Raw genomic sequence first — 71,934 nt, 5'->3', positions numbered from 1 at the left:
AAGTCCGGTGAGGTCGATCTCGGGCCTCCGGTGAAGTCCGGCCTGTTCCGAGGGCTTGGCAAGCTTCACGGGCCACTGGCGGAGCTAGCCGAAGCACGGGCTCGACTTGGGGGTGGCTGGAGTGGGCTGGCCACGGTGGCCGAAGCTCTGGCGGCAATGGCGGGCGGAATTGAGCTCGCCGGAGCTAAGGAGAGGTGGCTGGCCGGTGAAGGTGAGCGCGGGGTGAAGTGGGGCGCGCCTGGGGAGGCTTTATAGGCGCGGGCGAGCACGGCCGAGGGCGGGGCTCTCACATGCGCTCGGGGCGTGCGCGGCGAACGCCAGTGTGCGCTCTGGCGCCTGGCACAGCGTCGAGCACGAGGCAGCGCAGAGAGAGGTCAAGTTCAAACGCGGATTGGGCCCAAATCTTTGAGATTAAGGCCACGATCCCGTTGAAAGATCTCTTCCTCTCAGGTCCCTTTGTCGTTTGTGTGTGGAGGCTAGCAAGTTTCGCTGACTGGATTAGGAGATAGAGAGGGGAGAAATCCTGTTTGTCTCACTGCCACACACAGGGAGAAAATCTCTGGTTTGACGTGTCCGAGGCACGCGTCCCAATGCCATCTCCTGGCACATGACAGAGGGGTTAATTAGGCACATTTTTGTCAATGGGGCCATTAGGTTTCGAGTTAGGGATCAAGGTGAACATCCTTGATCTTTGGCTCAAGGTCTGAATTTCAGAATTCTGAAATTTAGAATTCCCATTAAGTCCCCACATGAGAAGCTTGATTTGGGGTTTTATTTGAGTTATTTTGGCTAAGCTTTCTCAACCTTTCTTGTTGCTTATTAAATATACTTCAATTTGTATAATTGGCTCAAGTCATAATTTTAAATTTTTCATACCCTTTTCCTCACTTTCTTGAATTTTGCTCATGGGGCTCACTTAGGGTTTTTATTAGGGTTACAACATTCTTACCTTTTTGAAAGACCCATTTGTTTTGATCATGATACTTTTAAGTATATGCTTGGTGAATTCTTTGTTCTTAAGTTAATTTGATGCTCATGCTTACTTTGGTTCACATAAAATGATGGTCCTTGGTTTGGCATTTATAAGAGAAACCCTAGGTGACACTGGGGTGTCACACCAGACCGTCTACAGTGACTGTCCGGTGGCGCACCGGACTGTCCGGTGCGCCACTCGACAGAAGGCAAGGATGGCCTTCCTTGTTGGCCTCCAATGGCTCCTAGCTGCCTTGGGGCTATAAAAGGGACCCCTAGGCGCATGGAGGATATACACAAGCTAACAAGAAACATTCTAAGACTCTAAGACTCCAACTTCATGCATTCAATTCTTTGAGATAGTGACTTGAGCTCCATTTGAGTTGTGAACTCCGTGCGTTGTGTTTTGAGCTCAAGTTGTGACTTGTGTGCGTAGTTGTGCTGCGATTTGTGTCTTGTGTGTGTTGCTCATCCCAACCTTACTCCGTGCTTTCATTGTGATCTTTGTTGTAAGGGTGAGAGACTCCAATCTTGTGGAGATTCCTCGCAAACGAGAATAATCATCTAAAGGAAAAACCGTGGTATTCAAGTTGATCATCGGATCACTTGAAAGGGTTTGAGTGAGACCCTCGTCCATTGGGACGCCACAACGTGGAAGTAGGCAAGTGTTATTTGGCCGAACCACGGGATAAAAATCACGTGTCTTGTGTTGATCTTTGTGTGATTGTTTTGTCCACAAGAATTCGCTTCTCAACTACTTAGTCGCACTATCATTTCTATAACCAAGTTTTGTGGCTATTTAGTGTTGAATTTTACAGGATCACTTATTCACCCCCCTCTAGGTGCTCTCAATTGGTATCAAAGCCGTTCTCTTCACGTAAGGGACTAATCGCCCGAAGAGATGGATCCTAAGGGAAAGGGGATGGTGGTCAACGACAAGGAGAAGGAATCCATCTTCAACGAGCCAAGAGATGACAAGCCCACTGACTCTGGCTCGAGTCATAAGAAGAAGGATGGGAAGAAGAAGAGACGCATCAAGAAGATCGTCTACTACGACATCGATGAATCTTCTTCTTCACCAAGAGACGACGACGATTCTTCGTCAAAGAAAAAGACGGTTAATCAAAATTACTCTTTTGACTATTCTCGCATGCCGTACAATTCGAATGCACATTTACCTTCTATTCCACTAGGAAAACCTCCACACTTTGATGGAGAGGACTACTCATTTTGGAGTCATAAAATGCATAGTCATTTGTTTTCTCTCCATCCTAGCATTTGGGAAATAGTAGAAAATGGAATGCATTTCGATAGTACAGATAACCCTGTGATGATAAATGAACAAATTCATAAGAATGCACAAGCTACCACTATTTTGCTAGCATCCTTGTGCAGGGATGAATACAACATGGTGAGCGGCTTGGACAACGCCAAGCAAATCTGGGACACCCTCAAGATATCTCATGAGGGAAATGATGCCACCATGATCACCAAAATGGAGTTGGTGGAAGGCGAGCTGGGGAGATTTGCGATGATCAGGGGAGAGGAGCCAACACAAACCTACAACAGGCTCAAGACCCTGATCAACAAAATATGAAGCTACGGAAGCACAAGATGGATGGATCATGATGTCGTCCGACTCATGCTAAGGTCATTTACTGTAATTGACCCCCCATCTTGTCAACCTCATTCGTGAAAACCCCAGGTACACCAAGATGACGCCTGAGGAGATCCTCGGAAAATTCGTGAGCGGGCGCATGATTGTAAAGAGGCACGATACGTGGATGACGCCTTGAACGGTCCACTACCCATCTACGAGCCGCAGCCCGTTGCTCTCAAAGCAACAAGCAGCAAGGAGGCGCTACCAAGCAAGGTAGCTCAAGTGGAGGCTGCCGGCCTCAACGAAGATGAGATGACGCTTATCATCAAGCGCTTCAAGACCGCTCTTAAAGGACGCAAGGAATACCCCAACAAGAACAAAACAAGGGGAAAGCGCTCCTACTTCAAATGCGGTAAGACTGGTCACTTTATTGCAAATTGTCCCGATAATGATAGTGACCAGGGACAAGAAAAGAGTGGGAAGAAGGAGAAAAAGAAGAGCTACAGGAAGGCAAAGGGCGAGGCGCACCTTGGAAAGGAATGGGACTCGGACTGCTCTTCTTCCGACTCCGACGACGAAGGACTCGCTGCCTCGGCCTTCAACAAGTCTTCTCTCTTCCCCAATGAACGCCACACTTGTGACACCCCAGGTGTCTATTTCACGTTATATCGGGAGATTTATCCTAATCTCGGATGCTCAGTGAAAATTTCTATTTCTCGATCACATCTATCTCCATTCATCAAGTTACTCATAAATGTTTCACTACGTTTGGAATTATTCAATCTCAAGAACAACCAAATTTGGAGCCTGATAAAACTTTTGTTTCTTGAAGCAAATGCAAATTCGAAAGTCAATCTCGTCTCTCAACTTCCGTCCAGACTCATTTATTCGGACTCTCGATAATTGTGATGTTATCTAATCTATGTCCGAATCCGCTTTCTCGATAGTCAGTCTATGTCCAAATATAAAATCCGAATCCGCATTCTCCAGCGGAATCTCTGTTGTGTCAATCTCTAATAAATTCTTATGCAAATCAACTTGTTATCTTTATGTCATCATTCATCTCTATATATCAAGTGTATTCTAAAGATTTCTCAAGGCTTGAACCAAATATTCGTATAAAATTATAAATCCTACGCTTGCTTGAGACTGCTCGATTAAATAAAAGCAAATTTAGAAATTCAACCAAGTTATGGTGTTGGGGACTTGTTCTCAAATGCTATGAATTAAGAACAAGGCAACATAGAATGTTAAATGATACTGTCCTTCGTCCGCGAAGCATTATTCCTTTGAGGATAATGGATCTTAGACGAAGGTTGATAAGCGTCTTATTACGAAGTTGAACCTTCGTAATAAATTTTCAATAAACGTTGTAGAATAATGCAAAGTAAAAGGTAAGAATGAATAAATGATCCACAGATGCATTATATAATATTCACTTAATATATTGAATCATAAAATACAATGATACCTATGCCTTGACAAAGGTTGTATTCCGAGAAATGCGATTGCAAAATGTCAGAAAAATGCGTGAACAGTAACGGAATACTGTTCACTATTTATAGGCACAGGACGCAGCCTGTGAGGAATTACAAGTATGCCCCTTATAAGAACTTACAACGTTGACTCAGACCTTTATGGACTAAAAGGTCATTCTATCTTTAAGTCGGTTTGTAATGCCGAAGCTCTGCGAAAAGGCACCTTCGGCTATCTTGTGCGAACAGCTTCATCCGAGGATCACTTCTTTCTATAAGACCTTCGGCGACGAAGCATAGACCCAACAGTAGCCCCTTTCGCGGTGCTAGATCGTTTTTCGTAACGAGCTTGATCCGTGAAAAAAGTTTCTTAAGCTTCAGAGCGCCGAAGGTCTCAAAAAACACCTTCCCTGAGCTCGTTGTCGAGAAACGATTGGATTTCCCTGCGCGCAGCGGCCCCACCTTGCAGAGTTATTGTTCGGTCACTGCGGTCCACCGTACAGCGAGTGCGAGCGGGTGTCCGCCTGGTGTAAAACTCCTGGCGCTTCACCTTCTTACCTGCGGCACTATATAAACAGACGAGTAGGTGTGAAGTTACCACAGCATTTACTGTTATTTGCACTGTTTTGCTGCCAAAATTTTTAACCATCGCCGAAGCTTGTTTGTCAGATTTGAACGAAGCTCCATCTTGAAGCCTGCTTCGGAGAAAAAAGTATCAAAGTTTCACAAGTTCATAATTAAATGGCCAGAGTTCGCTCTACAGCTAGGGTTGAGCGTGAGGGGGACGAAACTGAAGCTTCGGAGACTGTGCCCATCTCCGAAGCGATGCAGCGCTCCGGACTGGTGACTGCGGAAGAAATGCCTGCTGCCGAAGCAAACCCGACAGCTGCCGAAGGAGAAGGGAACATTGAAGAAACCGACTCCGAAGATGACTACCGTATTGCCATGCCCAGCAAACCCAGCCACCTAGACTTCGGAAAATCGACTGTTTCAAAGGTTGATCTCGCCAAGATGGTGAAAGCAGGTTTTTTCAGTGAAGATCAGAAGAAGCTACTTCGCTTCGGGGGAGAAGAGACCACCCCGAAGCCAGAGAAGGACGAGGTTGTCATCTTCAAAAGCTTTTTAAAGGCTGGGCTAAGATTCCCTGTTCACGAGATTGTTGCGGAGATATTGAAGAGGTTTGGCATCTACCTTCACCAGTTAACTCCTAACGCTATCGTTAGGCTTAGCGTTTATATTTGGGCCCTCCGAAGCCAAGCAGTGGAGCCTTTTGCTGACAGTTTCTGTCGAGTTCATGAATTGCATTATCAAACAAAGGCCAGAAAAGATGGGCTTCATGAAAACTTCGGTTGCTACAATTTTGCCTACCGGAAAACCGCAAAGTTTCCTGTAATCAGCTACCGAAGCAAATGGCCGGCAGGCTGGAAATCAGAATGGTTCTATGTCAAGGTTGATGAGGACAAGGAGAAGCTTGTGCAAAGTCCACTCGAGCTAACTTTCGGAGAAACCCGACCCCACTGCAACATGACACCAGAGGGTCAAACTCAACGGGCAATGGATGAATTCAGAATCATTGCAAAGCATATTGGTACCAGGGATCTGGTTCAAGAATTCTTAGCATTCAAAGTCTTCCCTACTCTGAAAAAATGGGAAATGCCAAAGTTAAAGGGGGAGAAGAAGGAAGGGGATCTTGTCCGGCTTCCTTACCACTTCAAATTCAAGAAATATTTTAAGAAGCCCTGCCAAGAGTGGCTGGATACAGTTGAGGTGATGTGTAATGAAATTCTTGGAAATTATTCGAAAAAAGAAGATCAACTGATGACAGCAGCCTTCGGCACCCGTCCGAAGCGAAGGCTGAACCGAGTGCTTGATGCACTGGGTTTCGAATATCCTGATTATGCGCAGCTGAACAAGGGTGCTGAGGGCCAGAGAAGAAAAAGAGCGGCCGAAGCTTTAAACAAGGATGAAGAACAACCACCAAAAAAGAAGAAAATTGTCAAGAGAAAAATATCAACTCCAAAGCGAAAACTATCCGAAGAAGAGGGGACCCCCACACCACCTTCTACTAGCGACGTGGAGGAAATTCTAAAGGTAATGACTGAACCCATGCCCACGAAGCTAAGTCCATTAGGGCCTCGACTGACGAAGCTTTTTCAAAAGGTGGCGGAGCCGGAAAAAACGAAGATAGCCAAAGCGAAAAGGCAAAGAATTATTGCCGTAACAGAAGTTATTGACAAGACGCCACCGAGGGCGTCAATTCAGAAAACACCAGCTGTTGAGGGCACAGAAAATGTCGAAGTCGCACCTTCGGAGGTCGCGGCTACCGAAGCCGCTACAGCCGAAGATGTAAACTTAGAATCTACTATTGAAGACATCAACAAAATTTTAACAGACATGGCTGCAGAAGAAGCTGCCACCACTGCTGAAGAAACCATGGCCACAGTGCCTGGGAAAGGGAAAGAAATAGCCGAAGACACTTCGGACGACGAAGCCTACTCATTTCAAAATTTAGTCGGGCAAAAACTGTCGAAGGCCGAAAAAGAAGAGCTTAAGGAATACGCCAAATCTTGCGGATACAAGCCAGGAGCTCTTCTATTTGGAGGCATTGATGATGAAAAACTGGGCTGCATCCGGGACTCAGCTGGGGCTAAGGTCATCGGTACTCTATCAAAGAGTATCGGTTTTCCGAAACTAGAGACAGACATCAGCCGCTACCGACGACAACATATCGTCGGCAGCTTATTTTATTCAAATTTCAAGGTAAACATCCTTCTCTCTAACTTCTATTGTTTTTTAATAATGGCAATATTCTTTAACGAAGGTTGTTTATTTGCAGAGCATGCTTCTAAGCAAAGCTTTGAGGATGCAGCAAGATCTAGAAGATAAGAAGCACGAAGCTATAATTGAAAATTTAGAGAGCAAGATAAAAGAACAATCAGCTATTATTGAAAAGAAAGACTTCGAACTTCAATCAACCGAAGGCTTGCTGGCAGAGACTGAAGCCAAAGTAGCAGAATTGAATTCGAAGCTTCTCTGCCAATCAAAACAATTTGAACAAGAGAAGCTAGAACTTGATTCGAAACTTGAAGCCGAAGTCCAAGCCAACTCAAATTTGAAGAAATCATTAACAAGCCTTCAGGATAAATGTTTGAATTTTAGCAACAATTGTATCCAACAACTAAAGAAGATCTTTTACTCAGTTGGAGCCAGCAGCGGGAAATTTACCCCTTCGGATGAAGATTTACTAAAAGCCTTCGATCATATCGAAGCTGAAATTGAAGAACTTGACGAAGTTATAGCTGGGCACGGTGACTTCTGTGCCTAGGTAGCTTCTCGGGGTACTGCTGCAGCATTCCTGAAGGCTGGCTGCGAGCATGGAAAGATTGTCAACAGGCCCAACTTCGCCCTGTCTCCATCAATTCTCGACGACATTCCTGACCTCGCCCGGAGCATCTCAAATAGATTCATAAAAATGATATGGACAAAAGGCGGGCGAGAGAAGGCTGGGGACGAAGCTCGAAGTTATCTTGAACCAGTAAGAAATCATACTTTGTACTTACCTTCTCCTTCACACTTGATTTTTACTCGGGATACCTTGATTCATGTAGGATGACGAAGCTGAAGGTGATACTTAAAGGATATGCCGCCGAAGCAGAAACCTGACGAAGATTAATAGGAGTAGACTAGAAAAAACTCAGGAGAATTTGTAACAACTTTTTGTAAATACAATTAATCTATTCTCAAGGAACTTTGTTCATACCTTGTAATATATTCTTACCCTTTTATTGAGACGCTTTGATGTGGACGAAATCAGTATTTTGAGCCGAAGGCGAAAAAACACCTTCCCTTCTTTTCGTACACAACGAAGCATAAAAGACCATTTCTTCTTTTTGCCAAAGCTTTTCTTTTTTGTACATGACGAAACATAAAAGACCGCTTCTTCCTCTTGCCGAAGCTTTTTCTTTTTTGTACATAACGGAACATAAAAGACCACTTCTTCCTTTTGCCGAAGCAACCACTTAGGAACACAAATGCTATGAATGAATGCTTATGAATGCAAATGCTATGATGTAATGTGCGAATGAATGTCCAAAGCATATAACCGAAGCCACACTCAACCATTATTTCCTTGGAATCAACCACACATCAGCTCTGCATTCCCTTAGGAACGACTTTGGAGCTTCCTCGTCTTTTACTTAGACGGTATAAACTCTGCATTCCCTTAGGAACGTCTTTGGAGTTTCTTCGCCTTTTACTTAGGCGGTATAAGCTCTGCATTCCCTTAGGAACGTCTTTGGAGCTTCTTCGTCTTTTACTTAGACGGTATAAACTCTGCATTCCCTTAGGAACGTCTTTGGAGTTTCTTCGCCTTTTACTTAGGCGGTATAAGCTCTGCATTCCCTTAGGAACGTCTTTGGAGCTTCTTCGTCTTTTACTTAGACGGTACCAGCATTGACTTTTCGCTGAGAGCTCTGCATCCCCTTAGGGACGTCTTTGGAGCTTCTTCTCTTTTTTCTTTTTCAGTTTCTGCACTCGATGGTGCGTTCTCAGCTGTTACATTTACATTTTTTGGGGGATTTTGCTCTTATAAGACTAAAAAAGGAAATTACACATGATGGCCCCATTAAAAACCTTTCTCCCCCTTCGGAAAGGAAAAGGGTGCCATGAAAAAGAAAAGAAAAAACATAAAAAATTACATCATGTTATACATAGTATCGCCGAAGCTCATCCGCATTCCAAGACCTTGGAATTTCGTTGCCATCCATGTCCTTCAATCTGTACGATCCAGGCCTTGACGAAGATACTACTAAGAATGGTCCTTCCCATTTCAACTGTAGCTTACCCACTGTATCTGGGTTAGCCACTCTCCGAAGCACCAAGTGTCCCGGCTCAATATTTTTTAGCCGGACTTTTCTATCTCGCCATTTAACTGTTTTAGCCTGATATTTATTGATATTCTCCACGGCCTGAAGCCTGATCCCTTCTAAAGCATCCTTTTCCACAAGGCAAGCATCTTCGGGACCTGATTCTGCCGAAGCTACTACTCTTATTGATCCAGCTTTTGCTTCCTCCGGAGTTATTGCTTCGTCACCGAATAATAATTTGAATGGGGTAAAGCCTGTAGACCTTGATGTTGTTGTATTGTGGCTCCACACCACTTTGATTAACTGATCTGGCCACTTTCCCCTGGGTTGATTGAAGATTAACTTCATTATTCTTGTCATTATAATGCCGTTGGCCCTTTCAACGAGCCCATTTGACTCCGGATGCCTGACTGATGCAAAATGGATCTTCGTTCCAATTTGATCACAGAAATTTCTGAAAGCTTCGGAGTCAAACTGCGTTCCATTATCTACAGTGATTGCCTTCGGTACCCCGAAGCGACAGACAATATTCTGCCAGAAAAACTTTTGGACAGTGGCCGAAGTTATTGTGGCCAATGGCTTCGCCTCAATCCACTTGGAAAAATACTCCACAGCCACTATAACATATTTTAGATTCCCTTGAGCCGGTGGTAATGGACCCAACAAGTCAAGGCCCCACCTTTGCAATGGCCAGATGGGTTGTATCAGCTGTGTCAAAGACGAAGGTTGTTTTTGATCTCTTGCACATTTCTGACAACCTTCGCACTTTTGCACTAACTCCGCCGCATCCGAAGCTGCCTTCGGCCAATAAAACCCTTGGCGGAAGACTTTCCCAAGTAATGGCCTGGATCCGATGTGGGATCCACACAGGCCTGCATGTATCTCTTTCATCAACTCTATACCTTCGGCTCTAGATAAGCACTTGAGCAGCGGAGCGCAAACTCCATGTTTGTATAATTCCCCTTCTATCATGACATACGGACGAGCTCTTGCCTCTATTCTTTTATTGTAAGCTTCGTCATCTGAAAGGAACTTACCCTGAAGGTAAGAGATTATTTCAGTTCTCCAATCTTCGCTGTAAACAGGAGATATGTTGAGGACTGCTCTTTCAAGGAGCTCCACTGAAGGTGCCTTTATTGTTTCGAAGAACACATCCGAAGGTAACGGCAGCCCCTGTGCCGCAGACTTAGCTAGCAAATCAGCATGCTCATTTTGTCCTCGAGGAATATTCTTGACAGAGAATCCTTCGAAGGATGCTTCGATCCTTCGGACCGTATCTAGATATTTTTCAAGCTTCGGATCTTTAGCCTTGCAACTTTTGTCAACATGACCCGAAACCACCTGGGAATCAGTTTTAAGAATTGCCCTTCTGATTCCCATTGCCTTTAATTTCCGAAGGCCCAGAAGCAGGGCTTCGTACTCAGCAATATTGTTCGTGCAGCTGAAATCAAGTCTTGCTGCATAACAAGTTTTGACCTTGGATGGTGAAACCAACACAGCAGCTGCACCTGCTCCGAAGATTCCCCAAGAGCCATCACAAAACACTGTCCACACTTCGGCATCTTTATTTGCTTCTTCATCCTGAGCCCCTGGCGTCCAGTCGGCAATGAAATCTGCCAATGCTTGAGACTGGATCGAAGATCTATGCACATAATCAATGTAAAATTCGTTGAGCTCTGCAGCCCATTTCCCAATCCGTCCAGTAGCTTCTCTATTTCTCATTATATCCTTCAACGGCTGCGAAGAAGGAACAATGATATTGTATGCCTGAAAATAATGCCGAAGCTTCCTGGATGCCATTAAAACGACATATAATACCTTCTCCAGCTCTGTATAATTTTTCTTTGAGACACTAAGGACCTCAGATACAAAATACACTGGAACTTGCTTCTTGAGCTGGCCATAAAGCTTCTCCTGGACAAGCGCCGCACTTACTGCTGAGTGCGAAGCTGCCACATATAACAACAGAGGAGCCCCTGGCGTTGGCGGAGTTAATGTTGTGAGATCTATCAAGTATTGCTTCAACTCTTCGAAGGCTTTTTGTTGACTTGGGCCCCATTGAAAGACTTCGGCTGACTTCAGCACCTCGAAAAATGGTAAGTTTCTTTCTGCTGATCTGGATATAAATCTGTTGAGAGATGCCAGCCTTCCTGTCAATCTTTGGGCCCCTTTTCTTGTAGTTGGTGGCTCCATTCGAAGTATAGCTTCGATTTTATTTGGATTAGCTTCGATTCCCTTTGTTGAAACCAAGCATCCAAGAAATTTACCCTTCTTTACTCCGAAGACACATTTCTCTGGATTCAGCTTCAAACCAGCTTGTCTGAAGCTGGCGAAGGTCTCCTGCAGATCAACAATATGATTTTCCTGCTTCGTGCTTTTGACGATAATGTCATCAACATAGGTCAACACATTTCTGCCTATTTGAGACTGAAGAACCTTCGCAGTCATTCTGCTGAAACTTCCTCCAGCGTTTTTGAGCCCCTCAGGCATCCGAAGATAGCAATACGTGCCACTTGGAGTTATGAAGCTAGTTTTCGGCTCATCTTCCTTTTTCATCCAGATTTGATGATATCCTGAGTAACAGTCCAAGAGACTCATGAGCTCTGAAGAAGCTGCTGCATCGACTAGAGAGTCTATCCTTGGCAACGGGAATTCGTCCTTCGGACAAGCCTTGTTGAGATCTGTGAAATCGATACACATTCTCCACTTGCCATTGGCCTTCTTCACCATAACAGTGTTAGCTAGCCACTCTGGATACTTCACTTCTCTGATAACTCCTGCACTGAGGAGTCTTTTTACTTCATTGCGAGCCCCTTCGGCCTTGTCATCAGACATTTTCCGAAGCCTCTGCTTTCGGGGTCTGAAGGATGGGTCAACATTGAGCAAATGTTCAATAACATCCCGATTTACTCCACAGAGATCATTAGCCGACCATGCAAAAACATCTTTGTTGTTGAATAAAAACCTTATCAAGGTTTTCTCCTGGTCTTCAGATAATTGCGAGCCCAACAGCACCTTCTGCTCTGCTATGTCCTCACACAATAGCATGGGCTTCGGCTGATCTGCTGAAGCTGCCTTCTCCCTTCTGAATTTGTACTGTTCACAAGCTTCAGTTCCATCTATATTATGGATTGCCTTGGAGTCGGTCCAGCTTCCTTCGGCCCTTCTAGCAGCTTCCTGGCTTCCATGGATAGCAATAGGCCCTTGGTCCGAAGGTATCTTCATGCAAAGATAGGCAGGATGAAGGATTGCTTCGAAGGCATTAAGAGTACCACGACCAATAATTGCATTGTAAGGATATTCCATGTCAACAATGTCAAACACAACTTGCTCAGTTCTAGTGTTGTTGATGAATCCGAAGGTTACTGACATGGTGATCTTGCCCAGTGCTACAATCTGTCTTCCTCCGAAGCCACAAAGAGGATGTGTAGCATCATGAATCTTATCTTCTGGCTCTTGCATTTGTCTGAAGGCTTTAGCAAATATGATGTCAGCTGCACTGCCTGTATCGACCAAGACATTGTGAACCAGAAATCCTTTGATAACACAAGAGATAACCATGGCATCGTTGTGTGGGTAATCTTTGAGCTGAAGGTCCTCTTGAGAGAAGGTAATAGGAATGTGAGACCATCTTGATTTGATGAAGGGTCCTTGCACCCCAACATGCTGTACTCTTCTCTGCGCTTCCTTCTTCTGCTTCTTGTTAGCTGGCTCTGAGGACGAGCCACCTGTGATCGGGAGCACCAGCTTCGGGTCCGAAGCAACTCCAGCTTGATTGTTGAACGAAGCCATCAGCTCAGAAAAGTGGAAGTGAGTTCACCGGAGGTGGGCGCCAATGTTGGGGACTTGTTCTCAAATGCTATGAATTAAGAACAAGGCAACATAGAATGTTAAATGATACTGTCCTTCGTCCGCGAAGCATTATTCCTTTGAGGATAATGGATCTTAGACGAAGGTTGATAAGCGTCTTATTACGAAGTTGAACCTTCGTAATAAATTTTCAATAAACGTTGTAGAATAATGCAAAGTAAAAGGTAAGAATGAATAAATGATCCACAGATGCATTATATAATATTCACTTAATATATTGAATCATAAAATACAATGATACCTATGCCTTGACAAAGGTTGTATTCCGAGAAATGCGATTGCAAAATGTCAGAAAAATGCGTGAACAGTAACGGAATACTGTTCACTATTTATAGGCACAGGACGCAGCCTGTGAGGAATTACAAGTATGCCCCTTATAAGAACTTACAACGTTGACTCAGACCTTTATGGACTAAAAGGTCATTCTATCTTTAAGTCGGTTTGTAATGCCGAAGCTCTTCGAAAAGGCACCTTCGGCTATCTTGTGCGAACAGCTTCATCCGAGGATCACTTCTTTCTATAAGACCTTCGGCGACGAAGCATAGACCCAACATATGGAAACTTTCCCAAAACACTCTATATCAACTCTTCAACAAAAGTTATTAAGGGTTCATGTAGAGAAAATGCCAAGAAAATGTCGAGAAAATACTCTGATTGCCTTAAAAATATAGTTTGAAGCTTTATAATGATGCTACCTTTACTAAAGTGAAACTTTAATTTATATTCAAGATATGAGGTTTGACCTTTAATAAAAGTTGTAGAACCTGTGTAATACAACAAATATTATATTTAAACCAAGTCTTGATTCAATCTCTAATTATCTCAAACAGTGCCATCAAGACATAATAAAAATCTGATTTCAGAATTTGAATTCTTCTAAGTCTGAAATCAGCATCGTTCGGGTCGACGTCTCGCGTTCCCAAATTGTTATTGAACAACTCAAGTTTTCCCAAATATAAAAGTTGTTAATAACTAATAGGGGCACAACATATTAAAAGGTGGCATTCATCCGATTCCGTTTGACATGCTTTGACATTCAGTTTTCATGAGTTTCCACTGATTTCTACCCGCTGACAAACCAGTTTTCGTGGGTCTATAACTTTCTAACCAGTGCTCGAATCACCTCAATCTCTATACACGATTTGTAGATTATACATCAAAGAAGATATTTTGTGCAGTGACCAGGGTTCGATTCCAAAAGGAAAACGCCAAACATTGCCGCCCAATGTCGACACTTTTCCACCTGCCATCTGCTGGTGCAGTCTGACATGTCCAGAGCTTTGCTCTATAAATGGCAGCACCAGCCCTTCTCCTCTCTTCCTGCCTTCACCACGCACAACCACTGCTCTCTGTCCTTGGGCGCATGGAACAGCAGCAGCTCCTCCCTCCATCTTCCCCATGAGCTCGCTCCTCCTTCCTGTTTTCCCATGGCGCCCAAGCAGCAGCAAGGAGCTCCCCATGGCATACAGGAGCAGGCGCCCCTACATCTCCCTAGCGCAGAAAATTCCCAAGTGCAGGCGCCTAGGACTCCCATGGCCGCCAGCCTCTCCATTGCAGCCGAGCTCCCTTACTTCCCCTGCCATGGAGCCGAACTCCAGCTCCCCATCTCCCTGCGTACTGGTCTACTGGAGGTAGAAGAAGAAGCATCTCGAGTCTATGACACGTGAGCCCTAGTTGCTAATGTAAGTGCACAAAATCACAGATTTTTGCGTTCCGTTCTAAAATTCATATCTTGAGGTTTAGAGCTCCAAAAATCACGAAATTTGTTTTGTTGGCTTCTTTATGAAATGCTCTAACTATTGGATCTATATGTTTGTATGTTTTAGTGGAAAAGTTTTTCTGTAGAAATTCGTATTTAAAAACTGGTTTAGAAAATGAATGAACTTGCATCTCTCCATAATTTTATTTATAAAAATCCAAAAATGATGAAACCTGTTTTGTTAGTTAGATGTTGTCATTCTCCATCTAGGAAAAATATAAAACTTACAGGTTGTTCAATGTTTTCTTGGTGTGTTAATTAAAATATGTTAAATAGGAAAAAGATGATTGTTTTGATTGATATTTTTGGCTCTGTAGCTCCAGTGCTCCAAATGGATTGCAATTTTTACAGTAGACCCTCTGTGTGATGCTTAGTGACTGGTAAAAATGTCATGAATTGTGGTGCATGTATGATTAAGTTAGTGATTTAACTTGTTTGATGCATATTAAGTAGTTTTAAATGGTTTATAAATAATGTATGAGTGTAAAAATGAAAAATAGTGTTCCACTGTCCTTGCATTATATTATATTGGCCTAAGAAAACTTAATATGGTCATGCATCCATAGAAAATAATTAGTTTTAGATTTAACTTGCTCTCACATGCTTTATTGCATTAACAATTTGTTATTTTTGTATTAAATAAAATATAAAACCTGGGCATGTGAAATTTATACATTGGTCATGATTTGTTATTACATATGCCTCATAAATATTCCAGCCCCAAATTAGATAGTTTCATATGGTGCTAAAATAACATCCATTTTATAATTATAAGAACAATTAGTGAAAAATTAGAAGTAAACAAGGGCATGCATGTTTCTTGAAATGCTTAAGTGCCTTGATATAAATTGAAACTTGATAACCAAGTCACAATGACTTAAACTTGAGAATTTGTGGCACTATCTCTCCATGATTTTGTTTGGTGCTTGAGCTAAGTGCTATTATGACCGCAAGCTGAATTTTCTGCGTGTTCAGTTTTAGTTGTGTGAGTAATCTAGTAAAGTAAAGTGTGTTTTCTGTAGATATGTGCTATATAAAAGTTGTAGTTTACTTGTGTATGTAGCTTGTCCTAAAAATGCATGAGCTAAGAATTGATTGTTTAGAAGTTATACTTTTCACAAGTTCAGTAACTGAATCTGTCTAATTTTTGGAACAAATTTCAGAGATTGCAATGATTGCTTAAGTTAATGTTGAAATCATTTATTGGTGGTCACAAGAAAGTTGTAGATAACTTTATTATCTTACTTGTGTTAAAATTTGACAGCCATAAGTCTGATCGTTTAGAAGTTGTGATTTTCACAAATTCAGTAACTGAATCTGTCCAATTTCTGTACAAATTTCAGAGAGTGCATTGTTTGCCTAATTTAATGTTACTATCTGTCGGCGTTTCGAACCCAGGGGGGTCCCTAGACCGACGAGTAAATTATCGCCGCGTGCCCCAGCCCAGATGGGTCGGCGCGAGACGGAGCGCGAAGGGGGGAGGTAGCCGGAGGGAGACGGGCGTGAGAGGTGGAATCCCGCGGCCTTCGTGTTTGTCCCGCGCCCAGGTCGGGTGCGCTTGCAGTAGGGGGTTACAAGCGTCCACGCGGGAGGGAGCGAGCGGCCTCACGCGAGCGCCGTCCCGTCCTTCTCCGTGCGGCCAACCCTCTGTAAGAGGGCCCTGGTCCTTCCTTTTATAGGCGCAAGGAAAGGATCCAGGTGTACAATGGGGGGTGTAGCAGTGTGCTAACGTGTCTAGCGGAGGAGAGCTAGCGCCCTAAGTACATGCCATCGTGGCAGCCGGAGAGGTTTTGGCACCCGGTTCGTGTGGTGTCGTGGCCGTCGGAGGAGCGCTGGAGCCTGGCGGAAGGACAACTGTCGGGGCTGTCGAGTCCTTGCTGACATCCTCTTGCTTCCGTAAGGGGGCTGAGAGCCGCCGTCGTCATAGAGCGTGCGGGGCGCCATCATTACTTGTCTGGCGGAGCGAGCCAGATGGGACACCGGTCTTGTTCCCCGTAGCCTGAGTCAGCTTGGGGTAGGGTAATGATGGCGCCTCCTGTTGACGTGGTCGGTCCGTTCCCTGGGTTGGGCGATGTGCAGGCTCCTCCGAGGTCGAGGTCGAGTCTGTCTTCCGAGGCCGAGGTCGAGTCCGAGCCCCTGGGTCGGGCGAGGCGGAGACCGTCGGCTGAGGCCAGGGCTGAGTCCGAGCCCTGGGGTCGGGCGAAGCGGAGTTCGTCGTCTTCCGAGGCTGAGCCCGAGTCCGAGCCCTGGGGTCGGGCGAAGCGGAGTTCGTCGTCTTCCGGGGCTGAGCCCGAGTTCGAGCCCTGGGGTCGGGCAAAGCGGAGTTCATCGTCTTCCGGGGCTAAGCCCGAGTCCGAGCCCTGGGGTCGGGCGAAGCGGAGTTCGTCGTCTTCTGGGGCTGAGCCCGAGTCCGAGCCCAGGGGTCGAGCGAAGCGGAGTTCGTCGTCTTCCGGGGCTGAGCCCGAGTCCGAGCCCTAGGGTCGGGTGAAGCGGAGTTTCCTATGGCGCCCGAGGCCGGACTTGGCTGCTGTCAGCCCCACTCTGTTGAGTGGCACAGCAGTCGGAGCGGCGCAGGCGGCGCTGTCCTCTTGTCAGATCGGTCAGTGGAGCGGCGAAGTGACTACGGTCACTTCGGCTCTGTCGACTGGAGGGCATGCGTCAGGATAAAGGTGTCAGGCCACCTTTGCATTAAATGCCCCTATGATTTGGTCGGTTGGTGTGGCGATTTGGCCAAGGTTGCTTCTTGGCGAAGACTGGGCCTCGGGCGAGCCGAAGGTGTGCCTATTGTTGGAGGGGGTCCTCGGGCGAGACGTAAATCCTCCGGGGTCGGCTGCCCTTGCCCGAGGCTGGGCTCGGGCGAGGCGTGATCGTGTCCCTCGAATGGACCGATCCTTGACTTAGTCGCACCCATCAGGCCTTTGCAGCTTTGTGCTGATGGGGGTTACCAGCTGAGATTTAGGAGCCTTGAGGGTACCCCTAATTATGGTCCCCGATAGTAGCCCCCGAGCCTCGAAGGGAGTGTTAATACTCGCTTGGAGGCTTTTGTCGCACTTTTTTGCAAGGGGACCAGCCTTTCTCGGTTGCGTTTTGTTCCGGTGGGTGCGCGCGAGCGCACCCGCCGGGTGTAGCCCCCGAGGCCTCGGAGGAGTGGTTTGACACCTTCGAGGTCTTAATGCATTTCGCAACACTTCGGCTGGTCTGGTTGTTCCCTCATGCGAGCTGGCCGTAGCCCGGGTGCACGGTCGGGTCCCAAGTTCTCGGGCTAGTATGTTGACGCTGTCAACGGTCTGGCCGGAGCCGGGTTTGCGAGAGCAGCCCCCGAGCCTCTGCACAGGGTGAGAGGACGGTCAAGGACAGACTCGACTTTTTTACATACGCCCCTGCGTCGCCTTTCCGCAAGGAGGAGGGGGGAAAGCGCCATGTTGCCCTTGGAGGGCGCCGAACATGGTGTCTCCGGTGAGTTGCTGACGGGTAATCCGAGTGGACGCCGTGCCCCATTTGTTAGGGGTCGGCTAGAGGCCCGGAGGCGCGCTCCAAAAGTACCTGCGGGTGATCTGCCGGACCCGGTCCCCTTTCGACGGGGTCCGAGGGCTCGATGCCTCCCTTTGATGGGATTCCGTTACAAGATCGTTCCCGCTGGTCTCGGAAATGTCCTAGGGTACCTCGAGAGCATAGCCTGAGCCTTGGTTATGTATCGAACGTACCCAGGGTCATCCCTCGCTCTGTGTCTGAGGCGGCTGTGAACCCTTCGAGGGCCAGCCTACGAACCCCTGATCAGTAGTGGGCGTGGAGCCCGAGAGGCCTGAGGTGGCCGTTGAACCCTTCCGAGGGGCCGGCCTTCGAACCTCTGACCAGTAGTGGGCATGGAACCCAAGTGCTCTGAGGCGGCTGTTAAACCCCTCCGAGGGGCCAGCCTTTGAACCTCTGATCAGTAGGGAGGCTCGGGGCCTGTTTCCTTCACGGAGAAGGATCCTTTTCGGGGTATCCCCCTTTCCCGGTCCCTGTTGTAAGAGAGAGAAAGAGGAAAAGGAAAAGGATACGAAATCGAATGACGTGGCGTACCTTTTTTGACGCGGTCATCATGGCGAAGGCGAAGTGTCGCTTGCTTCTCCTGCCTGAGGCGCCGCCTGTCCCGCCGCGGAGTTAATGCGACAGGGCGAGTGGTTCGCGAGGCGGCCGTTGCGCGTGCGCGAGCCATTCGAGGAACGGAACACGGGCGCGTCGTCTTCACGCCGTGAGAGAGGGTTCTCTCGCTGTCCCACGAGGTGACGTGAGCTTGGCTGACGACGTGACCGCTGCTCCTGCCCGCCGGCCACCGCCATTACTGCCGGCGCATTTTTGGCCGTATTGACCGTCGCGCCTGGCTGGCACTGCTGGGTCGTACGCAGGGTTGCCTCGAGTCACGGTACTGGTTCCGCAGTCGAGGAGGCGTGGTAGTGGTGCGAGTGGCGGTGCAGTTGCTCGCACGTAGCAACCGGCGCGCCGGTTGCATGACGCGTGGGCCTGGGCCTCCATGCTGGGTGCGTTGGAAGTCGGAGGAGCGCGCCCACTTGGCGCGGTTGCATGCCGACTGCATGGCTGTCCGCCCTTTCACCCGCTGGTCTAGGCGAAAGTGGAGGAATGCTTGTAACCGCTGGGCAGTTGCATGCACCGCGCGCGGCGGTTTGGCTTCTTCTGCCCTGGGCCAGCTTGCATGACGCGTGGGACCCAGCCCCCGCGCCATAGGGGGAGGACCTTGGAGCGTGTTGGAGAAGACTCAGCCCGCGACGGCTGGGGACGCAAGTAGGGAGAGTCGCCTTTAAAAGGAGGGTGACCCCCTTGAAAGGCGACCATGTCTTCGCGCTCCCTTATGCATCGTGTCTTTCCACCTTCCGAGCCCCCGGATGGGGAACACCCGCAATCCTTCCGCCTTGTCGTTGGAGGAATGCAACTTCGTGGAAGTTGGTACCTCTCAGCCATCGTTCGGCTTCGAGGATTTTCATCACGCGGCCCGGCTGCATCCCCTCGCCGGTGGTCACTATACGTGGCCAATGGGCCGTGCCGGGCTAGCACGGCCCGGACCCATCATGGGCCAGGCCAAATTAGCTGGGCCGAGGCACGGCACTATTAATTGTCGGGCCGTGCCGTGCCGGCACTTGGGCCTGCGCCGCAGCCCAAGCCCGGCACTATTGACTTTAATCGGGCCGTGCCGGGCCGTAGTGCCGTTCTGGGCTTCCGTGCCGTGCTGGCCCTATACCCACATCACAAACATGAACATCCATGCAAATAGCAAATATGTACGTAATACATTTGTTCGACAATCAAGAATACAATATACAACCATACAATACACTAATACAGCATTACTGTCACCACAATATACAACCATACAATACACTAATACATCATTACACCACCAGCCATACAATCAGACAATTAGCCATAGTGCCATTGCCATACAAGTATACAAGCATTACACCACCAGCCATACAATCAGACAATCAGCCATAGTGCCATTGCCATACAAGTATACAAGCATTACAGTATTACACCACCAGCCATACAAAATCAGACAATCAGCCATACATGAGATGAGACATCAAAAAATAGATCACCATGCTTTATAAAGAGCTATTTAGATTGGTTGCCTCGTTAAAAACCTTTAGGTAAAACCCCATTTCAACTACATGGGGACAAAACCCTAAAGGAAAAAAGAGTACAACCTAGTGGCTGGCGAGCGGCGGCTGGCGAGCGGCGAAGTGGCGACTGGCGAGTGGCGACCGACGAAGTGGCGAGGGCGACTGGCGACCGGCGAAGTGGCGACTGGCGGTGGCGAACCTAGGGTTTTCGGTCGTCGTTCGCTGGCGGCTGGTGCGCGCACTACTGTCTACTGCCTGGCTGCCTGCGCTTATAGGGTTACGCAATTTAGGGTTACCCAGCCGGCCGGCCAGCCACTGTCTCCTGTCTGGGCCAGTGGGCCGTCTGCGCAGCGGCGAGTGGCGTCTGCCAAATGGGCCTTGTCTCTAAGCGAGTGGCTGGGCGCCTGGGCTGCCTGCCTGGTATTGGAATTTGGATACTGATTACTGAACCATCTCTGGATCTGGAGTCTAAACTCTGGACTAGTGGTAATCGGGCCATAAATGGACCAGGCCGGGTCGTGCTGGGCTTTTTGGGCCGAACGGGCCAACCAGCGGGCTAAATGGGTCGTCGCTAATCGTGTCGTGCTCGTGCTGCCCAACGGGCTTGTCTCTAAGCCCAAGCACGGCCCATGATGGGCCTCGTGCCAGCCCGGGCACTATAATATCGTGCCGTGCAGTGTTCGTGTCGTGCCAAAATAGTCGTGTTTCGTGCTAGCCCATATAGCCCGGCCCGTTTGGCCACCTATAGTGGTCACCCAAGACGGTGACCACCAGCCCCTGGATGGGGAGAAGCAAGCCGGGCTGCGATCTTGGTCCCGCCCTCAGCTTCAAGGATGTTCATCATCCTTGCTGGGGCGGAGAGCGAGGCGAGCCAGGGCTCTACCTCCCGCACGGGTCGGCTGGCCACCTCCTCTTCCAGCTTCTGGTGGTGGAAACCATCCTCCAGCTCTGCGGAGGAGGCGTCCTCCAGCCATGCTGGGGAAGGCGAACTGTTGCTGCCCAGCTAGGATGCAACATTCCGTCCTCTTCCTCGCTTTCGTGGCGAGGACCTGCTGGTGCGCTTTGGAGCGGCCCGCGTTCGTCGGTGCGACGTTGGTGAAGAGGCGGACGCCACACGACTCTTTGGCTTTGATGTCTGGTTCGCGTCCCTTGAGCGGGGACGCGAACGAGAGCCTTCTGGTGGCCGCGTCCGTCCTGGGACCATAGCTGCTGCTGCAGAGGTCGCTGGCGAGTCGCCCGGAACTTGTCGCCCCGCAGGCTCCCCGGTGTGGAGGTTGTTCATACCCGCGGGGACGGAACCGGAGTTCCGTTTGTGATGGCACCTTGAATGCCGGTGTTTTGTTCATTGTGGCTGTCGGGGCCTGAACATGTGTGTATTTTTGGCGCGGAGCAGTGTTTTTTCCTCATTTCGAGCACTAAGACTCGTTTGTCGGCTAATAGAACCGCTTCACCAAGCGTGAGTTGCCCCGTGCAAAGGTCACGAGTGAGGTATCCGTATCCCGGAGGCGTAGGAGTCCCTCGGCTCGGTCGGCCTTGCTGTCTGAGGCTTCTCTTGCTTAGTTAAAGGAACCCCTCGGCCGCTCTTCGATGAGCCGAAGCCGGGGGTAGCGGTGTCAGCTCGAACAGAGGCAGAGTTGGCTCGAAAAGAAGACTTGGTCGGCCGGAGCCTGACCGGGTCGTCCACTGGCAGGACCGACGCAGGAATTGAGTTGCCGAGGCCACGGGTCGGGCTCATGTCTTCGGGGGACAGCCGGCCGAGGCCTCGGGGTGGCCGGCCGAGTCGTCTGCTCGAGCCGGATTCCTGGAGAAGGCCCTGGCGGCGATGGCCTGGGCGTGGTGCTGATGTCGTCCTTCGGGGTGGAGATCCTTCGACCGCGTCGCCGTCCGAGGCTAGGTCGGACCTCGCCGAAGGTGTAGTTGACGCCGAGGGTGTTGCTGCTCCTTTCAACTGTCAAGATCCGAGCCTGCAGGATCGGATTATCTTGTAGTGTGTGTATGTTTTCTGCGGCCGCCGAGGCCAAAACACACCATCATCGTGTTGTAAAGCTGCGTTTCTTTTCCTCTTGTTTCGAGTATCTGGACTTGTTTGTCGGTAACAGAATTGTTTGTGCGAGCGAGAGTTACTTTTCACGGAAGGTGATGAGTGAGGTATCTGTATCCCGGAGGCGTAGGAATCCCTCGGCTCGGTCGGCCTTGCCGCTTACGCGCACTCTTACTCGTCCATAGGGTTCTGTCGCCGACGCAGTCGAAAAGGCCCGAAAAATCGTTTCAGCAGAGGGGCTTTCGAGCGTGAAGACCTGTTCGGTCCGCGGAGTCACTTATCCGAGCATGAGTTACTTATCGCAGAAGGTGATGAGTGAGGTATCCGTATCCCGGAGGCGTAGGAGTCCCTCGGCTCGGTTAGCCTTGGCTGCTTACGTGTACTCCGTCGTTTTCAGGATCCACTTTCGAAGTAGTCGAAAAGCACGAAAGACATTCTGGCAGAAAATATCTTTTTTCGAGGAAAATTTCGACGCAGAGGGGGTTCCCCCCTTTTAGCCCCCGAGGGAGGGTCGGGCTTTGCCGAGGCAAGGCTGACCCTTCCTTGATGACTAAACTTTGCGTGGGAACGAGGCATACGAACAACTTGAAAGCATCTTAAGGGTAGAAGCGACGTAGCTGTTGGATGTTCCAAGCGTTGCTGTAGACCTCGCCTTGACTGTTGGCCAGCTTGTACGTTCCGGGCTTCAGAACTTTGGCAATGACGAACGGCCCTTCCCAGGGAGGCATGAGCTTATGCCGCCCTCGGGCGTCTTGTCGCAGCCGAAGCACCAGGTCGCCCACCTGGAGGTCTCGAGACCGAACCCCTCGGGCGTGGTAGCGTCGCAGGGACTGCTGGTACCGCGCCGAGTGTAGTAAGGCCATGTCCCGAGCCTCTTCTAGCTGGTCCAGTGAGTCTTCTCGATTAGCTTGATTGCTTTGGTCGGCGTAGGCCCTCGTCCTCGGGGAACCGTATTCTAAGTCTGTGGGCAAGATGGCCTCGGCCCCATAGACTAGAAAGAACGGCGTGAAGCCCGTGGCTCGGCTCGGCGTTGGCCTCAGACTCCAGACCACCGAGGGGAGTTTCTTCATCCATCGCTTGCTGAACTTGTTGAGGTCGTTGTAGATCCGAGGCTTGAGTCCTTGTAGAATCATGCCATTGGCATGCTCTACTTGCCCATTCGTCATGGGGTGAGCCACGGCGGCCCAGTCCACCCGGATGTGGTGATCCTCGCAGAAGTCCAGGAACTTTCTGCCGGTGAACTGGGTGCCGTTGTCGGTGATGATGGAGTTCGGGACCCCAAAGCGATGGATGATGTTGGTGAAGAACGCCACCGCCTGTTTGGACCTGATGCTGTTTAGGGGTCGGACCTTGATCCACTTGGAGAATTTGTCGATGGCGACTGTTGGGGGCCTTCGGCTTCCGAAGGTCCTCAAAAACATGATTTAACAATGTTTCTGGAGTAAAGTACATTAACAGGTATCTTCGGACTCAGATCAGAGCCACGGTATGAAGAAGCATAAAGAACACGAAGGTTGGCGCAGAGCCGAAGCTGTGTGTAGAAGAGCTTCGAAATAGCGGCGGAAAAGGAAACCGACTTAAAGATGAAAAACCAGATTAGACCTCGGAGAATTATCATAGAGTTATTGATAAATGTAAAGGGCATTAATGTAATTTTGCGTGGGCTGCGACCCGTGCCTATAAATAGGTGAACAGTATCCCCGTACTGTTCACTCTGATTTGGCATTGGCTTTTGCGTCACACTTGTACTTTTACCTTCTCACGAGCTGAAGGTACATTTGTAATTTGATATCATTTCTATTTTTCCATCATAAAAAAATGGAAATGAGTCGACAATAATACACAACTGTTTATGTTATCTTTTATGTTTCATATGATTCCTTCTTCATTATTATATTTTATGCTGATGAAGGTATGTCCTTCATAACCTTCGTCCGAAAATCATTATATCCTTAGGGAAATAATGCTTCGAAGGACGAAGGATATTTACATTTAACATTTTGTGTTGCCTTGTTCTTGATTCATAGCATTTGAGAACAAGTCCCCAACATTGGCGCCCACCTCCGGTGAACTCACTTCCATTTTTTGAATCTTGAACACTTTCGGCAAGCATCACCTTCGCCATGCCGCCGAAAAAAGCTTCAGCGACAGGGGCTGGTACTTTACAGCCGCTGGATCCCAATCAGGATGTCCTTTCTCTTAGAGAGGCCCGAAGCCAGAAGAGGAAGGCTGTCAGTCCAACACTTCCGGAGGATGACCTGGATCAGGAGATCCAAAACCTGGAGATCCTTCAGCAACAGGTGCAACGCAAGAAGGAGAAGATGGCTCGTCTAGCTGATCTTCAGAGACAGATAGACGAAGCTTCTGAAGAGGTTCGTCATCTTGTTCAAGATGACCAAAGCCGAAGGCTTCCACGCAGAGAGCTTCATCAGGAAGGCTTCCACAATGAGGATGACTGGTATGAAGATTTCCATCATGGAAACTTTGCTTTTGATGATGCTTCTCCTCTCTCAACAGAATTGCAGGCTACACCATGGCCACAGTCTTACAAGCCACCCCAGCTCCCTATGTATGACGGTCACACAGACCCGAAGCAATTCCTAATGAGCTATGAAGCAACCATATCTTTGTATGGTGGCAATACGGCAGTCATGGCAAAATCTTTTTGTCATGGCCGTCAGGAGCGTTGCTCAGACTTGGTACTCTTCTCTTCGGCCAGGGACAATCACTTCTTGGCAAAAATTGAAGGATATGCTGATAACTAGCTTCCAAGGGTTTCAGACGAAGCCAGTCACCGCTCAGGCTCTCTTCCAGTGTACCCAGGACCATGAAGAGTATCTTCAGGCGTATGTCCGGAGGTTTCTGCGCCTGAGGGCACAAGCAGTGCCAAATGAAATTGTCATTGAGGCCATGATTAAGGGGCTTCGGCCGGGACCATCAGCGCAGTACTTTGCCAGTAAGTCACCACAAACGTTGGAGAAGCTGCTCCAGAAGATGGACGAATACATTCGAGCTGACAATGACTTCCGCCAAACAAGGGAGGAAGCATTCAGGTTCTCTGAAATGACCAGGGGCTTCGGAGGAAGATTTCACCCGAGGCATGTTAGGTCAATCCATAACTCTGCTCAAACTGATGATCGAGGGAGCCAGCAGCAAAGGCCACAACACTCTTCACAAGCTTCGGCCCAACAGCAGAGTTCTTTTCGGCCGCCAGCGCCAAGGGGCAGAGGCGCCAGGGGCTTCGGGGGAAGGTTTGGAGACCAGCCAAGAAAAATATATTGCCTATTCTGTGGTGAAGACAAGGGCCATACTACCAGGATGTGCCATGTCACCATCCAAAAGCAGAAGGAAATAGCGGAAGCAGCAGCGCAACAGAGTCAGCCGAAGCAGGTCATGCATACTGCTTCGTATCACTCACCTTATATTCCAGAATATGTAGGCAACCACCCTGCAGCTTCTATTGCTTCGGCGAGCCAACCCCAAGCATCTTGGCAGCAACCTCCACCTCCACCGCCGACCCAGCGAGGACAACAGCCAGAAGGGAGTCAGCACAATCATCTTCAGAGGGATTTCAGAGAGGAGTCCGAAGCTTGCACAGTCAACAGCACTGTGCCAGAGTCGAAGCACATTTATTGACAAATATCCTACCTCAACAGCAGTTCTTTTGCATTTTCTACATTCGCTATTACCCTTTTGTTAATAAGGAACAATTATGAAGAGTTTAAATGTCTTTTATTGAATTTCAATTCTTTGTAATACTTTCGTCTTTTACCATAATAAAAATATGTTTTTCCATAGGCTTGAGTTGCCGAAGCATACGAACTTATACTGATTCGAAGGACCTTTGTATTATCAAACATTTGATCTAACGGACACAGTACAAATTGTTCGAAGCAGTAGAAAGTCGCTCCTAAGGGAGCGCAGTGTAAGTTTTCTAAACATACAGCGAAAAATAAACGCTGATTCCGCTGAAAGTAAAAGGCGAAGAAGCTCCTAAGGGAGGCTTACAGCGAAAAATAAACGCTGATTCCGCTGAAAGTAAAAGGCGAAGAAGCTCCTAAGGGAGGCTTACAGCGAAAAATAAACGTTGATTCCGCTGAAAGTAAAAGGCGAAGAAGCTCCTAAGGGAGGCTTACAGCGAAAAGTCAGCGCTGATATAAAAAGTGTGTGTGCTTTATTACAGGGATATGTATCTGCGGCACAAATATCATTTTGCATAACATCATCACATCATTTTTGCATAACATAAGCATCATACAGCATAATGCATCTGGAACAAGAAGGGGATACATTGTTGACCTTCGGAACATATTTTGGAAAAGAGAAAGTCGTGCTAAAGCACAAGACAAATCGAGATGAAGTGTAGCCTCATCGGAAACGCAACACAAAACTTTTTTATAGCTTCGGAAAATATTTCACGAAGCTTGGACATTTTTCATCAGAGAAGTAAGCGAATTCTTATGATATAGAAAGGATTTTCTTCACGAAGCATGAAAAGAAGGGAAGGTGTTTTTTCGCCGAAGGCTCAAAAAATGGTATGTATGCAAAGTTTCATGCATCGTAAAGAATTAAACTATAAATAGATTATACATTACATTTAAAGTTACAATATATTACACATTTTTACGTTTCAAATGTTTCTACAATGGCATTCAATCCTCTTTAAGCACTACCTCTGCAGCTTCGTTCAATAGTTGGTTGACAACCTTGTCCATAATGGCTTCGGCCATTTTTCTAATTTCATCGTCCCCCTTCGGGTGGGGGCCCAGAGATGCCTCAGCAGGTTCTGAGGGAAGAAAAGATACGACTATATTACTATTACAAACCGAGAACAGAGTCTGGAATTAAAAATTACAGCATGATAACAACCACTAATTAATACCTATGTGCCCTTCGGGCTCTGTACTTTTCTCGGCAGCTTCCACTACTTTTCTAGCATCGTGGATGCCTTTTTCACTCCTTTGAATAATTTCTTGCGCCAATTCTCGGCCGCCGTTATCCCAGATATCGGTGAAGAATTTCCCACCGACCATGCTTGCTTCGGATGAGGGGTCTTTAATGTCTTCAGTGGACAAGGTAGCTTCGGACTGCGCTAAGGATTTTACATGCTCGCAGCCTTTTCTCTCCAAAACAGTAGCAATCCCTCTAGCACCCGAAAAAGCGCAGATGTCGCCGCGGCTGTTCAGAATTTCCTCGAAGGCCTCTGCTTCGTGACTGATCCATTCCATTGGACCTTCAGGATTGCCTCTTGAAAAATTCTCTTCGCTAGAGAATGCGCCAACGCTGGCGAAGCTGGATTTTATTTTCTTGACGCACTCTATGGATTTAACATAGCATTTTCTCTGGGATGCACGAAGCTCTTTAACACTTATCTCTAAATGATTGGCCAATTGATCACTAAGCTCTCGTTTTGTCTCTTCAAGTATACGTTCTTCTTTAGCTCTAGCTAGCTGTTTCTGAAGATCTTTAATTTCACGTTTTTGAGCTTCGGCCTGGGCCTTTGAAGCAGCTTCGTCCTTTTTTACCTTGTCTACCAATGTAAGCAGAATTTTATCTTTTTCCAGAGCTTCGTTTCTCAGTTTAATAACTTCTGATCGTAGATTGTTGAACGCAATTTCATAGCTCTCGTCTTCGGCACTCTTTTGTGCTCTCAATGCGTTGCTTAGAATTAAACCCTATATGAAAAAGAGTTCGTATAAGAATAAAAGAATGAGTTACGAATTATAAAATTTCCAAACGTCTAATTCCCACACCTTCAGGCTATTGTACGCAAGACTATCCGCGAGATCTTCTTTCGTCATAGCACATAAACCAGCTTCGAGCTTCGGAAATCCCATACTTCTAGCCATCTCCCGGCAGACGGACAATTCTTTGTTGTCTGGGAGGCAGTATAGGAAATCTTCTTCGTTCGTCCCATTGAACACTAGTGCCCCCTTCGGGTATTTCAATTCTTTGGCATAGTGATTAGCTTCAAAAACTTCTTCTTCCGATAACTTTTTCCCCGAAGCATGTCGCACGATATAATCGTATATTTTGGAAGCTGCTTCGGGGGCAGCGGTATCAAGTTCTTCGACCAAAGTTGGCTCTGACATTTTCACTTCTTCGGTTGCCTTTGCAATTTTTGCTTCTTCTGCTTCCAAAGGTATTACCTTGGTCGGTTCTGAAGGCCCGGTTTCAATTCCAGTCTGTTGCTTCGGAGCTTTAGCAACGGATACTTCAACAAGCGCCTCAGAAGTTTCAGTAGTCTTCTTTGGGGTTGTGCTTGGAAGTTTAATTGTTTCCAAAACATCCAATACGTTAACCATTCTTTTTATTTTTGGGGTCACTATTGGCCCCTTTTTAATTTTTGCTGCTTCAATTTCTTCTGAAGGATTTAAAATTTCTGATATTTTTGCTCCCTCAGTTGATGCTTTTGCTTCTTCCATCTTTTCTGTCGATGGCGCTTCGGCCAGCTCTTTGGCTTCTGGTAACAAAGTCTTTGGTTCCTCCAATTCTTTTGTTGCTGGCACTTCGGCCAGCTCTGTGGCTCCTGGCAGCGGAGTTGATTCCTTAGCTTCGAGGGCCGAAGACGTTTCACTACCGAATTCAGGCACTATGGCTAGTTCAATGTAACGTGGCCGGTGTGTGAGAACTTTCACCCTTTTTCTCTTCGGCGCTGGCTCGCTAGGAGCAGCTGAAGCAGTTTCTTTCGCAGAAGCCGTACCTTTCCTTTTCTGCCCCCTCACTGTATAATGGTAGTCGGGGTACACGAATCCAATTGCATCAAAAACTCGGTTCAGTCTTTTCTTTTTTCGGCCTCCGAAGGCCGCTGATAATGCAGTATCTTCAGTCTTCGAATATATCCCAAGCAATTCATCACTCACAGTCTCAATGCTCTTTAACCAATCATCATCTGGTTCAACGAACTTGTCTCCATACTTGAATATATACTTCAGCCTGACTAGCCCACCTTCGTCAGTTTCTTTAACAGTTTCTTTCGGCACTTCCCAATTATCTGCAAGAGGCCATACTCTGAAGGCAATGTGTTCTTGTATTAAATCCCTTGTCCCAATAAAAGAGCAGACTACGCCGAAGGCCCGTTGGCATTCTTCGGCTGCTTCATCCATTTCTACCTTCGGTTTCCGGAGTCCGAAGCGCTGCCAGATGGGGCACATGATAACATCCTTAATATCCTCTCGAACCTTCAAATCATTTTTTACATAGAACCATTCTTTCATCCATTCTCCGGGCCATCTCTTACGAAACGTGGGCACGGGGCAGCTTGATCCAGAGCGAGCGCCGAAGCTGTAGCAACCAAAGTTGTTATGATATTGCTCTTTACCCCAGGGCTTCGTTTCATATAACAATTCATGTATATTGCAAAAGCTTTTCGCACTTGGCTCTAGACCTTGACTCTTCACAGCCCAGACGAAGATTCCCATTCTTATTATTGCTTCAGGGGTAAGTTGATGAAGGTAAACCTGATATATTTTCAGAACTTCTACCATGAATCTTTTTAAAGGGAATCGTAGCCCAGCTTTTAAAAAGCTTCGGAAGATAACGACTTCATCATCTTCGGGAGTCGGCACAGTTCTTTCTCCGGCATCTGCTCTCACAATGGACATCTCTCGAAAGTATCTCCCCTTCATGTTTTCAAGGTGACTTTGCCCAATAGTTGATTTTCCGAAGACTGAATGGCTTGGTCGCCATGGCCGATCTTCGGAATCTTCACCCCCGCTGTCTGCATCATAACTGTCACTGTCACCAGTATCTTCAGATAAACCTTCCCAAATCTCCCTTGTAATCTTCTCAGTATTCATCTTTGCCATTGACTCAAGAAAACCCAGATGCATCTCTTCAGAAAGGCTCAGCTTCATCTCGGCAGCAACCTTCTTCTCCTCAGACATTCCTTCGGAATTCTTGCCTCTCGCTTCCGAAGCTTAAAACTAGGGAGGCAACCAAATATTTGTAGGCAGAAAACTATTTGAGCAGGTAAAACAGATGACAAGAGAGCGTGCCGAATAAATTGTGGCGAGCCCATATTTATAAACCCATTATGTCGGAGACTGGAGGGTCCCATTTGCCAATGACTGTTGCTATTCTAGCAAAAGGAAGGAGTTTTTTCGGACCTTCGGCTCATAGCCTTCGTCCATTTCACAATCTGAATTTGTCATTCTAACAAATTAATATTGCGAGGGGCTACTGTTAGGGGCCTTCGGCTTCCGAAGGTCCTCAAAAACATGATTTAACAATGTTTCTGGAGTAAAGTACATTAACAGGTATCTTCGGACTCGGATCAGAGCCACGGTATGAAGAAGCATAAAGAACACGAAGGTTGGCGCAGAGCCGAAGCTGTGTGTAGAAGAGCTTCGGAATAGCGGCGGAAAAGGAAACCGACTTAAAGATGAAAAACCAGATTAGACCTCGGAGAATTATCATAGAGTTATTGATAAATGTAAAGGGCATTAATGTAATTTTGCGTGGGCTGCGACCCGTGCCTATAAATAGGTGAACAGTATCCCCGTACTGTTCACTCTGATTTGGCATTGGCTTTTGCGTCACACTTGTACTTTTACCTTCTCACGAGCTGAAGGTACATTTGTAATTTGATATCATTTCTATTTTTCCATCATAAAAAAATGGAAATGAGTCGACAATAATACACAACTGTTTATGTTATCTTTTATGTTTCATATGATTCCTTCTTCATTATTATATTTTATGCTGATGAAGGTATGTCCTTCATAACCTTCGTCCGAAAATCATTATATCCTTAGGGAAATAATGCTTCGAAGGACGAAGGATATTTACATTTAACATTTTGTGTTGCCTTGTTCTTGATTCATAGCATTTGAGAACAAGTCCCCAACAGCGACCAACAGGTGCGTGTAGCCCCCGGGTGCCTTCTGCAAGGGGCCGACGAGGTCCAGACCCCACACAGCAAAAGGCCAGGTGATGGGTATCGTCTGCAGGGCCTGAGCGGGCAGGTGGGTCTGCCTTGCGTAGAACTGACACCCTTCGCAGGTGCGGACAATTCTAGTGGCGTCGGCCACCGTCGTCGGCCAGTAGAAACCTTGTCGGAAGGAGTTTCCAACAAGGGCTCGAGTTGCTGCGTGATGGCCGCAAGCCCCCAAGTGTATCTCTTGTAGGAGCTCCTGGCCTTCGGCGATGGAAGTGCATCGCTGGAGGATGCCTGAGGGGCTACGGTGGTAGAGTTCCTTCCCGTCCCCCAGCAAGACAAACGACTTGACGCGCCACGCCAACCGCCAAGCTTCGGCTCGGTCGAGGAGTAGCTCTCCTCGGTGGAGATATTGCAGGTACGAGGTCTGCCAGTTTCGATTAGGCGTGACCCCGCTCCGCTCCTCCTCGATGCGCAGTGCCTCACCCTCGGGGGCCGAGGGTGCCTCGGACTGAGCCGAGGGTGCCTCGGGTTGGGCCGAGGGTGCCTCGGGCCGAGCCGAGGGTACCTCGGACTGAGCCGAGGGTGCCTCAGGCTGGGCCGAGGCCTTCTCGGGCTCGGGCGTGTCGTCGGTCTTGACGGAGGGTTGATGCAGGTCTCGGGAGAAGACGTCTGGGGGAACCGTTGTTCGCCCCGAGGCTATTTTAGCCAGCTCGTCCGCAGTCTCGTTGTAGCGTCGGGCGATGTGGTTGAGCTCGAGCCCGTAGAACTTGTCTTCCAGGCGCCGAACCTCATCGCAGTAGGCTTCCATCTTCGGGTCGCGGCAGTGGGAGTTCTTCATGAATTGGTCGATGACGAGCTGCGAGTCACCGCGAGCGTCGAAGCGTCAGACCCCTAGCTCGATGGCGATGCGCAACCCGTTGACCAGAGCCTCGTACTCAGCCACATTGTTGGATGCCGGGAAATGGAGGCGTAGCACGTAGCGTAGGTGCTTTCCGAGGGGCGAGATGAAGAGCAGGCCTGCGCCTGCTCCTGTCTTCATCAGTGACCCATCGAAGAACATGGTCCAGAGTTCCGGTTGGATCAGAGCTGTTGGGAGCTGGGTGTCGACCCATTCAGCCACGAAGTCCGCCAAGACCTGGGACTTGATGGCCTTCCGAGGGGCGAACGAGATCGTTTCGCCCATGATTTCCACCGCCCACTTTGCAATTCTACCCGAGGCCTCTCGGCACTGGATGATCTCCCCCAGGGGGAAGGATGACACCACAGTTACCGGATGAGATTCGAAGTAGTGTCGCAACTTCCGCCGCGTCAGGATCACCGCGTATAACAGCTTCTGAATTTGTGGGTAGCGGATCTTGGTCTCAGACAGTACCTCGCTGATGAAGTAGACTGGCCTCTGGACGGGCAATGCATGCCCCTCTTCTCGTCTCTCAACCATAATCGCGGCGCTAACCACCTGAGTGGTAGCAGCGACGTAGATCAAGAGGGCTTCTCCGGCAGCGAGGGGCACCAAGATGGGCGCGTTTGTAAGGAGCGCCTTCAGGTTCCCGAGGGCTTCCTCGGCCTCAGGGGTCCAAGTGAAGCACTCGGCCTTCCTTAAGAGGCGGTACAGAGGCAGGCCTCTTTCGCCGAGGCGCGAGATGAAGCGGCTCAGAGCCGCAAGGCATCCCATGACTCTCTGTACGCCTTTCAAGTCCTTGATGGGCCCCATGCTGGTGATGGCTGCGATCTTCTCCGGGTTGGCCTTGATGCCCCGCTCGGAGACGATGAACCCCAAGAGCATGCCTCGGGGAACCCCGAAGACACACTTTTCGGGATTGAGCTTCACGCCTTTCGTCTTGAGACATCGGAATGTCACTTCAAGGTCGGAAAGGAGGTCGGAGGCTTTCCTCGTCTTGACTACGATGTCATCGACGTAGGCCTCGACCGTCCGGCCAATGTGTTCGCCGAACATGTGGTTCATGCACCGTTGGTACGTTGCACCCGCATTCCTCAAGCCGAACGGCATGGTAACGTAGCGGTACATGCCGAAGGGCGTGATGAAAGAAGTCGCGAGCTGGTCGGACTCTTTCATCCTGATTTGGTGATACCCCGAGTAGGCATCGAGGAAAGACAGGGTTTCGCACCCAGCAGTGGAATCCACGATTTGATCGATGCGAGGCAGAGGGTAGGGAACTTTCGGACATGCTTTGTTTAGACCAGTGTAGTCTACACACATCAGCCATTTCCCTCCTTTCTTTCTCACAAGCACGGGGTTGGCAAGCCATTCGGGATGAAATACCTCTTTGATGAACCCTGCCGCCATTAGCTTGTGGATCTCCTCGCCTATGGCTCTGCGCTTTTCTTCGTCGAATCGGCAAAGAGGCTGCTTCGCGGGTCGGGCTCCAGCTCAGATATCCAGCGAGTGCTCGGCGACATCCCTCGGTATGCCGGGCATGTCCGAGGGACTCCACGCGAAAATGTCGACGTTCGCGCGGAGAAAGTCGACGAGCACTGCTTCCTATTTGGGGTCGAGCTTGGAGCCGATCCGGATCTGCTTGGAGGCGTCGCTGCTGGGGTCGAGGGGGACGGATTTAACCGTCTCCGCTGGCTCGAAGTTGCCGGCGTGGCGCTTCACGTCTGGCACCTCCTTAGAGAGGCTCTCCAGGTCGGCGATGAGGGCCTCGGCGTACTCCACGCACTCCACGTCGCATTCGAACGCGTGTCGGTACGTAGTGCCGACGGTGATGACCCCGTTGGGGCCCGACATCTTGAGCTTGAGGTAGGTGTAGTTGGGGACGGCCATGAACTTCGCGTAGCATGGCCTCCCCAGTACTGCATGGTAGGTTCCTCAGAACCCGACCACCTCGAACGTGAGGGTCTCCCTTTGGAAGTTGGAGGGTGTCCCAAAGCAGACGGGAAGATCGAGTTGTCCGAGGGGCTGGACGCGTTTCCCAGGGATGATCCCGTGGAAAGGCGCAGCGCCTGCCCGGACCAAGGACAGATCAACACGCAGGAGCCCGAGGGTCTCGGCGTAGATGATGTTGAGGCTGCTGCCTCCGTCCATGAGGACCTTGGTGAGCCTGACGTCGCCGATGATGGGGTCGACAACGAGCGGGTATTTTCCTGGGCTCGGCACGTGGTCGGGGTGGTCGGCTTGGTCGAAGGTGATGGGCTTGTCGGACCAGTCTAGGTAGACTGGCGCCGCCACCTTTACCGAACAGACCTCCCGACACTCTTGCTTGCGGTGCCGAGCCGAGGTGTTCACCGCTTGCCCACCATAGATCATGAAGCAGTCGCAGACCTCGGGGAACTCTCCTGCCTGGTGATCTTCCTTCTTATCGTCGTCGCGAGCCCTACCACCCTCCGCGGGTGGCCCGGCCTTGTGAAAGTGGCACCGAAGCATGGCGCACTCCTCAAGGGTGTGCTTAACGGGCCCCTGATGATAGGGGCACGTCTCCTTGAGCATCTTGTCGAAGAGGTTGGCACCTCCGGGGGGTTTCCGAGGGTTCTTGTACTCGGCGGCGGCGACAAGGTCCGCGTCGGCGGCGTCGCGTTTCGCTTGCGACTTCTTCTTGCCTTTCTTCTTGGCGCCGCGCTGAGTTGACGCCTCGTGGACATCTTCTGGTGGGCGGCCCTAGGGCTGCTTGTCCTTCCGGAAGATGGCCTCAACCGCCTCCTGGCCAGAGGCGAACTTGATGGCGATGTCCATCAGCTCGCTCGCCCTGGTGGGGGTCTTGCGACCCAGCTTGCTCACCAGGTCACGGCAGGTGGTGCCGGCGAGGAACGCGCCGATGACATCTGAATCGGTGATGTTGGGCAGCTCGGTGCGCTGCTTCGAGAATCGTCGGATGTAGTCCCGGAGAGACTCTCCCGGCTGCTGTCGGCAGCTTCGGAGATCCCAGGAGTTCCTAGGGCGCACGTACGTGCCCTGGAAATTGCTGGCGAAGGCTTGGACCAGGTCGTCCCAGTTGGAGATCTGCCCGGAGGCAGGTGCTCCAACCAGGCGCGAGCGGTGTCGGAGAGGAACAGGGGGAGGTTGCGGATGATGAGGTTGTCATCGTCCGTTCCACCCAGTTAGCAGGCCAGCCGGTAGTCCGCGAGCCACAGTTCCGGTCTCGTCTCCCCCGAGTACTTTGTGATAGTAGTCGGGGTTCAGAACCGGGTCGGGAACGGCGCCCGTCGTATGGCGCGGCTGAAAGCCTGCGGACCGGGTGGTTCGGGCGAGTGACTCCGATCCTCCCCGCTGTCGTAGCGTCCCCCACGCCTGGGGTGGTAGCCTCGGCGCACCCTCTCGTCGAGGTGGGCCCGACGGTTGCGGTGGTGGTGCTCGTTGCCGAGGCGACCTGGGGCCGCAGGCGCTGTGTTGCGCGTGCGCCCGGTGTGGACCGAGGCTTCCCGCATGAATCGGGAAGTCGCGGCGTGATGTTCCGAGGGGTACCCCTGCCTTCGGGAGGCGGAGCTTTCAGCCCGTCTGTGGCGGAACCGCCCGAATTATTCCAGCTTAAGTGCCCAAGTCACACCCGCAAGGGCAGCAACGCACTTAAACCAGAATAACCCGTCAGTCCCTCGGATCTAGTCCGACAAGGCCACTTATCCAGGATCGAATACCACTAGCTCACTCGAAGGTGAGGCACAGAGAAATACAATAAAACATAATACCACAAATTTAATAAGTATCATTAGTGATTACATTATCGGAGTTTCAGAAATAATAACCATAAGTTTTTAATGCAGCGGAAATAACTAACGGAGAAAACCGAGTAACATGGCGAAGCCTGGCCACGCTACTCCTCCTGGTCCTCTCCTGCGGAAGCAATAACCCACTTGACCGTCTATCCCGGTGGCAGGGATGGAGGCCAAGTCACACCAGCAACCAATCACCCTAAGGGGTACCTGCAAAAATTGTGCCACAAGCAAGGCTGAGTATACTAATACTCAGCTAGACTTACCCGGTGTGAGGAGTCTACTCCTCTACCTCTAGACATGCAGCTGTTTGGCTGAGGGGTTTGGTTTGCCAAAAGCACTAGCTGAGTCTAAAATCAAGTTTTAGCTTTTCAAGTTTTAGTATGATCCTTTTTTTAAACTAGATGTGTACCTAGCTAGTCATACATGGTATCAAACATTTTATCAATCAACATCTTTTGCCAGTCATCTCATTTCCACTTATTACTCAATGCAGTACAATGGATCAAGCAGTCTCATTAGCTGCGAGAAGCAGACGATTCGAATCGAGTTTTTATCCTTGCAAGGTAAACCTAAACACACGACATGTAGGGGCACTCCGTCCCCACACATATCAACCGTCCCCATCGATTCCCCGTCAGCAGATCAGGGCTCACCGCCTTGGCGTACAATGCCTCACTGACCCCGACTGGCCGTCGTGCAGTGACCGCACTTGTACCCACCATAACCGGAATGGGAGACCTCGTCTCAGGTCACGTGAGGGGATATGTCCACTGCCAGGTTCACTCAGGTACTAGGCTTACCGATTTACCATATTTCTCGGCATGTGCTTAGTACGTTCAAACGCTTGACACAGGTATCCGCACGTTAATCCTTATTCCATTTTCATCTCGTAGACCACGCATCCCCATGGATCCGTGTCCACAGACCAACATCAGTATGATATGAAAGTGGGTACAATCAATGTCCTGACCTCGCGCGAGTGCTAGAAAAATCACTCGACTTCTACCGAGATCCCTATTTAATAAAGCAGCTACTCGACCTAGCATACTAGTATTCATCTCAATAGGAATCCTGAGTTCATGCAACTAAGGTTTCAGTCAACTCCTACACTTAAGTGCACAGTACAAGCCTACAAACATTAAGTGCAGTAAAATAGCATATATAACGGTTATGCATAAAACCGGGGCTTGCCTTTTTAACACATAGGTAGTGTTTGCTGGGGGAGGTACTCGCTTGGCGAGCATCCACTGGTTAAGTCCATCCTTCCTTGTGTCGTCCACCACGGCATCTCGTGGTTGGCACCACATCACTGGCTCGATCATCATCTCTCGGTCCTATATGAGGTGCAAGATGCATATGTATGAATATAATGAAAGTAGCACAAAAATAGCACAAGGTATACCAAGACACAGTGGCGAACTAAACATTAGTTAGTAAGACACTGCAACAACCACATGTTCGCTTTAGTTATCTACACATTATCGACGTTCAGCATCAACACCATTAAAAAGACGATAACATGTTTGTTTATTTACGCAACACAATAACAACATCACAAGTACGCGCATTTTATTTATTTGGACATGGCTTTTCATTAGTTCCCCTATTGATCGCGCAAAAGCATCATCGAGCACACAAGTTCACTAGAGGACATAGGCATCAATGTCTATGGAAACTCCTATATCACAATCAACTAGAGAAGAAACATATAAAACAAGACACACATGTCATCTCTAGCTTAACCATGACAAGTCTACATTACTTAAGAGCAAACCAAACATTTTTAGCCAAACGGGTGAACTAACAATCAAATGAGCACTAGCAGAATTTTAGGACAGCAATACAGCAGTTGTTTGTTTTAATCATAACTTTTCAAATATTAATCCAAAACTAGCAAACTAGGACTTTCTGGAAAGCTTACAAAGTGAACTACAACTTTGGTATTTTTACCTCCACAGGATTCAGCTGTTAGCAAGGTCAAAAAGTGCAATTACAGCAGCACTGTCCAGATTTGGACAGATTCTGACTTGCAACTTCATAAATTCACAACTGAAGATTCAGGCATCCAAACAAAGTGATCCTGGACTTTCTGGAAAGCTAATTAAATGTTCTACAAATTATTTATAAACATCCCTGGCTGGTTTGGCATGTATCAAGGGTAAAACATACTATGAAGGCTGTGCTGTCCAAAACTGGACAGATTCAGTCTTCACACTTAAAACACATGTAACTAAATCTTCAGACCACCAAAAATAGTGATCCAAGACTTTTTGGAAAGCTTGGCAAAAGCACTACATAACTTTTATAATCACCAAAAAGTGATTCCAGGTTTATTCAAATCAAACATTACAGTTTTTGAAATCTGTTCTGATAGAGGACAGAACACAGCAATCAGTTTGAAAAATTCATAACTCTTAAACCGTCAGGCCTATAGTTATGAAATTTTAACACAAGCAAGATCAGAAAAGCATCTACAACTTTCTTATAAGGACCATGAACAGATTGCAACATTAAATTGAGCAAACAATGCAGTTTCTGAAATCTGTACAGAATTTGGACAGATTCAGTTACTGAATTTGTAAAAATCCTAACTCCTAAACCGTCAGACCTATGGCTGTCAAATTTTAACACCAGCAATATAATAAGGTTATCTACCACTTTTCTATAGCACATATCTACAGAAAACACAATTTAGTTCATCAAACATACAGCACACTGAAAACAGTACGTGCAGCCCAAAACAACAATCAACAAATTTCAGCTCCTATATAATTCAAGAATCGCCTTGCTCTAGAGACTTGAATTATTCTAACACCTTACCAATTGTTAGAGTTAAAATAATCAAATGAGGACTAACAAGTAGACTCACAAATTTTCATCCAATCATTTAGTGCACTAAAACTACTACAACCAATCAACGACGCATTCTCCCCGATAATCACCCAACCATTTGCGGTTTCAATTAGACCCCACATGAGCACTACTACTTTTTACCCGTGCCCATAACCATACACATTTAGACCACAACAAGCCATTCGCTGTGATTACGAGCTTAACCAAGTTACCTAACCATTCGGTTAACTAGAGCAACGACACCGCCGCTAGATAACGTACACGTCAACTTGCCTTTTATTGCCGCAATCCGAGACACAACATATACTACAACATTTTTATAAACCCACAGATTCACAAGTATATTCGCACACTGACCAATTCATACGAATCGTAAACTACTAGTCTCCAACTCACAATCACCATGCATTTACTCCCCAATCATGAACACATACATGTTTATCATACGAACAGAGCATTTCAATAATTATCCTAAAACAATTAACTCCATTACACAACTCATACACAAACCTACTTGACTTGCTTGAAGTGTCTACTCGAATCCGTGAGCACAATCACACATTATATGCGAGGCATAATTTAACGAACACAAAATACGCATTGACTCGATTCGACTTATAAATATTGAGAAAGCGATGACTACTTCGGCATGTCACCACCTCTCTAATTAAGCAAACACAATTTCCTACTTTGACTAAAACTTATAGATATTAAGCACGTTATTACTTTCTATGCGCAAATAAACCTCGACTTAGCACAAGTGACACCGATGGATTTTTACTAAACTCACCATGCGCATAACCTTGTCTCGCGTACAACCATATGGTGGCGTGCACTCGAGACACTTCAATCAACGTGGCGCGACCACTAATATATAAACTCCGACACTCATGTTTTAATAATTTATCCTCTACGCAACTAGCATTTTCTAAACTACTCGTCACATCAATAAATATACTCCCTAGATAATCATGAATCCCATTACAATGCATAAAACAATTATACTTTTCACATAAACGCATATCGATACATTTCTCAAAACTTAACCCGCATTTTGTAACTTAGTTTTTCGCATCAAACCACACATCACATATTTTTCCTACCAAGATATAAAAACATTAGAGTTCTTTTCTACTTCATTTTCCTCTCTACACGCTTCCATTCATACAAAAGTATTTTCACACACATAATCACACTTGCACATCATCGATCAAAACCTAATTAGACTCACTACAATTCGCACACATCAAATAACCTCTTGTTCTCCAATCGCAAACGCGATCCTACCAATGCGCATAACCGAAACATTTTACACACATCCATTCAAAATAATTAGTCGAGTCGACCGAGAGCGACATACATCGGCTCACCATAAACAAACCCAATCGGTGTTTGTAAGGACGATGGCGATTCCGATTTGTGCATCGCTCCGAGCATCCGACGAGCGTTGAACGACTTGCCTTCTCCACGCAACACACGGGGTTCCTCGCCTCCACAAAATAAAACAAAACAGCACATATACACAATTTAATCACCGGAGAACAATGCCGATGTGGAATCAAACAAAGATCATCGTCGTCTCACCGGGGTGAACGGCGTCGATGTTGGGGCTGCGCAGATCGAGCGAGCACGCGATGCAGGGGATTCGGGGCTGCTGTTTTGGATCGGCACCGCTGCGCAGCGAAGTTGGACGCCAAGACTGCGAGCAGGGGCTTCTTGCTGCTGCGCAAGGGAAAAAGAAGGAGGGGGAGGCGAGCAGAGCTGCTGCTCGGCCATGGGAGAGAGGGGGCGCTGGGGGAGGGGTGGAGCAGCGGCGCTGCGCAGGAAGGGCGCAAGGATTTGTGGCCATGGACAGGGAGGTTCGCAGGGGCGCCATGGACGACGGCGAGGAGGATGTCGCCGGGGAATGGGAGCTGCTGCTCCACGCCATGGACAGGGAGGGCGCTCGGCTGCTTCTCATCCAAGCAAGGCGAGCAACAGCAGGGAGCAGGGAGGTCGGCGACCACCATGGCTGGGCGCTGGTAGAGAGATGGGAGTAGGGGCCTCACGCCATGGGAGAGAGGGCACAGGGGCTTGGACGCCATGGATCCAGGGAGGGAGCTGGGCGCTCGGCTGCTGGGCAGAGGAGGGCGGCTGGGAGTGTGGAGGCGCCATGGGAGAAGGAGCTCAGCTCCAAGGGAAGAAGACACGCGCGAGGGAGAAGCTGCTGCCTGCTGGTGGCGGCTGAAAAAAGATAGGGGTGGGAGTGAATAAAAGCCAAGTGCAAGGGAGAGGGGTTTGTATTTATAGAGAAGCCCTAGGGTTAGGGTTTCTTAGTGGGCCTAATGGGTTGGGTTTTAAATGGGCTTGGCCCAAAACGTGTAATTCGGGCTGCGCTAAATATTTTCCGGAAAAATTCTCGTGCGGATTTCGTCAGTACGCGGAACAGAGTGAAACAGAGTTTCGACGAACGGACGATTGAGCGATCAATTCGGCCGAGAGTCTAATTTGATTTCGCTCGGCAACAATTTCCTACGCATGATTCGAAAATAAATTGTCTCGGGATACGACCAGCTTTCGGATTTTTAGTCCGAGAAGGCGAATCGTGACATTTAAAAATCGCAGTCGATACGGGGTTTCGAGTTCAGTTCGGACACGAAATATTTAGCCGAGTCGGATAAAATTGATTTGATGACGACATATTGAGCATTCCGTTTGAGAGTACGGAGTCGGATTAATTTTTGGACATAGATCGAACATCGATAAATCGGAGTCGGACACAGCTCGACTAGCAGCTATCGAGCGTTTGATTAAATGAGCTTTAGACGAGTTTTATAATTCGAGATCGATTATCGAGTTTGCATCCGTGCCGAGAATTAAAAGTTTTTAACACGCTCTAAAATTGGTTGTTTCTCGCGATCGATTAACTCTGAATTCGGTGAACTTCCAAGAGAAAGCCTGATAAACAGAGATAGGCACGATCGAGAAATAGAAATTTTTACTGAGCATCTGAGATTAGGATTAATCTCCCGACACAATGCGAAATTGACACCTGGGGTGTCACAGCCTTCCCCCTTAAACAGAATCTCGTCCCGAGATTCGAATGAGGATATTTAAGGGTGGAGAAGCATGTAACTCCCAGACTGAAGATAGATGCAAATTCATGAGATGGGATCTGACAAGATACTGGAGATAGATTTGGATAGAATATCGCGACATATCGAGACAAGATGCAGCGATCACCCTGAGAGAATGTTCACAAAAGAGAGCACATCGGTGTAGTCTTATAATGGATCACGACTATTGACCGCGATACCAGCGCGTGCCGAGCAGCTCAACCATGTGTGCACCATAGTAGGCTCTCGGTCTCGTCGCGGCACCATCAGTCCTTAGTCATGACACCATTACCAAACGTAACCAATGAAATCCACATAGCAAATATAGATGGAGCCTATGAGAGTATGGCTCAGAAAATAAGAATGTGATCGGAGTTGAAGCAGAGACTGCCGACAAAAGAGCATCGCATGAGAATTTTCTTTAACTCAAAGAACTATTTTATGATCATCACGGGGATTATCAGCCAAAGATTGATATGATATTTAATTTGAGGAGGAACCAACCATGAGATCGAGATTGATAAGCTTTTAGAGACATGAGAGAATTAAAGACAAAAGCAAAATCCATTGAACCGAATGGATACACTGTTTAGAGATACAGTTGCTAAAACAAGCGTCATGATCCTCGGAGAAAGGGGGTATGAGAATGACCAGAAATGAGAGATTTAGGCAGATCAACATCCGATACTTGAGAACGGGTTATAGCAGATAACCAGATAACGGGGCAGAATCAATTGGGGATCCCGAGATTCGAACGATAAAGCAAACATGATTCACAAGAAGAAGGATTACCAGATCCAGGCGAAAGGAGAGGTAGGCAAACAGGATCAGCTAGGATGATCGACAGAAACGCTATGAAGTTTTAGGGGCAAGGATTTATGGAAAGAAACATGGCCTTGATAGGGTTTGCGCAACTAGACACTAACAACAATTTTTTTTGACACTACGAGTGCACAAGGAAGCTTTAGCCGATTTAGGGGTCAAGCTATGGGAATCTACAAGTTGGGTAGGTGCAATTTCAAGTGTAAAACACACAAGGGCTAGAAACACCAAAACAAGCACGTGATTTGATTTTTTTTTGGGTTTCACTAGGGAACCACTAGATTATTTGGGGAAGAGGGTCTTTTTATGAGCAGGACAGACAACAATTTTTTTGAGGCAAAATGGACTGAACAACTATCGTACCTTCTAGAAAGCAAGGCAAGAGAAACACATATCACGACCTAGTCAAGGCTTACCAATCCGACACAAGGTAAAGCATTTCTTATAGTTTTCAGAACATAGCAGTACATCACATTATTCACAAGTTCTTGTTATTGGAATAAAGGTGAGAGAAGCATGTTGATGCACCAGAGACAATTATAATGCGACAATCATGATGCATGCTCATTCTAGTCGTCTTCTCAGACCTAACTAATTTTTTTCGAGTGCTTCTACAGCATCCTTATTAATAATAGTAATAGCCTTTATGGCCTAAATAACTAGCCACCTAGCTACCCATCTATTTCCTAAGGCTTCACGTCCTCGGTCTATACTTATCGTCCTGACGATCTATCCAACTTTGGTTTCTAAGCAAGTTTTACTTTAGAAAAGGTTGGTAATCATGACTTATTGACTTCTCTGTGATGGTATTCGCTCCGATACCAGCTGTGGCGGAACCGCCCGAATTATTCCAGCTTAAGTGCCCAAGTCACACCCGCAAGGGCAGCAACGCACTTAAACCAGAATAACCCGTCAGTCCCTCGGATCTAGTCCGACAAGGCCACTTATCCAGGATCGAATACCACTAGCTCACTCGAAGGTGAGGCACAGAGAAATACAATAAAACATAATACCACAAATTTAATAAGTATCATTAGTGATTACATTATCGGAGTTTCAGAAATAATAACCATAAGTTTTTAATGCAGCGGAAATAACTAACGGAGAAAACCGAGTAACATGGCGAAGCCTGGCCACGCTACTCCTCCTGGTCCTCTCCTGCGGAAGCAATAACCCACTTGACCGTCTATCCCGGTGGCAGGGATGGAGGCCAAGTCACATCAGCAACCAATCACCCTAAGGGGTACCTGCAAAAATTGTGCCACAAGCAAGGCTGAGTATACTAATACTCAGCTAGACTTACCCGGTGTGAGGAGTCTACTCCTCTACCTCTAGACATGCAGCTGTTTGGCTGAGGGGTTTGGTTTGCCAAAAGCACTAGCTGAGTCTAAAATCAAGTTTTAGCTTTTCAAGTTTTAGTATGATCCTTTTTTTAAACTAGATGTGTACCTAGCTTGTCATACATGGTATCAAACATTTTATCAATCAACATCTTTTGCCAGTCATCTCATTTCCACTTATTACTCAATGCAGTACAATGGATCAAGCAGTCTCATTAGCTGCGAGAAGCAGACGATTCGAATCGAGTTTTTATCCTTGCAAGGTAAACCTAAACACACGACATGTAGGGGCACTCCGTCCCCACACATATCAACCGTCCCCATCGATTCCCCGTCAGCAGATCAGGGCTCACCGCCTTGGCGTACAATGCCTCACTGACCCCGACTGGCCGTCGTGCAGTGACCGCACTTGTACCCACCATAACCGGAATGGGAGACCTCGTCTCAGGTCGCGTGAGGGGATATGTCCACTGCCAGGTTCACTCAGGTACTAGGCTTACCGATTTACCATATTTCTCGGCATGTGCTTAGTACGTTCAAACGCTTGACACAGGTATCCGCACGTTAATCCTTATTCCATTTTCATCTCGTAGACCACGCATCCCCATGGATCCGTGTCCACAGACCAACATCAGTATGATATGAAAGTGGGTACAATCAATGTCCTGACCTCGCGCGAGTGCTAGAAAAATCACTCGACTTCTACCGAGATCCCTATTTAATAAAGCAGCTACTCGACCTAGCATACTAGTATTCATCTCAATAGGAATCCTGAGTTCATGCAACTAAGGTTTCAGTCAACTCCTACACTTAAGTGCACAGTACAAGCCTACAAACATTAAGTGCAGTAAAATAGCATATATAACGGTTATGCATAAAACCGAGGCTTGCCTTTTTAACACATAGGTAGTGTTTGCTGGGGGAGGTACTCGCTTGGCGAGCATCCACTGGTTAAGTCCATCCTTCCTTGTGTCGTCCACCACGGCATCTCGTGGTTGGCACCACATCACTGGCTCGATCATCATCTCTCGGTCCTATATGAGGTGCAAGATGCATATGTATGAATATAATGAAAGTAGCACAAAAATAGCACAAGGTATACCAAGACACAGTGGCGAACTAAACATTAGTTAGTAAGACACTGCAACAACCACATGTTCGCTTTAGTTATCTACACATTATCGACGTTCAGCATCAACACCATTAAAAAGACGATAACATGTTTGTTTATTTACGCAACACAATAACAACATCACAAGTACGCGCATTTTATTTATTTGGACATGGCTTTTCATTAGTTCCCCTATTGATCGCGCAAAAGCATCATCGAGCACACAAGTTCACTAGAGGACATAGGCATCAATGTCTATGGAAACTCCTATATCACAATCAACTAGAGAAGAAACATATAAAACAAGACACACATGTCATCTCTAGCTTAACCATGACAAGTCTACATTACTTAAGAGCAAACCAAACATTTTTAGCCAAACGGGTGAACTAACAATCAAATGAGCACTAGCAGAATTTTAGGACAGCAATACAGCAGTTGTTTGTTTTAATCATAACTTTTCAAATATTAATCCAAAACTAGCAAACTAGGACTTTCTGGAAAGCTTACAAAGTGAACTACAACTTTGGTATTTTTACCTCCACAGGATTCAGCTGTTAGCAAGGTCAAAAAGTGCAATTACAGCAGCACTGTCCAGATTTGGACAGATTCTGACTTGCAACTTCATAAATTCACAACTGAAGATTCAGGCATCCAAACAAAGTGATCCTGGACTTTCTGGAAAGCTAATTAAATGTTCTACAAATTATTTATAAACATCCCTGGCTGGTTTGGCATGTATCAAGGGTAAAACATACTATGAAGGCTGTGCTGTCCAAAACTGGACAGATTCAGTCTTCACACTTAAAACACATGTAACTAAATCTTCAGACCACCAAAAATAGTGATCCAAGACTTTTTGGAAAGCTTGGCAAAAGCACTACATAACTTTTATAATCACCAAAAAGTGATTCCAGGTTTATTCAAATCAAACATTACAGTTTTTGAAATCTGTTCTGATAGAGGACAGAACACAGCAATCAGTTTGAAAAATTCATAACTCTTAAACCGTCAGGCCTATAGTTATGAAATTTTAACACAAGCAAGATCAGAAAAGCATCTACAACTTTCTTATAAGGACCATGAACAGATTGCAACATTAAATTGAGCAAACAATGCAGTTTCTGAAATCTGTACAGAATTTGGACAGATTCAGTTACTGAATTTGTAAAAATCCTAACTCCTAAACCGTCAGACCTATGGCTGTCAAATTTTAACACCAGCAATATAATAAGGTTATCTACCACTTTTCTATAGCACATATCTACAGAAAACACAATTTAGTTCATCAAACATACAGCACACTGAAAACAGTACGTGCAGCCCAAAACAACAATCAACAAATTTCAGCTCCTATATAATTCAAGAATCGCCTTGCTCTAGAGACTTGAATTATTCTAACACCTTACCAATTGTTAGAGTTAAAATAATCAAATGAGGACTAACAAGTAGACTCACAAATTTTCATCCAATCATTTAGTGCACTAAAACTACTACAACCAATCAACGACGCATTCTCCCCGATAATCACCCAACCATTTGCGGTTTCAATTAGACCCCACATGAGCACTACTACTTTTTACCCGTGCCCATAACCATACACATTTAGACCACAACAAGCCATTCGCTGTGATTACGAGCTTAACCAAGTTACCTAACCATTCGGTTAACTAGAGCAACGACACCGCCGCTAGATAACGTACACGTCAACTTGCCTTTTATTGCCGCAATCCGAGACACAACATATACTACAACATTTTTATAAACCCACAGATTCACAAGTATATTCGCACACTGACCAATTCATACGAATCGTAAACTACTAGTCTCCAACTCACAATCACCATGCATTTACTCCCCAATCATGAACACATACATGTTTATCATACGAACAGAGCATTTCAATAATTATCCTAAAACAATTAACTCCATTACACAACTCATACACAAACCTACTTGACTTGCTTGAAGTGTCTACTCGAATCCGTGAGCACAATCACACATTATATGCGAGGCATAATTTAACGAACACAAAATACGCATTGACTCGATTCGACTTATAAATATTGAGAAAGCGATGACTACTTCGGCATGTCACCACCTCTCTAATTAAGCAAACACAATTTCCTACTTTGACTAAAACTTATAGATATTAAGCACGTTATTACTTTCTATGCGCAAATAAACCTCGACTTAGCACAAGTGACACCGATGGATTTTTACTAAACTCACCATGCGCATAACCTTGTCTCGCGTACAACCATATGGTGGCGTGCACTCGAGACACTTCAATCAACGTGGCGCGACCACTAATATATAAACTCCGACACTCATGTTTTAATAATTTATCCTCTACGCAACTAGCATTTTCTAAACTACTCGTCACATCAATAAATATACTCCCTAGATAATCATGAATCCCATTACAATGCATAAAACAATTATACTTTTCACATAAACGCATATCGATACATTTCTCAAAACTTAACCCGCATTTTGTAACTTAGTTTTTCGCATCAAACCACACATCACATATTTTTCCTACCAAGATATAAAAACATTAGAGTTCTTTTCTACTTCATTTTCCTCTCTACACGCTTCCATTCATACAAAAGTATTTTCACACACATAATCACACTTGCACATCATCGATCAAAACCTAATTAGACTCACTACAATTCGCACACATCAAATAACCTCTTGTTCTCCAATCGCAAACGCGATCCTACCAATGCGCATAACCGAAACATTTTACACACATCCATTCAAAATAATTAGTCGAGTCGACCGAGAGCGACATACATCGGCTCACCATAAACAAACCCAATCGGTGTTTGTAAGGACGATGGCGATTCCGATTTGTGCATCGCTCCGAGCATCCGACGAGCGTTGAACGACTTGCCTTCTCCACGCAACACACGGGGTTCCTCGCCTCCACAAAATAAAACAAAACAGCACATATACACAATTTAATCACCGGAGAACAATGCCGATGTGGAATCAAACAAAGATCATCGTCGTCTCACCGGGGTGAACGGCGTCGATGTTGGGGCTGCGCAGATCGAGCGAGCACGCGATGCGGGGGATTCGGGGCTGCTGTTTTGGATCGGCACCGCTGCGCAGCGAAGTTGGACGCCAAGATTGCGAGCAGGGGCTTCTTGCTGCTGCGCAAGGGAAAAAGAAGGAGGGGGAGGCGAGCAGAGCTGCTGCTCGGCCATGGGAGAGAGGGGGCGCTGGGGGAGGGGTGGAGCAGCGGCGCTGCGCAGGAAGGGCGCAAGGATTTGTGGCCATGGACAGGGAGGTTCGCAGGGGCGCCATGGACGACGGCGAGGAGGATGTCGCCGGGGAATGGGAGCTGCTGCTCCACGCCATGGACAGGGAGGGCGCTCGGCTGCTTCTCATCCAAGCAAGGCGAGCAACAGCAGGGAGCAGGGAGGTCGGCGACCACCATGGCTGGGCGCTGGTAGAGAGATGGGAGTAGGGGCCTCACGCCATGGGAGAGAGGGCACAGGGGCTTGGACGCCATGGATCCAGGGAGGGAGCTGGGCGCTCGGCTGCTGGGCAGAGGAGGGCGGCTGGGAGTGTGGAGGCGCCATGGGAGAAGGAGCTCAGCTCCAAGGGAAGAAGACACGCGCGAGGGAGAAGCTGCTGCCTGCTGGTGGCGGCTGAAAAAAGATAGGGGTGGGAGTGAATAAAAGCCAAGTGCAAGGGAGAGGGGTTTGTATTTATAGAGAAGCCCTAGGGTTAGGGTTTCTTAGTGGGCCTAATGGGTTGGGTTTTAAATGGGCTTGGCCCAAAACGTGTAATTCGGGCTGCGCTAAATATTTTCCGGAAAAATTCTCGTGCGGATTTCGTCAGTACGCGGAACAGAGTGAAACAGAGTTTCGACGAACGGACGATTGAGCGATCAATTCGGCCGAGAGTCTAATTTGATTTCGCTCGGCAACAATTTCCTACGCATGATTCGAAAATAAATTGTCTCGGGATACGACCAGCTTTCGGATTTTTAGTCCGAGAAGGCGAATCGTGACATTTAAAAATCGCAGTCGATACGGGGTTTCAAGTTCAGTTCGGACACGAAATATTTAGCCGAGTCGGATAAAATTGATTTGATGACGACATATTGAGCATTCCGTTTGAGAGTACGGAGTCGGATTAATTTTTGGACATAGATCGAACATCGATAAATCGGAGTCGGACACAGCTCGACTAGCAGCTATCGAGCGTTTGATTAAATGAGCTTTAGACGAGTTTTATAATTCGAGATCGATTATCGAGTTTGCATCCGTGCCGAGAATTAAAAGTTTTTAACACGCTCTAAAATTGGTTGTTTCTCGCGATCGATTAACTCTGAATTCGGTGAACTTCCAAGAGAAAGCCTGATAAACAGAGATAGGCACGATCGAGAAATAGAAATTTTTACTGAGCATCTGAGATTAGGATTAATCTCCCGACACAATGCGAAATTGACACCTGGGGTGTCACAGCCTTCCCCCTTAAACAGAATCTCGTCCCGAGATTCGAATGAGGATATTTAAGGGTGGAGAAGCATGTAACTCCCAGACTGAAGATAGATGCAAATTCATGAGATGGGATCTGACAAGATACTGGAGATAGATTTGGATAGAATATCGCGACATATCGAGACAAGATGCAGCGATCACCCTGAGAGAATGTTCACAAAAGAGAGCACATCGGTGTAGTCTTATAATGGATCACGACTATTGACCGCGATACCAGCGCGTGCCGAGCAGCTCAACCATGTGTGCACCATAGTAGGCTCTCGGTCTCGTCGCGGCACCATCAGTCCTTAGTCATGACACCATTACCAAACGTAACCAATGAAATCCACATAGCAAATATAGATGGAGCCTATGAGAGTATGGCTCAGAAAATAAGAATGTGATCGGAGTTGAAGCAGAGACTGCCGACAAAAGAGCATCGCATGAGAATTTTCTTTAACTCAAAGAACTATTTTATGATCATCACGGGGATTATCAGCCAAAGATTGATATGATATTTAATTTGAGGAGGAACCAACCATGAGATCGAGATTGATAAGCTTTTAGAGACATGAGAGAATTAAAGACAAAAGCAAAATCCATTGAACCGAATGGATACACTGTTTAGAGATACAGTTGCTAAAACAAGCGTCATGATCCTCGGAGAAAGGGGGTATGAGAATGACCAGAAATGAGAGATTTAGGCAGATCAACATCCGATACTTGAGAACGGGTTATAGCAGATAACCAGATAACGGGGCAGAATCAATTGGGGATCCCGAGATTCGAACGATAAAGCAAACATGATTCACAAGAAGAAGGATTACCAGATCCAGGCGAAAGGAGAGGTAGGCAAACAGGATCAGCTAGGATGATCGACAGAAACGCTATGAAGTTTTAGGGGCAAGGATTTATGGAAAGAAACATGGCCTTGATAGGGTTTGCGCAACTAGACACTAACAACAATTTTTTTGACACTACGAGTGCACAAGGAAGCTTTAGCCGATTTAGGGGTCAAGCTATGGGAATCTACAAGTTGGGTAGGTGCAATTTCAAGTGTAAAACACACAAGGGCTAGAAACACCAAAACAAGCACGTGATTTGATTTTTTTTTGGGTTTCACTAGGGAACCACTAGATTATTTGGGGAAGAGGGTCTTTTTATGAGCAGGACAGACAACAATTTTTTTGAGGCAAAATGGACTGAACAACTATCGTACCTTCTAGAAAGCAAGGCAAGAGAAACACATATCACGACCTAGTCAAGGCTTACCAATCCGACACAAGGTAAAGCATTTCTTATAGTTTTCAGAACATAGCAGTACATCACATTATTCACAAGTTCTTGTTATTGGAATAAAGGTGAGAGAAGCATGTTGATGCACCAGAGACAATTATAATGCGACAATCATGATGCATGCTCATTCTAGTCGTCTTCTCAGACCTAACTAATTTTTTTCGGGTGCTTCTACAGCATCCTTATTAATAATAGTAATAGCCTTTATGGCCTAAATAACTAGCCACCTAGCTACCCATCTATTTCCTAAGGCTTCACGTCCTCGGTCTATACTTATCGTCCTGACGATCTATCCAACTTTGGTTTCTAAGCAAGTTTTACTTTAGAAAAGGTTGGTAATCATGACTTATTGACTTCTCTGTGATGGTATTCGCTCCGATACCAGCTGTGGCGGAACCGCCCGAATTATTCCAGCTTAAGTGCCCAAGTCACACCCGCAAGGGCAGCAACGCACTTAAACCAGAATAACCCGTCAGTCCCTCGGATCTAGTCCGACAAGGCCACTTATCCAGGATCGAATACCACTAGCTCACTCGAAGGTGAGGCACAGAGAAATACAATAAAACATAATACCACAAATTTAATAAGTATCATTAGTGATTACATTATCGGAGTTTCAGAAATAATAACCATAAGTTTTTAATGCAGCGGAAATAACTAACGGAGAAAACCGAGTAACATGGCGAAGCCTGGCCACGCTACTCCTCCTGGTCCTCTCCTGCGGAAGCAATAACCCACTTGACCGTCTATCCCGGTGGCAGGGATGGAGGCCAAGTCACATCAGCAACCAATCACCCTAAGGGGTACCTGCAAAAATTGTGCCACAAGCAAGGCTGAGTATACTAATACTCAGCTAGACTTACCCGGTGTGAGGAGTCTACTCCTCTACCTCTAGACATGCAGCTGTTTGGCTGAGGGGTTTGGTTTGCCAAAAGCACTAGCTGAGTCTAAAATCAAGTTTTAGCTTTTCAAGTTTTAGTATGATCCTTTTTTTAAACTAGATGTGTACCTAGCTTGTCATACATGGTATCAAACATTTTATCAATCAACATCTTTTGCCAGTCATCTCATTTCCACTTATTACTCAATGCAGTACAATGGATCAAGCAGTCTCATTAGCTGCGAGAAGCAGACGATTCGAATCGAGTTTTTATCCTTGCAAGGTAAACCTAAACACACGACATGTAGGGGCACTCCGTCCCCACACATATCAACCGTCCCCATCGATTCCCCGTCAGCAGATCAGGGCTCACCGCCTTGGCGTACAATGCCTCACTGACCCCGACTGGCCGTCGTGCAGTGACCGCACTTGTACCCACCATAACCGGAATGGGAGACCTCGTCTCAGGTCGCGTGAGGGGATATGTCCACTGCCAGGTTCACTCAGGTACTAGGCTTACCGATTTACCATATTTCTCGGCATGTGCTTAGTACGTTCAAACGCTTGACACAGGTATCCGCACGTTAATCCTTATTCCATTTTCATCTCGTAGACCACGCATCCCCATGGATCCGTGTCCACAGACCAACATCAGTATGATATGAAAGTGGGTACAATCAATGTCCTGACCTCGCGCGAGTGCTAGAAAAATCACTCGACTTCTACCGAGATCCCTATTTAATAAAGCAGCTACTCGACCTAGCATACTAGTATTCATCTCAATAGGAATCCTGAGTTCATGCAACTAAGGTTTCAGTCAACTCCTACACTTAAGTGCACAGTACAAGCCTACAAACATTAAGTGCAGTAAAATAGCATATATAACGGTTATGCATAAAACCGAGGCTTGCCTTTTTAACACATAGGTAGTGTTTGCTGGGGGAGGTACTCGCTTGGCGAGCATCCACTGGTTAAGTCCATCCTTCCTTGTGTCGTCCACCACGGCATCTCGTGGTTGGCACCACATCACTGGCTCGATCATCATCTCTCGGTCCTATATGAGGTGCAAGATGCATATGTATGAATATAATGAAAGTAGCACAAAAATAGCACAAGGTATACCAAGACACAGTGGCGAACTAAACATTAGTTAGTAAGACACTGCAACAACCACATGTTCGCTTTAGTTATCTACACATTATCGACGTTCAGCATCAACACCATTAAAAAGACGATAACATGTTTGTTTATTTACGCAACACAATAACAACATCACAAGTACGCGCATTTTATTTATTTGGACATGGCTTTTCATTAGTTCCCCTATTGATCGCGCAAAAGCATCATCGAGCACACAAGTTCACTAGAGGACATAGGCATCAATGTCTATGGAAACTCCTATATCACAATCAACTAGAGAAGAAACATATAAAACAAGACACACATGTCATCTCTAGCTTAACCATGACAAGTCTACATTACTTAAGAGCAAACCAAACATTTTTAGCCAAACGGGTGAACTAACAATCAAATGAGCACTAGCAGAATTTTAGGACAGCAATACAGCAGTTGTTTGTTTTAATCATAACTTTTCAAATATTAATCCAAAACTAGCAAACTAGGACTTTCTGGAAAGCTTACAAAGTGAACTACAACTTTGGTATTTTTACCTCCACAGGATTCAGCTGTTAGCAAGGTCAAAAAGTGCAATTACAGCAGCACTGTCCAGATTTGGACAGATTCTGACTTGCAACTTCATAAATTCACAACTGAAGATTCAGGCATCCAAACAAAGTGATCCTGGACTTTCTGGAAAGCTAATTAAATGTTCTACAAATTATTTATAAACATCCCTGGCTGGTTTGGCATGTATCAAGGGTAAAACATACTATGAAGGCTGTGCTGTCCAAAACTGGACAGATTCAGTCTTCACACTTAAAACACATGTAACTAAATCTTCAGACCACCAAAAATAGTGATCCAAGACTTTTTGGAAAGCTTGGCAAAAGCACTACATAACTTTTATAATCACCAAAAAGTGATTCCAGGTTTATTCAAATCAAACATTACAGTTTTTGAAATCTGTTCTGATAGAGGACAGAACACAGCAATCAGTTTGAAAAATTCATAACTCTTAAACCGTCAGGCCTATAGTTATGAAATTTTAACACAAGCAAGATCAGAAAAGCATCTACAACTTTCTTATAAGGACCATGAACAGATTGCAACATTAAATTGAGCAAACAATGCAGTTTCTGAAATCTGTACAGAATTTGGACAGATTCAGTTACTGAATTTGTAAAAATCCTAACTCCTAAACCGTCAGACCTATGGCTGTCAAATTTTAACACCAGCAATATAATAAGGTTATCTACCACTTTTCTATAGCACATATCTACAGAAAACACAATTTAGTTCATCAAACATACAGCACACTGAAAACAGTACGTGCAGCCCAAAACAACAATCAACAAATTTCAGCTCCTATATAATTCAAGAATCGCCTTGCTCTAGAGACTTGAATTATTCTAACACCTTACCAATTGTTAGAGTTAAAATAATCAAATGAGGACTAACAAGTAGACTCACAAATTTTCATCCAATCATTTAGTGCACTAAAACTACTACAACCAATCAACGACGCATTCTCCCCGATAATCACCCAACCATTTGCGGTTTCAATTAGACCCCACATGAGCACTACTACTTTTTACCCGTGCCCATAACCATACACATTTAGACCACAACAAGCCATTCGCTGTGATTACGAGCTTAACCAAGTTACCTAACCATTCGGTTAACTAGAGCAACGACACCGCCGCTAGATAACGTACACGTCAACTTGCCTTTTATTGCCGCAATCCGAGACACAACATATACTACAACATTTTTATAAACCCACAGATTCACAAGTATATTCGCACACTGACCAATTCATACGAATCGTAAACTACTAGTCTCCAACTCACAATCACCATGCATTTACTCCCCAATCATGAACACATACATGTTTATCATACGAACAGAGCATTTCAATAATTATCCTAAAACAATTAACTCCATTACACAACTCATACACAAACCTACTTGACTTGCTTGAAGTGTCTACTCGAATCCGTGAGCACAATCACACATTATATGCGAGGCATAATTTAACGAACACAAAATACGCATTGACTCGATTCGACTTATAAATATTGAGAAAGCGATGACTACTTCGGCATGTCACCACCTCTCTAATTAAGCAAACACAATTTCCTACTTTGACTAAAACTTATAGATATTAAGCACGTTATTACTTTCTATGCGCAAATAAACCTCGACTTAGCACAAGTGACACCGATGGATTTTTACTAAACTCACCATGCGCATAACCTTGTCTCGCGTACAACCATATGGTGGCGTGCACTCGAGACACTTCAATCAACGTGGCGCGACCACTAATATATAAACTCCGACACTCATGTTTTAATAATTTATCCTCTACGCAACTAGCATTTTCTAAACTACTCGTCACATCAATAAATATACTCCCTAGATAATCATGAATCCCATTACAATGCATAAAACAATTATACTTTTCACATAAACGCATATCGATACATTTCTCAAAACTTAACCCGCATTTTGTAACTTAGTTTTTCGCATCAAACCACACATCACATATTTTTCCTACCAAGATATAAAAACATTAGAGTTCTTTTCTACTTCATTTTCCTCTCTACACGCTTCCATTCATACAAAAGTATTTTCACACACATAATCACACTTGCACATCATCGATCAAAACCTAATTAGACTCACTACAATTCGCACACATCAAATAACCTCTTGTTCTCCAATCGCAAACGCGATCCTACCAATGCGCATAACCGAAACATTTTACACACATCCATTCAAAATAATTAGTCGAGTCGACCGAGAGCGACATACATCGGCTCACCATAAACAAACCCAATCGGTGTTTGTAAGGACGATGGCGATTCCGATTTGTGCATCGCTCCGAGCATCCGACGAGCGTTGAACGACTTGCCTTCTCCACGCAACACACGGGGTTCCTCGCCTCCACAAAATAAAACAAAACAGCACATATACACAATTTAATCACCGGAGAACAATGCCGATGTGGAATCAAACAAAGATCATCGTCGTCTCACCGGGGTGAACGGCGTCGATGTTGGGGCTGCGCAGATCGAGCGAGCACGCGATGCGGGGGATTCGGGGCTGCTGTTTTGGATCGGCACCGCTGCGCAGCGAAGTTGGACGCCAAGATTGCGAGCAGGGGCTTCTTGCTGCTGCGCAAGGGAAAAAGAAGGAGGGGGAGGCGAGCAGAGCTGCTGCTCGGCCATGGGAGAGAGGGGGCGCTGGGGGAGGGGTGGAGCAGCGGCGCTGCGCAGGAAGGGCGCAAGGATTTGTGGCCATGGACAGGGAGGTTCGCAGGGGCGCCATGGACGACGGCGAGGAGGATGTCGCCGGGGAATGGGAGCTGCTGCTCCACGCCATGGACAGGGAGGGCGCTCGGCTGCTTCTCATCCAAGCAAGGCGAGCAACAGCAGGGAGCAGGGAGGTCGGCGACCACCATGGCTGGGCGCTGGTAGAGAGATGGGAGTAGGGGCCTCACGCCATGGGAGAGAGGGCACAGGGGCTTGGACGCCATGGATCCAGGGAGGGAGCTGGGCGCTCGGCTGCTGGGCAGAGGAGGGCGGCTGGGAGTGTGGAGGCGCCATGGGAGAAGGAGCTCAGCTCCAAGGGAAGAAGACACGCGCGAGGGAGAAGCTGCTGCCTGCTGGTGGCGGCTGAAAAAAGATAGGGGTGGGAGTGAATAAAAGCCAAGTGCAAGGGAGAGGGGTTTGTATTTATAGAGAAGCCCTAGGGTTAGGGTTTCTTAGTGGGCCTAATGGGTTGGGTTTTAAATGGGCTTGGCCCAAAACGTGTAATTCGGGCTGCGCTAAATATTTTCCGGAAAAATTCTCGTGCGGATTTCGTCAGTACGCGGAACAGAGTGAAACAGAGTTTCGACGAACGGACGATTGAGCGATCAATTCGGCCGAGAGTCTAATTTGATTTCGCTCGGCAACAATTTCCTACGCATGATTCGAAAATAAATTGTCTCGGGATACGACCAGCTTTCGGATTTTTAGTCCGAGAAGGCGAATCGTGACATTTAAAAATCGCAGTCGATACGGGGTTTCGAGTTCAGTTCGGACACGAAATATTTAGCCGAGTCGGATAAAATTGATTTGATGACGACATATTGAGCATTCCGTTTGAGAGTACGGAGTCGGATTAATTTTTGGACATAGATCGAACATCGATAAATCGGAGTCGGACACAGCTCGACTAGCAGCTATCGAGCGTTTGATTAAATGAGCTTTAGACGAGTTTTATAATTCGAGATCGATTATCGAGTTTGCATCCGTGCCGAGAATTAAAAGTTTTTAACACGCTCTAAAATTGGTTGTTTCTCGCGATCGATTAACTCTGAATTCGGTGAACTTCCAAGAGAAAGCCTGATAAACAGAGATAGGCACGATCGAGAAATAGAAATTTTTACTGAGCATCTGAGATTAGGATTAATCTCCCGACACAATGCGAAATTGACACCTGGGGTGTCACACCGTCGGACCGCGGCGTCCTCCAAGAGATTCTTGAGCTCTCCCTAGATACGCCGCCCCTCGGTGGTTGATGGCTCCGGCATCGCGCGGAAAAGCATTGCCGCTGCAGTCAGGTTCTGGCCGACTCCGCTGGAAGTGGGTGGCAGCCTTACCCTGACATCGTCGGCGATGCGGTGCTGGATACCCTGGGGTAGGTGACGCACTTCTCCGGCCGGAGGCTGGCCCGCCCATTCCTGCCCGATGTCCCAGTGGATCGGCTCAAGTGTTCCTGCCCCCTCGTCGAGCCTGGTCTGCATCTCGCGGATTTGCTCGAGCTGTGGGTCATGACCCCCCGCCGGGACGGGGACCACAGCTAGCTCCCGTAGGATGTCAATGCGAGGCACAGGCCTAGGGAGATCACCGTTCTCCGGCATACCAAAATGGTTGCCTTCGTCGGGACCCCCTAGATCAACGTGGAAACATTCACGACTTGGGCCGCAGTCCTCGTCGCCGAGGCTGCGGCTACCGTCAGAACAGTCGGAAAGGCAGTAGTCGCATGCGGTCATGAAGTCCCGCATGGCACTGGGGTTACCAAGTCCGGAGAAATCCCAACAGAAGTCGGGCGCGTCATCTTCCTCGGACCCCGAGGGCCCGTAGGTCGAGACGTCCGTCTGCCGGTCCCAGGGCGACCGCATACGATACCCCAGAGGGTTTGGACTCGCCTCTACGAGAGCGTCCACCAAAGCGAAGTCGCTTGGCGGGTCGAGGCTGAATCCAAAAGGCGTGAGATGGGAATCGGTTGGTACCTCTTGGTCGACGGGCGGTGACGAAGTCACGTCAGGGACTGACTGCACCGTCGTCTCAGGTACGAGGGTGACGCCCAGCAAGTCCTTCACGAGCTTGCTGGCGTCGTCTGTTTGCTTGGGGTTTGCGTGTTGCGGGGAGACGACGCTCGACAGCCGACGAGGTGCCGCCTCCTGCTTGGCCTTGGTTGCCCCGCCTCCTCCTCCGTCGGTGGGAGAGGGGACGGGGTGAGCTCGAATGTTGTTCTTCCACCACGCGGGGAAAACGTCGTCGATTCCGCCGCCGGCGGGCGGGCTGTCGGCCGCCATTGTCGCTGTCGCACGGCGGGGGAAGGATTATCATGTCGTAGCTGCCGTCGAGGGACATGAACTCAAGACTCCCGAAACAGAGCACCGACTCGGGCTGGAAAGGTTGCTGGAGACTGCCCATCTGGAGCTTGATAGGAAGCTGTTCGTCAACACGCAGCAGGCCCCTACCTGGCGCGCCAACTGTCAGCGTTTCGAACCCGGGGGGGTCCCTGGACCGACGAGTAAATTTACGCCGCGTGCCCCAGCCCAGATGGGTCGGCGCGAGACAGAGCGCGAAGGGGGGAGGCAGCCAGAGGGAGACGGGCGTGAGAGGTGGAATTCTCGCGGCCTTCGTGTTTGTCCCGTGCCCAGGTCGGGTGCGCTTGCAGTAGGGGGTTACAAGCGTCCATGCGGGAGGGAGGGAGCGGCCTCACGCGAGCGCCGTCACGTCCTTCTCCGCGCGGCCAACCCTCTGTAAGAGGGCCCTGGTCCTTCCTTTTATAGGCGCAAGGAAAGGATCCAGGTGTACAATGAGGGGTGTAGCAGTGTGCTAACGTGTCTAGCGGAGGAGAGCTAGCGCCCTAAGTACATGTCATCGTGGCAGCCGGAGAGGTTTTGGCACCCGGTTCGTGTGGTGTCGTGGCCGTCGGAGGAGCGCTGGAGCCTGGCGGAAGGACAGCTGTCGGGGCTGTCGAGTCCTTGCTGACGTCCTCTTGCTTCCGTAAGGGGGCTGAGAGCCGCTGTCGTCATAGAGCGTGCGGGGCGCCATCATTACTTGTCTGGCGGAGCGAGCTAGATGGGACGCCGGTCTTGTTCCCCTTAGCCTGAGTCAGCTTGGGGTAGGGTAATGATGGCGCCTCCTGTTGACGTGGTCGGTCCGTGCCCTGGGTTGGGCGATGTGGAGGCTCCTCCGAGGTCGAGGTCGAGTCTGTCTTCTGAGGCCGAGGTCGAGTCCGAGCCCCTGGGTCGGGAGAGGCGGAGACCGTCGGCTGAGGCCAGGGCTGAGTCCGAGCCATGGGGTCGGGCGAAGCGGAGTTCGTCGTCTTCCGGGGCTGAGCCCGAGTCCGAGCCCTGGGGTCGGGCGAAGCAGAGTTCGTCGTCTTCCAGGGCTGAGCCCGAGTCCGAGCCCTGGGGTCGGGCGAAGCAGAGTTCGTCGTCTTCCGGGGCTGAGCCCGAGTCCGAGCCCTAGGGTCGGGCGAAGCGGAGTTCATCGTCTTCCGGGGCTGAGCCCGAGTCCGAGCCATGGGGTCGGGCGAAGCGGAGTTCGTCGTCTTCCGGGGCTGAGCCCGAGTCCGAGCCCTGGGGTCGGGCGAAGCGGAGTTCGTCGTCTTCCGGGGCTAAGCCAGAGTCCAAGCCCTGGGGTCGGGCGAAGCGGAGTTCGTCGTCTTCCGGGGCTGAGCCCGAGTCCGAGCCCTGGGGTCGGGCGAAGCGGAGTTTCCTATGGCGCCCGAGGCCGGACTTGGCTGCTGTCAGCCCCACTTTGTCGAGTGGCACAACAGTCGGAGCGGCGCAGGCGGCGCTGTCCTCTTGTCAGATCGGTCAGTGGAGCGGCGAAGTGACTACGGTCACTTCGGCTCTGTCGACTGGAGGGCATGCGTCAGGATAAAGTTCTCAGGCCACCTTTGCATTAAATGCCCCTGCGATTTGGTCGGTTGGCGTGGCGATTTGGCCAAGGTTGCTTCTTGGCGAAGACTGGGCCTCGGGTGAGCCGAAGGTGTGTCCGTTGCTGGAGGGGGTCCTCGGGCGAGACGTAAATCCTCCGGGGTCGGCTGCCCTTGCCCGAGGCTGGGCTCGGGCGAGGCGTGACCGCGTCCCTCGAATGGACCGATCCTTGACTTAGTCGCACCCATCAGGCCTTTGCAGCTTTGTGCTGATGGGGGTTACCAGCTGAGATTTAGGAGCCTTGAGGGTACCCCTAATTATGGTCCCCAACACAATCTATTCATGGTCGTTATAAGAAAGTTGTAGATGCTTTTCTTATCTTGCTTGTGTTAAAATTTCACAACCATAGGCCTGACAGTTTGGGAATTATGAATTTTACAAAATGATTGTTGTGTTCTGTCCACTGACAGAATAGATTTCGAAAACTGAATTGTTTGATTCAGTTCAACATAGAATCACTTCTTAGTGATTATAAAATTCATGTAGTACTTTTGCTAATCTTTCCAAAAAGTCTTAGATCACCCTTTTTAGTGGTCTAAAGATTAAGTTATAGGCATTTGAAGTGTGAAGTCTGAATCTGTCCAAATCTTGACAGCAAAGCCTTCCTAATGTCTTTTAACCATGATACACTTTAAATCAACCTGAGTTGTTTATAATTGATTTGTAGACAATTTAATTATATTTCCAGAAAGTTTAAGATCATATGATTTGGATGTCTGAGTCTCTAGTTATGCATTTTTGAAGGCATAATTCTGAATCTGCCCAAACCTGAATAAAGATGTCGTTTATCATTATTTAACCTTATTAAGTGTCTAATCACCTTGAGATGATAATACCAAAGTTGTAGAGAACTTCTTAGACTTTCCAAAAGTATTTGATCACTATTTCTAGATGAATATCTTGTGAGTTACGACTGAAACAAGTAAATGTTGTGCTGTTGTCCTAAATATGTTAATTGTGATTGATTGTTCCACTCGAGTGTGCTTGTCTTGAGTCGACTGCTTGTTGTTTTGGATTTTGACCGAGCATGAGTAATAATGATAGTAACTGATATAATTTGGTTATACATAAGTAACTAGTGCATGTTCCTAAGTAGTAAATTAAATTGTTGAAGTCTAGTAAGTAACCAGCTTCAATCAGCGTTATTTTAGCAAGTGTCGTTATATGGATAAGAAACACAATAAACGAGATGTTACCATTTTTGATACTTGCGTAGAAAATATAATATTGCTAAATAACCAACCTCATTAGACTAGTATAAGAAGCAATGTGATTAGGCTATTGCTTTCCGTGTGTGCTCTTGGGTGCGTGCTTGCATTAGAATATTGAGAATGTTGGTAGAACTAGATTAAGTAAATATTCCCTATTAAAGTAAATTTGTCTGTATGACGTTTAGAAGTCACAGTGAATGTACGCGTGCCTAAGTAGTTTAATAATAGAGTAACTAAGAAAGGATAAAAGTGAATGTGGTAAATGCTTGTACTTGTGATGTCGTAGTTGTGTTGCGTAAATAAGTAAAAGGTTGTCGTCTTTTAATGGTGTTAATGATGAACGCCGATAACGTACGAATAGCTAGCGCTTGCGTATAGTCATTGCAGTATCTTACTAGTTAATGTTAGTTCGCTATCATGTACTTGGAGTATCTTGTGCTATTTCATCATATTCATACATATGCATCCTGCATCTCATTTAGGACCGAGAGATGGTGATCATGCAAGTGATGTGGTGCCAACCACAAGATGCAGATGGTGGACGACCCAAGGAAGGATGGACTTAACTAGTGGATGCTCGCCAAGCGAGTACCCCCCAGCAAACACTATCTAAGTGTTAAATTAAAGGCAAGCCCCGGTTTTATGCATAACCGTTTATATATGCTATTTTACTACACTTAATGTTTGTAGGCTTGTACCGTGCACTTAAGTGTAGGAGTTGGTTGAAACCCTAGTTGCATGAACTCAGGATTCCTTTTGAGATGGATACTAGTATGCTAGGTCGAGTAGCTGCTATGCTAAATCAGGATCTCGGTAGAAGTCGAGTGATTTTTCTAGCACTCGCGCGAGGTCAGGAATTGGTTGTATCCATTTTTGATAACCGAATGATGATGGTCTGTGGACACGGATCCATGGGGATGCGTTGTCTATGAGACAAAATTGGAATAAGGATTAACGTGCGGATACCTGTGTCAAGCGTTTGAATGTACTAAACACATGTCGGGAAAAATGGTAACCGGTAAACCTAGTACCTGAGTGAAGCCGGGCGCGGACTTTATCCCTCACGCGACCTGAGACTGGGTCTCCCATTCTAGATATGGTGGGTACAAGTGTGGCCACTGCACGGCGGCGGCCGGGGTCAGTGGAGCATTGTATGCCAAGGCGGTGAGGCCTGGACGCGAACGGGGAATCGATGGGGACAGTTGACATGTGTGGGATCGGAGTACCCTGACATGTCGTGTGTTTAGGTTTACCTTGCAAGGTTAAAACTCGATTCGAATCGTCTACTTCTCGCAGCTAATGAGACTACTTGATCCATTGTACTGCTTTGAGTAATAAGTGGAAATGAGATACTGGCAAAAGGTGTTGATTGATATAATGTTTAATACCATGTATGCTTAGAAGGAGCAAATCTAGCTAAGTTAATGATGATAGAACTTGAAAAGCTAAAAATTGATTTTAGAAACAGCTAGTGCTTTTGGCAAACCAAACCCCTTAGCCAAACAGCTGCATAGTCTAGAGGTAGAGGAGTAGACTCCTCACACCGGTTAAGTCTAGCTGAGTATTAGTATACTCAGCCTTGCTTGTGGCATAATTTTTGCAGGTACCTCCTTGATTTGGTTGATGGTGTGACTTGGCCCATATCCCTGCCACCGGGATAGACAGTCGAGTGGGTTACTGCTTCCGCAGGAGAGGACCAGGAGGAGTAGTGTGGCCAGGCTTCGCCATGTTACTCGGTGTCGGCGTTTCGAACCCGGGGGGGTCCCTGGACCGACGAGTAAATTATCGCCGCGTGCCCCAGCCTAGATGGGTCGGCGCGAGACGGAGCGCGAAGGGGGGAGGCAGCCGGAGGGAGACGGGCGTGATAGGTGGAATCCCGCGGCCTTCGTGTTTGTCCCGCGCCCAGGTCGGGTGCGCTTGCAGTAGGGGGTTACAAGCGTCCACGCGGGAGGGAGCGAGCGGCCTCACGCGAGCGCCATCCCGTCCTTCCCCGCGCGGCCAACCCTCTGTAAGAGGGCCCTGGTCCTTCCTTTTATAGGCGCAAGGAAAGGATACAGGTGTACAATGGGGGGTGTAGCAGTGTGCTAACATGTCTAGCGGAGGAGAGCTAGCGCCCTAAGTACATGCCATCGTGGTAGCCGGAGAGGTTTTGGCACCCGGTTCATGTGGTGTCGTGGTCGTCGGAGGAGCGCTGGAGCCTAGCGGAAGGACAGCTTTCGGGGCTGTCGAGTCCTTGCTGACATCCTCTTGCTTCCGTAGGGGGGCTGAGAGCCGCCGTCGTCATAGAGCGTGCGGGGCGCCATCATTACTTGTCTGGCGGAGCGAGCCAGATGGGACGCCGGTCTTGTTCCCCGTAGCCTGAGTCAGCTTGGGCTAGGGTAATGATGGCGCCTCGTGTTGACGTGGTCGGTTCGTGCCCTGGGTTGGGCGATGTGGAGGCTCCTCCGAGGTCGAGGTCGAGTCTGTCTTCGGAGGCCGAGGTCGAGCCCGAGCCCGTGGGTCGGGCGAGGCGGAGACCGTTGGCTGAGGCCAGGGCTGAGTCCGAGCCTTGGGGTCGGGCGAAGCCGAGTTCGTCGTCTTACGCAGCTGAGCCCGAGTCCGAGCCCTGGGGTCGGGCGAAGCGGAGTTCGTCGTCTTCCGGGGCTGAGTCCGAGTCTGAGCCCTGGGGTCGGGCGAAGCGGAGTTCGTCGTCTTCCGGGGCTGAGCCCGAGTCCGAGCCCTGGGGTCGGGCGAAGCAGAGTTCGTCGTTCCGGGGCTGAGCCCGAGTCCGAGCCCTGGGGTCGGGCGAAGTGGAGTTCGTCGTCTTCCGGGGCTGAGCCCGAGTCCGAGCCCTGGGTCGGGCGAAGCGGAGTTTCCTATGGCGCCTGAGGCAGGACTTGGCTACTGTCAGCCTCACTCTGTCGTGTGGCACAGTAGTCGGAGCGGCGCAGGCGACGCTGTCCTCTTGTCAGATCGGTCAGTGGAGCGGCGAAGTGACTACGGTCACTTCGGCTCTGTCGACTGGAGGGCGTGCGTCAGGATAAAGGTGTCAGGCCACCTTTGCATTAAATGCCCCTGCGATTTGGTCGGTTGGCGTGGCGATTTGGCCAAGGTTGCTTCTGGGCGAAGAATGGGCCTCGGGCGAGACGTAAATCCTCCGGGGTCGGCTGCCCTTGCCCGAGGCTGGGCTCGGGCGAGGCGTGATCGCGTCCCTCGAATGGACCGATCCTTGACTTAGTCGCACCCATCAGGCCTTTGCAGCTTTGTGCTGATGGGGGTTACCAGCTGAGATTTAGGAGTCTTGAGGGTACCCCTAATTATGGTCCCCGACAGTAGCCCCCGAGCCTCGAAGGGAGTGTTAATACTCGCTTGGAGGCTTTTGTCGCACTTTTTTGCAAGGGGACCAGCCTTTCTCGGTTGTGTTTTGTTCCGGTGGGTGCGCGCGAGCGCACCCGCCGGGTGTAGCCCCCGAGGCCTCGGAGGAGTGGTTTGACTCCTTCGAGGTCTTAATGCATTTCGCAACACTTCGGCTGGTCTAGTTGTTCCCTCATGTGAGCTGGCCGTAACCCGGGTGCACGGTTGGGTCCCAAGTTCTCGGGCTGGTATGTTGACGCTGTCAACGGTCTGGCCGGAGCCGGTTTTGCGAGAGCAGCCCCCGAGCCTCTGCACAGGGCGAGAGGACGGTCAAGGACAGACTCGACTTTTTTACATACGCCCCTGCGTCGCCTTTCCGCAAGGAGGAGGAGGGGGGGAAAGCGCCATGCTGCCCTCGGAGGGCGTCAAACATGGTGTTTCCGGTGAGCTGCTGACGGGTAATCCGAGTGGACGCCCGTGCCCCATTTGTTAGGGGTCGGCTAGAGGCCCGGAGGCGCGCTCCAAAAGTACCTGCGGGTGATCTGCCGGACCCGGTCCCCTTTCGACGGGGTCCGAGGGCTCGATGCCTCCCTCTGATGGGATTCCGTTAAAAGATCATTCCCGCTGGTCTCGGAAATGTCCTAGGGTACCTCGGGAGCGTAGACCGAGCCTTGGTTATGTATCGAACGTACCCAGGGTCATCCCTCGCTTTGTGTCTGAGGCGGCTGTGAACCCTTCGAGGGCCAGCCTACAAACCCCTGATCAGTAGTGGGCGCGGAGCCCGAGTGGCCTGAGGCGGCCGTTGAACCCTTCCGAGGGGCCGGCCTTCGAACCTCTGACCAGTAGTGGGCGTGGAACCCAAGCGCTCTGAGGCGGCTGTTAAACCCCTCCGAGGGGCCAGACTTTGAACCTCTAATCAGTAGGGAGGCTCGGGGCCTGTTTCCTTCACGGAGAAGGATCCTTTTCGGGGTATCCCCCTTTCCCGGTCCCTGTTGTAAGAGAGAGAAAGAGGAAAAGGAAAAGGATACGAAATCGAATGATGTGGCGTACCTTTTTTGACGCGGTCATTATGGCGAAGGCGAAGCGTTGCTTGCTTCTCCTGCCTGAGGCGCCGCCTGTCCCACCGCGGAGTTAATGCGACGGGGCGAGTGATTCGCGAGGCGGCCGTTGCGCGTGCGCGAGCCGTTCGAGGAACGGTCATTTCGCTTTGAGTCTTTGAATCCCGCGGCGGGTTCAGGCGACGCGTTGAACGGGTCTCGCCTTGGTCTTTATATACTCGGGGGAGGGTCTGGTGACGGTTCTTTGCTCCGCTTCTTGCTTCCTTCTTAGGTTATCACAACCTAAGAGTTTTAGCCAGAGAAAAGGAAACCGCCCACCCAGTCCTTCCCGCCGCCACCCCTTCTGCTCGGTGATGGCCGACCGGGTGACCATTGTCTCGCCGCGCGACGCATGGCCTTTCTCCACAGTTACGGCGGATGACCTCGAGGACCTCGTTGCTGAGGGTTTACTTCGCCCTCTCTCTGATGAGAGGCAGCCGGAGTGGATTCCCCCCCGAGCGGAGCCGCCTCATCCCCGCCGCCGGGGTACGTTGTGAGCTTCGTCTCCTTCCACGAGCGGGGATTCGGTGTGCCGGCAAGCCGCTTCATGCGGGCGATCCTGCATAACTACGAGGTGGAGTTGCACAACCTCAGCCCCAACTCCATCTCGCAAGCCGCCATTTTCGTAGCGGTGTGCGAAGGATACTTGGGGATCGACCCCCACTGGGACTTGTGGACTCATTTCTTCTCCGCGGAGCTTTTTGCTTCGCCGATGAGGGAGAGAAGGGTCCGCGCGGCAGTGCGGGCCGGCGGCTGCATCCTCCAGCTGAGGCAGTCGCGGGCGTTGCAGTATATTCCTGTCGTCCTTGCGTCCTCGAATAAAGGGTGGCAGCGCCGGTGGTTCTATCTCCGGAATGACGACGAGAGGCTCCCGTCGTTTTCTCAGTGAGTGGTCACCGTCGCCGCCGATGCTTGGCGCTACGGGACCCCGCACGACAGACAGAAGAATCTCGAGCCCCTTCTCAAGGCCCTGGAGGCGTTGCGGAAAGGAGGGCTCACCGCCGCGGGAGTGATTGCCGCCATTCATCGCCGGAGGGTGTTTCCCTTGGCGGAGCGTCGGTTGCCGCTTTGGGAGATGACGCCGGAGGCTGACTTGGAGGGCTCGCAGATGTCCTCGGATCCCCTTCCCATCGACGTTCTCCACGGGCGGGTGGCCGTCGCGTAGGGAAAACCGGACGCCAGCACCTTCTCTCAGCCCTTGATGCGCCTCGACCACGGGTGTGTCTCCCTGGTGAGTGTCCGCTCCTTCTTTCTCCTTGAGTCAGATTGCCTTTGGTCCTTATGGTCGAGACTTTTCATCTGTCTCCAGGAGGTAGGGTGTCACAAGCCTTCCCGGCCACGGGTCCCGGAGGACGCGGTGGACTGAGCGGCGCGGCGGGTTGCCGCGGAGGAGGAGAAGAAGAAAAAGGACGCGAAGAAGGCTCGGGCCCGCGAGCGGGCGCGGGCTCGAGACGCCTTGGAAAAGCTCCATCGTCGGCAGGAGAGGGATGGACTCCCGAGGGAGCCGTCGCCGGAAACGCCTGACGACGACGACGATGATGAAGACGATGACGAGGATGATGACATGGCTGCCCGCCTTGGCCTCAGCCCGGGTTTGAGGCTAGGCCAGGAGTCGTCAAGCCAGCCCCCGAGCGGGCTGGCGCCGTCAGTTACCGGGGTCAGGACGCCGAGGTCCCGGCCCGAAGAGCGGGGGCAGACCGAGGGGGTACTCGACCCCTCGGTTGGGGAAGTTGAGGTGACCCCGGGGAGTCAGGCCGAGGCGCCTGTTCCCCAAGAGCCGTCGCCCACGTCGCCAGCGCAGGAGAGCGAGCCTCAGGTCGTCGTGGCAGCGCCTAGGCAGTCTGTCTCCCGGGCGTCCAAGGTGCCCAAGGCGAGGATGGTACCGAAGCTGGCGGCGAGGCGGACCTCGGTGGTACCTTCGGGGGTCGAGATCCGAGAAACCTCTCCTCAGGCACGGCTGATCATGGCCCGGAGCGGGTAAGTACCTTAGAACGTCTTCGTCCTGGCTCCTCATTTGTATGTCCCGACCGCGACTTTCCTTTCCTCCTCAGCAAGTGAAGCCATGGCCTGACCGATCTGGCTCCCCGGAAAGTCCTTAAGACGGCGTCGGCTTCCGCAGCCGGTGCCGTGCCGGGCCTCGCCGTTAGCTGACCTTCTCGCAAGGCGCCCCACAGCGGGGGGGCTCAGGCGGCACCAGTCGCAGTGGAGCGAGTTCCCGAGGCCGACTCTTCTATCGAGGTGGCCGTCGCGCTGGGGGAGGCGGCCGGCGGGGACGTGGCGTCGGGCCCACCAGCCATGCCGCCGGCGCTGGCGCCAGCTGCTGCCGAAGCCGCTGCCGTCCTGGTCGGGGAGCGACCTGTCGCCGCCGACGCTGAGATGGCCAAGGCATCGACACTTGGTGCCTCGGAGGAGGGGGGCATGGAAACGTAGCCCGTCCCGCCGAGCGGCAGCCTTGTCCCTGTGCGGCGGAGCTCCGAGGGGCGGCGCCAGTTGCTCCGGTTCTGGACCCGTGAGGCTTCGGATCCCTTCTTCGTTCTTGACGATGAGCGGGAGGAGCAGTCTTGGGACGAGCTCCGCGAGTGTGCCGAAGCAATGGTGTGGTCGCTCCGGTCATCCTTGGAGGTCTTTTGTAGAGACATCCCCAAGATCCTCCAGGTAATGATTTCAGGCATACCTTTTTTGTGATCAAGGCGTCCTTTGTGACGCCCCGCTTCCTTCCCTCAGGATCTGACGGATCTGAGCGCCGCCAAGTCGTCGTTCATCCGCCACGAGGTCGATGTCTGGGGCTCACTGCGATCCCTGAGGACCTCGCTCGCCGGGGCTACCGCGCGCCTCTCCCAGTAGGGCGCCGAGGTGACGGACCTTCGGTTGCTCTGCGCCGATCTGAGAGCAGAGGCAGCAGCGGCACGCGCAGAGGTGCAGCGACGGCAGTCGAAGTTCGATCAGGTTGTTGATGAGCGAGATCAATCTTGGGGCCAGGCTGCCGAGGCTGAAAGCCGGGCTGGAGCCCTTGCAGCAGACCTAGCCGTAGCCCAAGCCGCAGCCTCGGAGTAGTGTGCCCGAGCCGGAGGTATGTCCTGGTTGTTTTCGGTTTTCGTGCCGGCTTGTTTCCTCCACTTGTGTTTGAGGCCTTGCGCTCTGGCCGTTCGCAGAGCTCGAGTCTGCCCTTGATGAGTCCACCAGGGTGCTTACCGAGGCGGCCGAGCAGAGGGAGGCCGACCACGCGGCCATGTCTGAGGCCATCTCGGACTTCTACCGGGTCTTTGGCTTCGGCGACGTCCCCTCAGGAAGCTCCCCTCAAAGTCACCTGCAGGCCTTGGGTGACCACGTGCGCGGCAGACTCCGCGAGGCGCTACACCACGGCGTCAGGCGGGCCTTCGCCGCGCTTGCTTCCCACTACGTCGTGGATCTAGAGCGGGTCAGCGAGGGGTATTGCCTTCCTGACGAAGATGAAGCCGCCCTGGCTGAAGTCCAGAGGCTCGACGTGGCCGCCGCGGGCCCGAGCGCAGTGCTGGCGACCACCTTCGAGGCAGAGATCCTCCCGCCTGCGCCGTCGTCCGAAGCCGGGGTGGACTTTGCCAAAGGCAGGGACGAAGCCGAAGGCGCGGCTCCTTCCCCGGGCGACGCCTAACTCTGCCGGAGCAGTTTCCTTTGAATGCACGTGTGTCTTTTGCGGCCGCTGAGGCCCGAACACTTTATTATCGTAGTATAATGTCGTGCCCCTTTTCCTTTCATTTTGCGTGTCCGGCCCTGTTCGTCAGTAGCAGGGTGGCTTGCCCAAGTAGGAGTCATTTTTCGTGGTAGGTGACGAGTGAGGTATTCGTAACCCAGAGGCGTAGGAGTCCCTTGGCTCAGTCAGCCTTGCCACTTACATGCACCCGCGTTCGCTTCTTGGGGTCCTGCTACCGACATAGCCGGGGGAACGCGGAAGCCTTTTTGATTGAAAATTTTGACGCAGAGGGGGTTCCCCCCTTTTAGCCCCCGAGGGAGGGTTGGGCTTTGCCGAGGCAAGGCTGACCCTTCCTTGATGACCAAACTTTGCGTGGGAATGAGGTATACGAACAACTTGAAAACATCTTAAGGGTAGAAGCGACGTAGCTGTTGGATGTTCCAAGCGTTGCTGTAGACCTCGCCTTGACTGGCTTCAGAGGCGTGAGCTTATGCCGCCCTCGGGCTTCAGAACTTTGGCGATGACGAACGGCCCTTCCCAGGGAGGCGTGAGCTTATGCTGCCCTCGGGCATCTTGTCGCAGCCGAAGCACCAGGTCGCCCACCTGGAGGTCTCGGGACAGAACCCTCGGGCGTGGTAGCGTCGCAGGGACTGCTGGTACCATGTCGAGTGTAGTAAGGCCATGTCCCGAGCCTCTTCCAGCTGGTCCAGTGAGTCTTCTCGATTAGCTTGATTGCTTTGGTCGGCGTAGGCCCTCGCCCTCGGGGAACCGTGTTCTAAGTCTGTGGGCAAGATGGCCTCGGCCCCGTAGACTAGGAAGAACGGTGTGAAGCCCGTGGCTCGGCTCGGCGTTGTCCTCAGACTCCAGACCACCGAGGGGAGTTCTTTCATCCACCGCTTGCCGAACTTGTTGAGGTCATTGTAGATCCGAGGCTTGAGTCCTTGTAGAATCATGTCGTTGGCACGCTCTACTTGCCCATTCGTCATGGGGTGAGCCACGGCGGCCCAGTCCACCCGGATGTGGTGATCCTCGCAGAAGTCCAGGAACTTTCTGCCGGTGAAATGGGTGCCGTTGTTGGTGATGATGGAGTTCGGGACCCCAAAGCGATGGATGATGTTGGTGAAGAACGCCACCGCCTGTTCAGACCTGATGCTGTTTAGGGGTCAGACCTCGATCCACTTGGAAATTTGTCGATGGCGACCAACAGGTGCGTGTAGCCCCCGGGTGCCTTCTGCAAGGGGCCGACAAGGTCCAGACCCCACACAGCAAAAGGCCAGGTGATGGGTATCGTCTGCAGGGCCTGAGCGGGCAGGTGGGTCTGCCTTGCGTAGAACTAACACCCTTCGCAGGTGCGGACAATTCTAGTGGCGTCGGCCACCGCCGTCGGCCAGTAGAAACCTTGTCGGAAGGCGTTTCCACCAAGGGCTCGAGGTGCTGCGTGATGGCCGCAAGCCCCCGACTGTATCTCTTGTAGGAGCTCCTGGCCTTCGGCGATGGAAATGCATCACTCGAGGATGCCTGAGGGGCTGTGGTGGTAGAGTTCCTTCCCGTCCCCCAGCAAGACAAACGACTTGGCGCGCCGCGCCAACCGCCGAGCTTCGGCTCGGTCGAGGGGTAGCTCTCCTCGGTGGAGATATTGCAGGTATGGGGTCTGCCAGTTTTGATTAGGCGTGACCCCGCTCCGCTCCTCCTCGATGTGCAGTGCCTTACCCTCGGGGTCGAGGGTACCTCGGGCCGAACCGAGGGTGCCTCGGGCCGAGCCGAGGGTGCCTCGGGTTGGGCCGAGGGTGCCTCGGACTGAGCCAAGGGTGCCTCGGGTTGGGCCGAGGGTGCCTCGGGCCGAGCCGAGGGTGCCTCGGACTGAGCCGAGGGTACCTCGGACTGAGCCGAGGGTGCCTCAGGCTGGGCCGAGGCCTTCTCGGGCTCGGGCGTGTCGTCGGTCTTGATGGAGGGTTGATGCAGGTCTCGGGAGAAGACGTCCGGGGGAACTGTTGTTCGCCCCGAGGCTATTTTAGCCAGCTCGTCCGCAGTCTCGTTGTAGCGTCGGGCGATGTGGTTGAGCTCGAGCCCGTAGAACTTGTCTTCCAAGCACCGAACCTCATCGCAGTAGGCTTCCATCTTCCGGTCGCGGCAGTGGGAGTTCTTCATGACTTGGTCGATGACGAGCTGCGAGTCACCGCGAGCGTCGAGGCGTCAGACCCCTAGCTCGATGGCGATGTGCAACCCATTGACCAGAGCCTCGTACTCAGCCACATTGTTGGACGCCGGGAAATGGAGGCGTAACACGTAGCGTAGGTGCTTTCCGAGGGGCGAGATGAAGAGAAGGCCTGCACCTGCTCCTGTCTTCATCAGCGACCCATCGAAGAACATGGTCCAGAGTTCCGGTTGGATCGGAGCTGTTGGGAGCTGGGTGTCGACCCATTCAGCCACGAAGTCCGCCAAGACCTGGGACTTGATGGCCTTCCGAGGGGCGAACGAGATCGTTTCGCCCATGATTTCCACCGCCCACTTTGCAATTCTACCCGAGGCCTCTCGGCACTGGATGATCTCCCCCAGGGGGAAGGATGACACCACAGTTACCGGATGAGACTCGAAGTAGTGTCGCAACTTCCGCCGCGTTAGGATCAC

The 71,934-nt window shown here is 49.2% G+C and overlaps 2 protein-coding genes and 1 pseudogene across 3 annotated transcripts; all 3 read right to left on the bottom strand.

The window, feature by feature from the left end:
- Positions 1-39,666: 39,666 nt before the first annotated feature.
- On the bottom strand, positions 39,667-40,833 carry LOC100276852 (LOC109946005-like pseudogene; annotated as a pseudogene). Its single transcript, NR_160305.1, has one exon. The product of NR_160305.1 is annotated as a protein-like pseudogene (transcript).
- Positions 40,834-47,490: 6,657 nt separating this feature from the next.
- On the bottom strand, positions 47,491-48,677 carry LOC109940915 (uncharacterized). Its single transcript, XM_020541290.3, has one exon. The coding sequence runs from the start codon at positions 48,494-48,496 to the stop codon at positions 47,993-47,995; it is 504 nt and encodes a 167-aa protein (XP_020396879.1). The 5' UTR covers positions 48,497-48,677; the 3' UTR covers positions 47,491-47,992.
- A 6,622-nt stretch (positions 48,678-55,299) lies between these two features.
- Positions 55,300-56,486, bottom strand: LOC109940913 (uncharacterized). Its single transcript, XM_020541287.3, has one exon. It carries the CDS (start codon positions 56,303-56,305, stop codon positions 55,802-55,804), a length of 504 nt encoding a protein of 167 aa, XP_020396876.1. The 5' UTR covers positions 56,306-56,486; the 3' UTR covers positions 55,300-55,801.
- Between the last annotated feature and the right edge of the window lie 15,448 nt (positions 56,487-71,934).

This window comes from Zea mays, chromosome 7, assembly GCF_902167145.1.
Source record: "Zea mays cultivar B73 chromosome 7, Zm-B73-REFERENCE-NAM-5.0, whole genome shotgun sequence".
Classification (NCBI taxonomy): domain Eukaryota; kingdom Viridiplantae; phylum Streptophyta; class Magnoliopsida; order Poales; family Poaceae; genus Zea; species Zea mays.
Note: the sequence above shows the minus strand (reverse complement) of the source record. Positions and strands in the feature narration are given on the sequence as shown.

Bases quoted from the DNA above. Each gene is read 5' to 3' on its own strand.
- LOC109940915 (XM_020541290.3), bottom strand. From the start codon at position 48,496: ATGGCGTCCAAGCCCCTGTGCCCTCTCTCCCATGGCGTGAGGCCCCTA.
- LOC109940913 (XM_020541287.3), bottom strand. From the start codon at position 56,305: ATGGCGTCCAAGCCCCTGTGCCCTCTCTCCCATGGCGTGAGGCCCCTA.